Source organism: Suncus etruscus, chromosome 19 (assembly GCF_024139225.1).
Source record: "Suncus etruscus isolate mSunEtr1 chromosome 19, mSunEtr1.pri.cur, whole genome shotgun sequence".
In the NCBI taxonomy this organism is placed as follows: domain Eukaryota; kingdom Metazoa; phylum Chordata; class Mammalia; order Eulipotyphla; family Soricidae; genus Suncus; species Suncus etruscus.
This window is the reverse complement of record NC_064866.1, coordinates 30,137,374-30,209,156: the sequence shown is the minus strand read 5'-3', so window position 1 is coordinate 30,209,156 and position 71,783 is coordinate 30,137,374. Positions and strand designations below refer to the sequence as shown.

At 40.6% G+C, this 71,783-nt stretch overlaps 3 protein-coding genes across 3 annotated transcripts; 2 read left to right on the top strand and 1 right to left on the bottom strand.

The window, feature by feature from the left end:
- Positions 1-22,266: 22,266 nt before the first annotated feature.
- Positions 22,267-32,703, bottom strand: ATP5PB (ATP synthase peripheral stalk-membrane subunit b). The gene is made up of 7 exons (XM_049765794.1): positions 32,610-32,703; positions 32,304-32,343; positions 29,687-29,832; positions 27,019-27,182; positions 26,345-26,470; positions 22,913-23,092; positions 22,267-22,500 (listed from the first exon to the last, which is right to left on the bottom strand). The coding sequence occupies exons 1-7, from the start codon at positions 32,647-32,649 to the stop codon at positions 22,423-22,425; spliced, it is 774 nt and encodes a 257-aa protein (XP_049621751.1). The 5' UTR covers positions 32,650-32,703; the 3' UTR covers positions 22,267-22,422.
- A 365-nt stretch (positions 32,704-33,068) lies between these two features.
- WDR77 (WD repeat domain 77) lies at positions 33,069-42,867 on the top strand. The gene is made up of 10 exons (XM_049765769.1): positions 33,069-33,196; positions 34,153-34,338; positions 38,460-38,601; positions 39,009-39,058; positions 39,879-39,949; positions 40,082-40,136; positions 40,491-40,562; positions 41,099-41,207; positions 41,694-41,762; positions 42,526-42,867. Exons 1-10 carry the CDS (start codon positions 33,076-33,078, stop codon positions 42,683-42,685), a joined length of 1,035 nt encoding a protein of 344 aa, XP_049621726.1. The 5' UTR covers positions 33,069-33,075; the 3' UTR covers positions 42,686-42,867.
- Positions 42,868-50,605: 7,738 nt separating this feature from the next.
- OVGP1 (oviductal glycoprotein 1) lies at positions 50,606-64,528 on the top strand. The gene is made up of 11 exons (XM_049765612.1): positions 50,606-50,630; positions 51,160-51,189; positions 51,652-51,856; positions 53,237-53,293; positions 55,069-55,234; positions 55,704-55,828; positions 58,067-58,175; positions 58,269-58,454; positions 59,832-59,948; positions 62,224-62,359; positions 64,218-64,528. The coding sequence occupies exons 1-11, from the start codon at positions 50,606-50,608 to the stop codon at positions 64,526-64,528; spliced, it is 1,467 nt and encodes a 488-aa protein (XP_049621569.1).
- Positions 64,529-71,783: the final 7,255 nt, after the last annotated feature.

The window sequence follows — 71,783 nt, the reverse complement described above, 5'->3', positions numbered from 1 at the left end:
ATTTTCTCTCTTTGGCTTTTGTCATTTTGAGTACAATGTGCCTTAGAGATTTTTCTAGTTTAGTCTATTTCTTCCAAAATCCTTTGGACCTCATGGATCTAGGTGCCTGAAATATTCAATTCTTGGAAATTCTTATTAACTATCTTTAAATATTGTTTTTCCATCGACTTTGCTTTTTGTTCTTCAGGGACTCCAATAATTCTTGTATTTTTCCTCTTAATAGAAATTGTAGCTATTTCTATGGCAGGAAAACATTTAAAAATGTAAGTCGAGTCTGTATACAAGTTAAATGGTCGAGGACATAACTTAAAGGCTTCTATTACATCCAGAATTTTTGCTTGCTGAGCAGATATATTAGCAGTGATTTTAATTACAGAGGGAAGTTATCAATAAGACCTTAAGAGTCATCAGTGAAAATAAGAGCAGCAGCATCTAGTGGTGAATAAGTAATTTTAGAAGGAAAATGAAATTCTGTCAAGGAAAATAAAATAAAACATTTCCTATAAAACCTTGAAATGCAATTGCCCATTAATCCTCCATTTGCATTAATTGATTAAATTGCTGTTTGGTGTAACGTATTACAATGTCAACAGCTTCAAAGCCTGTGAAATCAATGCTTCTTAGCCTGCCTTTACCAATAATTAAGGCTACCATATATGGATAGGAACAATTAATTTTCTTAGAAGAACGTAGAAGATGTATCCATTCCACAGGTCCATTTTGCCATAAGCAACCTGTGGAAGTTTAAGCAGTTTTCAAGACCAGCAACTGCCAGAGTTTAGATCACAGTTGATCTTTGTCAACTGGCTGAGGCTGATTGCTTTGTCTACTAATTTAAAGGGCTTCAGCAGCTTCAGGAGCAGCCTCAAGAGTTAGGCTCCTACCCTATAGAATTCTCTATAGAAAACACTTGAACATTACTAATTTAAAAGCATATTAATAATAATTCAGTTTTATCATGTAGATTAAGAAATACACAACCCTTCTGCATAAACCACACAGTCACGCTTTTATTTCTAACCTGTTCTTTTTGCTCCTTTGATTGTGTGGTCCTGCCTCTCTGACTGTGACCAGCACCCACTCAGAGTGCCGAACATGCTCCATGCTCCATGCTCCGGCCTTCTTTCAATTTTGAAACAAATTGCTAGAAATGCTACATCTAAGAGAACAAATTTCCTTCATGATATTAATCATATAAAATTTATGCTATTAAATCAGCTTTATGTAATTTCCAATAAATTACAATTACAATAAAGTACCGTGACATTCAGAGAGCATTTCTAATATTATCATAACCAATTAATATTTTCATCTTCTATAAAGGTATCTTATGACCAACATTCAATTTAATACCTGGTAGCAAAACTGTTATGAAATAGTTATCTCATCAAGCACTCAAAATTTAACAATATTATTTAAAAAGGCTATCCACGGAGCACTGTGATAGAGCATTTGCCTTGCAGGTAGCTAATCCAGGATGGACCTGGTTCGATCCCTGGCATTTTATATGGTCCCCAAGCCAGGAGCGATTTCTGAGAGCATAGCCAGGAGTAATCTCTGAGCATCACCAGTGTGCCCGCGCCCCCCAGAAAAAGGTTAACCACAATAATTCACAACATTTACCACACATAATTTTTATTTTTAGATACCTCCAAGTCAGAAAAAATTTTTTCTAGTAGAAATATAAAAAGGTTCATGAGACTATTGTGTGGTGCTTCTCTTTATTGCTGTAGGGCTCATTGGATATTGAATTTGACATTTATTTTTGCATTGTTATGGTGTTTCAATTACCTTTTTCAAGTCCTCTCTCAAACTGAGGCTGATAGCCACTAGAAGGACTCCTCCTATTTTCAGCATATTTTAATATTTATTTATTTATTTATTTATTTATTTTTTGCTTAATCTTTACCCTATTCTATTGCTTTTCTTTCCCTCAAACAAAACCACATAAGTCGATTTATCTAGCTTAGCCTCTCAAATAGAGGAAGAAACAAGGGAGGGCACCAGGACCAAACAGATGTATGATCACTGATAGTAAGCTAGACAAAGAGGGGACCACCTACTTTAGCAGCCTGGGGGGTGATGGTGGGGGATATGGATTGCAGAAAGGGAACAGGGAAGGGGGGAGGACAAATTTGGTGGTGGGTATTCCCCTGATTCAAGATTAATATGTACCTAAAATACTACTGTGAAAGATATGTAAGCCACTATGATCAAAATAAAAATTAAAAAAAAATAGGAAAGAAGGTAGACTTGAATTTAAAAAAAAATATATATAAAAAGGTTCAAATTTTTCTAAACTAGTCATCAGTATACTCTTTGACATATGGACAATAAATCAATTTCCATAATCTAGTAAAAAATCATTAAAAATAAAACTGTTTTTTGTAGCCCAATTGACTTGAATTTAAAATAACCAAAGTTTTTCTTTACTAATAGTCCTTAATTTACCACCCTGAGTTCCTTTTTGCTAGTATTATTAGTAAAATTGTTCTAATCTAATCCACAGTTGGAAGGGACTAGGCTGGTACTCTTGCCCTCAGAATTTGTTTCGATCCAGTCCAGATTGCCTCATATAAACATAGAGTTACATAGACTCTCTCTCTCTCTCTCTCTCTCTCTCTCTCTCTCTCTCTCTCTCTCTCTCTCTCTCTCTCTCTCTCTCTCTCTCTCTCATTGCCTGTATTCCCCTGGAAATACAGATTTGCAGTAAACATAGAAGAGGAGAAGGAAGTAGACTAATGTTTTTTTTTTCCATGGGGAGGTGCAGAAGTGGCACCTGCTCTTCACTCGGCAATTCCTGCACTCCCCTTTCCACTCATCATATACATTACTTCATATAATCTTTATCTATTCTCCCTCTAAGACTGGCAGAAAAGCAGCTTAGATTGACTGGAAAGTCTAGAATTTCTCCAGGACAAATAAGTCCCAACAGCTGTATGGGAAATATCTGGAGTTTACCAACCCTCTCCTCTGTTCCCTGTGCTGTTTTCAGAATAAACTATAGACATAGAACACAAGCACAAACATAGCACAACATACAATTTCTGCTGAACTTAAACAAAATTCTAGAATAACACAGAACACAGACTGATAAACAGGAACAAAACTAATTACAGACAAAATAGTAGGAGAGAGATGAAAAAAAAATATGGGAAATCTGGACATCTCCAAATTCCCATCCAGTAAAATTTCTTTTGCTGGTTATATTTTAGGAGAAAAAAGAAAGGCCTTTTAACAGAACTATAGTCGACTCTAATTAATATTACCTAATAGATTTTGGAGAATAAAAAATTAGAAAAATAATTAAGAGCATTTAATTTATTTCTTTGCATTTCTAGTTGTTGAATCCCTATCTTATTCCTTGCATTAAGTGTTTTAGTGGCTGTGGTCTTCTTTAGATAAGGGCCTACTCAAAGGGCTTACAATTTTTGGCATAATTGCCATATTAGATCTTGTTAGTCCTATAAAATTTCTAATGTTTTGCATAGGAGGGGTTGTAGCCAAAGCCAGAAAATCTCTATTTTCAAAGACTTCTACTTCCAATTGTGCCTCTTCTTCATAACTCAGCCAATATTTATATCTTTCTACAAAAATTTTATCATCAGAAGGTTCATGATTTTCTAATTTGGTCTCCTGAGCGAGGCATTTTAATTCAGATCTATCACCTATAAGATTCCTAATTTGTATCTATATAAAAAATGCTGACAGATGGATTTTTAGTGTCCTTAAATTCATAAAACTCCTGAATGTCCTGGCCCCAAAGAGTATAAGGGAATATAGACAGAACATATGGCTGGATTGTGCCATGTTCTTCCCCATCACTCCAAGTTAATATCCTTTTACTTGTTCACATTATTAGCCAAACCTAAACCCATTAAAGAATATATGTTGATGACTGACCAAGAGGAGGGCCAGTCCTTTTCAGCTATACAAGTGATATCAGCTGCAGAGTCCATAGGCCTAAAATTTCCTTTCCCAGAATTCTTATTGACCTTATTTTTGAATCCAAGCTATTAAATCAGTAGAACCAAATCCTCTGTCTCCCCCTCCCTCATCAGAGTTGGATTAGATTAAAATAAGGTAATTGAGCAATCCTTTATGCTTTATAAATTTGAATTGTTTTGAAAGTTGATTATGCCATAATTTTAATTTGGCCTTGGAAGTCTGAGTCTATAACTCCTGGAATAATTTGTAGGCCTATAAAAATAGAACTGCGCTCCAGGATTAAGCCAAAAGTTCCAGGGGGTAAAGGCCCACAAATACCTGTCTCTAATAATTGTATTTAAGATTCTGCTGAAATGAGATTATTCTGGCTGACAGGCAAATATAAGCCAGCGCTGCCAGGAGACACGAGGATCAAATCAAGGATAGTTTTAGGAGGGCACACTTCTTGTTTTGCTTGTTCTGTGTTGGTTGGGAGAGGAGGCTTTATAGAGAGTAAATTAGAGCAATCTTGTAAGGAAATCCCTTTAGTTTGGTCGAGGTCAGAGGATGGCCCCAAATCTAGTTTTTTGTTTTTTGGGGTTTTTTTTTTGTCTCTTTTACTACATTTAAAGGGGTGCCATTCTTACGATACTTAGAGTGGCAGTCCCTACTCCAGTAATTGCCCTTCATGCACCAAGGACAAAGCCGCAGAAGGTCCTTGTTAGGACCGATCTTCATCTAAAATTATCTCTATCAGGACAATTTCCTTTATAGTGCACTGACCACAATTATAACAGATAATCTCATTAATTCTCCTTTTTGCCTGCTTCAGATGTTGCTCAAAAGACTGCCATATAAGAGTAGCTGCTAAGGCCATCCCCTGAATGACATCAGAAAACAATTGTGTGTACCAGGGAAATATGTTGGGTTCAAGTTCTGTTTCGTTTATTCAAGGCACAAGGTGGAATACTTATGTTCAATTTCTTGACAGATCATAAGGCTAATTTACCAAAAAAAAAAAAAAAGGCATAGGGGCAAATTGTTCAAGGCATATTTCTGACACAGGATAGTTTCACTTTTGTGGATGCTTCTTAATATCAGTAGTTTCTTAGTAGCAAGGTCAGTTGAGAATTGTTTTGGTTTTATGCATCCTGAACTGGGTCCTGAAATGTTAACTCTTACTATAGTTGCACGTAGGCTAAGAGCAAAGTTAGATTTGAAGGTGAGTAATTATTCTGTAAGACTCAATAAAAATACTTGAAACTACGCAAATGTTCCTCATGAGGTGTGTTTATATATCTGAGTAATGTTTAAAAGAGGCTCTAGGAAAAGTGAGTAATAGTTTTTAGATAAAGAATATTTGAATCCATGTAAATATTAAATCTGAGTAATCTGAGAATGTCAGCTGAAGGTATGTCTCAACTAATATTTATGTTACATCCCTTTATGTCCCAAATGCCTCATGGACAGGCAACCAAGGGCCCTAATGCCTGTGAGCACAGGTTATTTTTTTATTTATTTTTTTTTGGGGGGGGGCATACCCAGCAGTGCTCAGGGGTTCCTCCTGGCTGTCTGCTCAGAAATAGCTCCTGGCAGGCACGGGGGACCATATGGGACACCGGGATTCGAACCAACCACCTTTGGTCCTGGATCAGCTGCTTTCAAGGCAAACGCCTCTGTGCTATCTCTCCGGACCCTCAAGCATCTTTTCTTACAGGTGCTACTTTTTTCATATGTCCTCTCTGCGAGTATAGACTGCTTTGAAAAAGTTTCTGTAATAGCAGACAGCTTTTTAAAAATAAAATAAAATAAAATAAAAACCTTCCCTTTGGCAATTAGAACTTTTATAAACTTGGTGCCTTTCTAGATCTCAGGATTTGTTAACACAGGGGCTGTATCAATATACTTCAACCTTTGAGCCACCTCCAGGCCCAATATTGACAATTACAAACAGAATTACATTGCCTTCCATGTGGTGAACCCAGGTTCCACTTCTGGTAGCACATAAGATCTATCATACCCTACCAATCCCTGAGTACAGAGCCATGAGTAAGCACTGAGCACTACAGGTGTACCCTCACCCCAAAACAACAACAACTATAGGAACCACTCCAGAAATACTCTTGTTTCTGAATTGGTTTAGGATTCAGGTAGAGAATGAGAGCAGTGATTCTGGTTCCAGGAATCTCAACAAGGGAGATAAAAGTTGCTCAGCACTTGAGAGAGTTTTTAGGAGAGACATTTGCTCTCATCCCTGCTTCTCACTCTGTGGTTACCAAGCTTCCTTCTTCTTGAGCAAGTGCTAAGACTGGCAATAGTAATTCCACCCCTCCAGATAAATGAAATATTTACAAATATTCACACAAATGCACGCACGCACACAAGTGTGTGTAATGCACAAGGCTAGGGAGTCTATTCAGCAGTTTGCACTTTTTATTTAACAGCTAGAAGATTCTTTATTCGGAGAACATGAATAACGGGCTTCCTCATCTATTTCAGTGGCCACACTCCATTTGCCTTAACCTTTCCATAGACACAGGGGAGCTTCTCTCAGTCTTTCCCTGCTTTTTGAGTCGAGATCATGAATAAATGTGCAAACTCCAGAGCCAACATACCTAGTTTGAATCCCAGAATTATCGGTGTATAATTGGGAAAGTTATCTTTTGAAATCACCCCACACATGATATTGCTACCCCCTGGTGAATGGCTCTGAAACAGTAGCCTCAAAGAATTAATAAACTAAGCCAGTCAGGAGAGAATCATAGAGTCCAATTAGATACTTGCCTTGTGGTCTTTCTGCACGCCACACCAAAACTGTCCTTTCTTTATTCTTCCATGAAAAATTAAATTGCGCAGAGGAGGGTCCAGTGAGATACAGGTGGACTTTTACATATGAAGGGATAGGTGAAAAGAAGAGAAAATTGGGGAATGTCTTTGTTTTGAGTAAAGGGAGGGTGTTTTGAACTTTCTGTTCAAAAAAATAATTTTTTGGGGGGGGAACATAATGATAGACTCTATCCCATACTCCATCCTAGGAGCAACGCAAAGACCATGAGCACCAACTACAGAAGATGGATTAAAATGACACAGAAGGAACAGAGCTCCTAGAGCCACAAAGAAAGTCTTCACCATTTCTTGATCTGTGTAGCTACCAAGATCTCTAAGTACAGAGTGCCAGGACATACCTAAGCTTTTTAGGGGGGCTCAGCCCATCAGATGTATCCTCAGATTTTCATGGTGGATAGAACTAATTTAGCCCCCATGGAGTTCCTCAAAAGGCCTGCTGTGGACGCCTTTTTCCCCTGCGTGGATGGTTGAGGAATTTCCAAAGGATGCCTGACATTACATTTTCGACAGTATTTGACTACCTCTCCTTTATATATATCAGGCAAAATTATGGCCTTTATCAAATAATTTGGCTCAGAAATTCCAGCACCAAAGTTTATTTGAGAACCCCTTTTTTTGGATATAGTCAGCCCTAAAAGCAAAGACAATTTTTCTCTTTGCAACTGCAGTTTCTGGTAATCAAGGGCATATTGACCCTCCTTTAGAAATAGGGAAGCTCATTCTTGGGGATTTGTTTCCTCCCTTCACTTACCCTCTAAAACTATAGAGTCCAGCCTAGAAAGATCAAGTTTCTAGATATTTCCCACTTCCTCCTAATCCTGATTTTGCATTTAAAGTAAGCTTGCAAGGAGTTACCTTGAGTTGTGATCTTCTCTCTTGTAACTTAGAATGTTTACAGTCACACCCATAGCTTAGGTATTGTTATTGTTGTTCTAGGCTTTGTGATTATAATTATTCTTCACCTGTGGCTAATTTTACCCCTATAAATCCCCCTGCTCAAAAAATTAAACTTGTTGCACTCCTGCCAGAAACGTGTTGACCCCACATACTCTGTGTGGTTTCATTTATTTCATATTTCATATCCGGCCGCTCGTGTTACCCATTTTCCTCCCTTGAAAGGACTCCGTCTCACTAGGATTGCTGAGTCGCAAGACGCCTACACCAACAGAGGGCTGATTTTATCACCCATGACAAAGCAGAAGTCATCCATACACCACAATAGCACCGAGGGGAGAGTAAATGAACTGACAAGGAGTCTACAGACAGTCCCATGACAACATACTTCAAGGGGGGGAGGAACCTTGTATATCCTCAGCCAACGAAATTCCCTCCCTAATGCCCCCAACATTTACTATGCCTATGCTGGGGGAAAAAAATCCCCCCCATTTTTCCCCTTTTTTCTTCTTTTTTATTTTTATTATATCTTTTTTGATTTCTGTGTTTCAGTGTAGATATGGAAGTTGATGTCCCCAATTTCATCTAATGTTATTTTATCTTTCTCTTTATTTTTGTGCTCTGGTATGGTCTTATTGTGGACTGAGACTATTATGTGAAGCTTGCCTTTAGTGCTGTAGTACTCACTGGATATTTTATTTGATATTTCTTCTTGTATTGTTGTGGTACTTCAATTCCTTTTTTCCTGTCCTCTCTCAAACCGAGGTTGAGAGCCTCTAGAAGGACTACCCCCATTTTCGCTTATCTGATTTTTACCCCACTTTTTTGTTGTTCTTTTCTTTAAACAAAACCATGTAACTTGAACTATCTAGTTCCGCCTCTCAAATAGAGAGGGAAATAAAGGAGTATACCAGGACTAAACATATATATGATCAATAAGTAATAAACTGGACACAGAGGGGACCACCTGTTCAGGCGGCTCCGGGGGGTGAGGGTGGGGGATATGAGAGGCAGGAAGGGAATGGGGGAGGAGGGAGGACAAACTTGGTGATGGGAATTCCCCTGATTCAATGTTAATATGTACCTAAAACATTATTGTGAAAGTTATGTAAACCAATATGGTCAAAATAAAAATTATATATTAAAATTTTTTTGATAAGGGCTTATATAAGTTTTGTTCTGTTGCCACCAAATGTAGAATAAATCCCCAGAGTGGCTGTTAATTTGCATAAGCACAGTAATAAATAAATAAAAAGAAAATAAAAACAAATTTAAAAAAAGGTCTTTTAGCAGTAAGTAAGGTAATGAGGAAATCTTTTAACTTCTAGGAATCATCATTAAGGATAGGCTTGACTATAGAAGTGTCATACATCATTCTCAGAACAATAATCTTTTTCCATATCCTTGCCTTATACATATCACAAATTTTTTTCATAGACTTCTCTGAACATATACCTTAGAACCTTTCTGCTATATACTTAATTTGAAAGTTCTTAAAATACCCTTACATCAAGCACTGTAATACGAGTCTATGGCATCCAAATTCCTTTTCCATAAACTTCTCTAAAAAAAAATCAATAGAACATTTCTGCAGATAAATCTACAGTTTGAAAATCAATTTGCTACATTATTCTTATAATGAGCACTGTAGTAAGAGTTTACTATCCAAGTTCCTTTTCCATCAACTTCTGTGGACAAAAACATTAGAACATTTTTGCAGACATTGTTTGAGAACAAGGTGCTAAATAATATACACAATCAACCATCACATCAAATGGGGAACATTTACTAGGATAGCTGAGAACCATTAAAAATATCTAACAGCATTAAGGCATTTCCTTGGAACTGTGAGAATATTAAACCACTAAAGTTGGATACATAATTATCTATTTGCCATGGAGTATAGAACAAGAAAGTAACTATTAAGATCTATACTGGTAGAACATACTAAGTTTAACCAGCAATATAGTGACCAATACAAATAGGTCAAGGTAGTAACCTAGAAGAAAGTTATAGGAGGTTCTGAAATCAGATTCTCAGTTGAGCTTTGGCTGGGCTTGGATTCTCCATCTTTTCCTTAGTCTCTATTTTCTGTGGTAGGCTGCTGAGGTCATCTGGGATGGAAAGGCCTTCAGTTCTTAGGCTGGAACATGAGGTCGGGTGCTAACTCATCTTTCTGCTGTTGGTCCCCCTCCAATGGAACTTTCTTTTTGGCTTCTACCCTGTCAATAACCTCAATAAACTGCTGCAGGTTGGGGGGCCAAGGTCCTCACATAAAGCACCTTTGGTAGAAGAAAAGTGGTGGGCAATGGCATTTGGGAAGCTGCTCAGAGTCTTTAGCTCTCTCTCCTTCCCTGTCTGCTCTGTCCCATCTGTGGGGGTCTCTGCTATGTTCAGAACAGGGGCTGTGTGCACCAATGTTCTAGTGAAGGGCACTGCACACTCAGTCTAGCTCAAGGAGGCTACCAAGGTAATAATCCACCAAAGGGTCATCTCATTAACCATCGCTGGGATCTTCTCAGGTCCCTGGGTCGCTTGTTCAGGTGTCAGTTGTAAAATCACACCATGCAAACCATCCAACCCCAGGTTAACCAGTCTGAAGCAAGTAGTCATTAAAAATTAATAAACCAAGCCAGTCAGGAGAAAAGCATTGGGTCTGTTGGCTTCTCTAAGCATGCTATGCCAAACTGCCTTTTATTTATTCTCCCACTAAAATTCAACTAGGTGGGAGAGGACTCAGTGAGGTCCAGGTGGATTTTTACATATTAAAGGGATAGGTGAAAAGAATTGAAAATTAGGGAATGCCTTTATTACGGGTAATGGTAGGGTGTGACTTAACATTATCTAACACTCTATGCTTGCAGTTTGATATATAAAATGAGAATAACAACAGTAATCACTGTGTTTTATGAGGGTACCATGAATACATGCTAAAGTTCTAGTTATCAATGCCTCTGTGTATGTTTATCTATGTGGCATCTGAAATATATGTCCACATCAACAAGCAATTATCTAACACTCAGTAGATATTCTATAATTCAACTCAGTTCTGAAATTATCTGCCTAGAGGTAGTATTTGGTCCCACAGATAAAGGGTTCAATTCTTCAACCACCTTGCAACTTTCCCTTGTCAATCTCAAGTCTAGGTTGTGGCATGTATTAGATCAAAAGTTCCAGTAAATTCCCTACTTGAGTTCAATTAATTTGCCAGAGCAGTTCACAGAAGTCAGAGAAACATTTTACTTACTAGAATCACTGGTTTATTATAAATGGACATAATTCAGGAAGTCAGATGGGAGTGATACATGAGACAAGGTATAGGTAAAGGTCCTAGAGTTGTGAGACAATTACCATTACAACAGTCACCCCAAAACTCTTATATGTTAATCTCTGTACCATACCCTGATGGAATTTTTGTAGGCTTCATAACATTGGCATAATTGAAAAACTCTTGTCACTGGCAGTTTATTCCATTTCTTTTCTGCCTACAGACCAGTAGGACTGAACCAAAGCCCCAACCCTGTAAACAGGTGGTTGGCTTCTCTGGCAACCAGGCCCAATACTTAGGTGAGTTTCAAAACTTGCCTCATTAACACAACAAATGAAATTCAAATGACTTAGAAAAACATTAAGGGGCACTGAAACAGAAGTGAGAAAAACAAATAGCTAGTTCTTATGGAAATCAGAACAACAAATGCAAAGCAATTAGAATAGTGACTAGTATAGATCAAGCCTCAATATGTTTTAACTAATTTGATGGATGCTGTAATTAAAACTTCATAGATATCTTTACATATGTTTAAGTAGGGTAAATTAATAGAATTGAAAAAGTGGCCAATTAGAAGCTTCCATGGTAACTGCACCAACTTAATCTCTCATGAGTAGTACATCTGTGCCTTAGCCCATGAAGGGACAGACAGATGAAGGTCCCTGTAAGGAGGACCAGTAATACGTTTCATTTTGTTTTGGGGTAACACCTGGAGGTGCTCACACTCCTATCTCTCTGCTCAAATATCACTCCTGGAAGGTTAGGATACCAGGGATGAAACCCAGGTCAGCCACTTGCAAGACGAAAGTCCTACCTGCTGAGCTATCAAGACCAGTAATCTATATTATGAACCCAGAAGAAGACTGACTCTTAGTTTTCCAAACTTCTGGCTAATGTTGCCAGATTCCACACAGATAACTTTGTCTAATTTCCCCTGGGCCACACACTGTCCAAAAGTCTTTTGAAGAGGAAAAGTATGTCTTCAGAGAAAGCTAAGAGGAGAGAAACTGGGTTCTAGCCTCATTGGAAAGGCAATGATGAGTTTTACTCTTTAACTTGAGAATAGACCACAGAATCTGAATCTTCAGAAGGATTTATAGTCAAGTAAGGGCTCTTTTTTCCTGAAGATTCAAAAGTCATACTGGCATAGGTGAGTGCTTCCTCAGGGGATGAAAGCTGTAAAAAAAGAAAAAAAAAAGATGAGGAATGAATGAGTTCAAATTGAAGAAAGGCATCTCTTGGCAGGCATCTTGTAGGCTTGGACTGTAGATGACTCCAAGAGATCGGAAGATCCCCTTCATGGATTCAATTGCCTAGGGCCAAGTAAGTATCTAGCCCTATTATGCAAGCAGAGCACAAAGGACTGCTAAAGTGGACCTCAAAGGCCCCAAAACCAATCTGGTGTCTTACCTTGGCTGGAATTTCTGAGTAGGGATCTAGCTGAGATTCCTGGGCTTGGGAGTGAGAGTGACCTGCCAGGACACCAAAAATGGAGGACTCATAAGCTACTTCCTTTTCATGCTAGGTGAAAGGGTGGGATGGGTATGAGGTACTGTAGGATGGAAAAGGGGGCCAGTGAAGGTTTGGTGATAGTAGGGAATGAGATAATGGGCTTTTAGTCCGTGAGTAAACTCTAAATTTTCCACTCAAATCCTAATCATTCAAAGCTATATCTTTCCTAAACACCAGAGAAAAGCCAGCTCATTCCTCAGAAATCACTTACATTTTCTGTAGCTTTTTAAGATGAGGAAGACAAGACCCAGGAGCAGCAGCGTCAGTAGAATCCCAACACAAAATGCTAATATCAAATGTTCTGGATTGTAGCTAAAAGAGAAAGGAAAGAATTGGAAGCCCATTTCCAAAGGAAAACTGCAGTCTTTTCTCCAATGGGCCAATGCATACATTTTTCTGCTCTGATCTCATCCACTAGCTTTTGACTTTTTTCTTCTCTAGTTCCAGATACATTTTAGGCCACCAAAAATTGTTCATAAACTACTATCTTTTGGGGGGGGCGTGTCTCATCCGGCAGCTCTCAGGGGGTTACTCCTGCTCTATGCTCAGAAATCGCTCCTAGCAGGCTCGGGGGACCATGTAGGATGCCAGGATTCGAACCATAGTCCTTCTGCATGCAAGGCAAATGGCCTACCTCCATGCTATTTCTCCAGCCCCCATGACAACTCTTAACACATTTCAACTTTAAGATTAGGGAATCTGTGGCTCACGTAAGACTTGAGGGACCCCAGGATAAGAACTACATTCTTGGAAGTCAGTACAGGAGGTAAGACATTTGCCGTGTATGCAACAAACTCTGGCTTCCTCCTCAACACCCCATATTATCCTCTGAGCAATTCCTGGGATGATTTCTGATCATAGAGCCAAGAGTATACCCTGAGCATAGCCAGGTATGGCCCAAACCCACTTCCCTCTAGAAAATAACCACATTCTCAAAAATAAAAATTGCTTAACTTTTAAGGGTTGGGATAGAGAAGAACACTCGGGTGGAGTATATAGTATTGGGGCATTATATGCATAAAACCCTAATATGACCAGTATTATAAATCATCATGCCTAAAATTAAAAAAATAGAAAAAACAAGAGATTCAGTAATTTTGTTTCTAGTTCCTTTCCCCAGACCTCCCTCCTCATATCCTGAGGACAAAATCTCCGGTCTAAAATCAAACACCATGTCATGTAAGATGATGGGAGACGGGAAAGGGATAGCCACTCACATTGTGTAAGCCATGGAACACCTAGCTGTGGTCACAGAGAGATGGGATACAGAACCCACGGTGGAGGTTGTCATGAGGGGTATCCTCTGTGTTTCTAGGAGGAAACATGAAGAAGGTTAGCATATTTTCCAGTCTTCACCAACAATTCTGTTCAAGTAACTGAGATAGCCCACCTGAAATAAGCTAGCCATGGAGTTTATGGTGGGGATCAGAACTCTGTAAAGAAGAGAATTTGGCCTCTCAGAGCTTGGGTTCTATAACAGCAAAATGGGAACTATAGAACAAGAGTTGTGGCTCATGGGATAGGCACATGACCACATGTATGGTACTAGGCCATACATGAGGCCCAGCACTGTGAAAAAAAATTAGAACTGAAACTTCAGTTACACAAGAGAAACAAGAGGCTACTTCTTTCAGCTCCTCTGTACTTAAAAAAAAATAAGAGAACACACCAGTGGGACTCAGAAGTTACAAGGACCACTGGTGCTCATGGTATCTGGAGGTGCTGGGACTCATGCATGCCAGTAACATGCTCTACCACTTGAGTCACCTCCCTAATCCCATGTGTCTCATTGACAAAACTCATGGATATGAATTTGAAGAAAACTTCTAGAGAAATATGTTGCTTTTCATTAAAATAGAGTATCAAGGACTTGAAAACACAATACCCTAACTAAAAACTAATATTACCCAATGACTTTGGGGTTTGCCTGATAGCTGCTGTCGAACAGCTGTTTGCTCCTCTGTTCACAAGGCAGCTGAGCCAAGGGCAGTCACTGTCAGAAAAGAAGTTGAGGGGGCAGTAAGGGAAGTAAAATAGATATAGATTCCCATACACCACACCTCGTTCATTAATAACTGGGCACAGAGATACCCTTTGCTCAAATTTTGATGGTCAGGCTATTCTCACTGGTTCCCCTTTTCACTCTGCTCAGCACTTGATTTCCTCCTTATACTCACTCAAATTTTGATACATATCATCATGACCTACCAAACATAGTCTCCAGTGATCTCAGTTTAATTAGTGCAGCAGTGAGGCTAGCAATTGTGTCTGTTCAGGACTTACCAGGATTGGTCCTAGGTGTGGAGTTTCCTCCACCCATGTTATCTTCCCCTGAGAATAAAAATGGGAGAATGCCTTCAGAGAGGTTGGAAAGGAGAAGCAAAGATGGGGCCACCTCTATATCTTAATATATAGCAAGAATAGTAACAATCAGAGATGCAAGTGGTGCTCTTGCTAGATCAGACTTTACCTGGAGTGATCACTAGTGTCCAGCAATGTTTTCTGATCAGAAGTTCCAGAAAAAAGCTCCCATCAGAAGATTAGTTGTTGGGGCCGGAGAGATAGCACAGTAGTGGGGCCATTTGTCTTGCATGCAGCCAACCCCAGGAAGGACCCAGTTCGATCCCATATGGTCACCCATATGGGTCACCCATATGGTCACCCAGCCTGCCAGGGGTGATTTCTGAGTGCAGGAGTGAGCCCTGAATGCCACTTGGTGTGGCCCAACAACCAATCAATTAATCAATAAAGTTTAAAAAGAGATTAGTTGCACTTCCGCATATTTGAACATTTTTCAGTTTTGGTTTTCTTTCCTGTTTTATTGAGCACTAAATTGAAATATAATACTGCATTTGTTTAAGGCAGACATGATTTGGTAAATACATTGTGAGTTGATTGAGTTGAATTAATATCCATCATATTACATCACAAAGGTTTTTTTCTTTGTGTTTCCTTGTGATGAGAATTTTAAGATCTACTCTCGGAAAATTTCTAGTAAGTATATAATGTTTGATAAACACTATAAATTTCATCCCTAGAAAGTATTTCTCTTAAAACTAGAGTTATGTACCTTTGATTCCCTTCACCCACTTCTCTCACCCTTGACCCCATCCCCGAAGAATATGCCTGTTACAACACAGTATGTGACATTCTCACTCTTCCTTTCAACCCTCCAAACCCAACATTGTAGCAGCAATACAATGAATTTTTGAGTCTACTTTTGGTTTAGTTTGGTTTGATTTTGGAGCCATGCCCAGCAATATTAGGAACTTTCCTTGAGGTCTGCTCTATTGTAATTTGAAGATAACTTGTCTAGACAACACATACCATCAAATACTATTTGTTCGGCTCTAAGAACTGAATCAATTACCAAGTCCTTGGGCCTAGTAAAGGAATATGAGGACACCTTATTGCCCTGTACCAGTTACACCAGCCATGGCAGCATTATTAAGGATCTTGCAATTGACCGCACTTAAGATCAGGCAAATGCAGGATGCAGATAGCACAGTGGTAGGGCATTTGCCTTGCACACAGCTGATCCAGGGCAGACGGTGGTTCGAATCTCGGCATCCCATATCCCATATGGTCCCACGTGCCTGCCCGGAGCGATTTTTGGGCGCAGTGCCAGGAGTTACCCTGAGCGCTGCCAGGTATAAACTCCCCAAAACAAAACAAAACCAAAAAACAAACAAACAAAAAGAAAGGTCCTAGGAGAGAAATTTTGTGAAAATCTTAGCCATGAAAGAAGGAAGCACTCCCATCACAGTGGATTCTGCACTTTTGCTTCTTCTGCTCTTTCATTAGTCAGCAGTCCTTTTAGAGGACACCCACCATGAGATATTTATAAATAGTGTTTTCTATCCAAGTAAGTTTTTGTACTATCCTATGAGCTTTTACTGGGAACAGGTAGAAAAGGGAATTACAGCTTTTTTTTAGATCAATTCTTTTTTTTTTTTTTTTTGGTTTTTGGGCCACACCCATTTGACGCTCAGGGGTTACTCCTGGCTATGCGCTCAGAAGTCGCTCCTGGCTTGGGGGACCATATGGGACGCCGGGGGATCGAACCGCGGTCCGTCCTAGGCTAGCGCAGGCAAGGCAGGCACCTTACCTCTAGCGCCACCGCCCAGCCCCATCAATTCTTAACCTTTATATTTCACCAAAGAAATGTTCCCAAAGTCACCTTTCAAAAAGTTAGGCCATATTATAGTATCTAATACTACGTATTTGAAAATTGTCAGGAGAGTAGGTCATAAAAGTTCTTGAGAAAAAAGTTTTAATCTTTTATATCAGACACATTATACTTAGTGTGATGAACATTTCATTATATATAGAAAATCAAATCATTGTTGTATCTCTGAAACAAATGTCCTATATCAATTATACTTCAATAGACAAAAAAATATCATGTTACCAAAACCTGAAAGATAAAATTATCACAGCCTGCCACAGACTAACAGTCATTTAGAGATCCAAGCCAAGAAAAGCAAGAGAAAGTTACCTGTGAAAATAGCAACCCAACATTTGACTGAAGCATAAATTAAAATAGAAAGTCCTACACATACTTCTCCATTCCCGACACCTTCCTTCTACTCCCCACACTGAACCTGGAGAATTCTACTCATTACTATAAAATCTATCAACAAATACAGAATTTAAACATGGCCCTCCCCCCCGCCCCAAAATGTTGATTTAAAAACAAAAAAAACAAAAAACAAAACAAAAAAACAGCAACTAGGCAATATTCTCTTTCGGTGAAACAATTGTTTCACCTAAATTTCTTTACCTTTTAAAAAAAGACTCCAGTCATCAGATACAACTGTTCACAAATGAATTTTTCATCTGCTTCCGCTAACTACACTTATGGTTGGAAATGACGAAATTATTACAGCAATGTGTCACAAAGATATGTGTCCAAATGGAGAGCGGGCTTCCTCTTTGAGGTCAACACTGCATGTGTATTCCCACAATCAGAGCTCATGTGTATCCTTTGGTTTATGAATGGCGGAACATAGGTAGATACGGGAAATTTATTTCTAATTATATATTCCTCTTTTTTGGGGGGGATGGAGGTGATGCAAAGGACAATGTGATACTGAAGAACAAACCTGGTGCTTTTATGGGAGAGCGGGTTAAGTCTTACATCCTACTATGCTCCGGGGTTATTCTTGGCTGAGCTCAAATGACTTCTGGTCATCAGCAGTCATTATCAAGACTGAACCAGAGCAGGCTGAAGTGGCCATAAGCAAGGCACTTTTTTTTCTTTGGTGTTATCATTCTGTCCTTAACCTCACCTGGGTCTTCTTTAGGAAAACCTCCCCAACTGAATTTGGAATTCAAGAGGTCACTCCCAGAAATCTAACCAACTTTTTTTGTCAGTTCCTGTGCCTTCCTGGTGATAATCCTTAGTGCTCAAGATCACCAGGGTCACCAGGGCCACACTCAGCAGCGGAGAGGGTGCATATGTCTTGTAGGGTGGGGTGGAGATCTCATATAGTACCAGGATGAAACTTGAGGCTTTGAGCATACCAGGCATATAGTTTAGCCCTTGATCCTTTTCCTACTTAAGAGATGGCTGTGGGATTGCTTTTTTAGTTTGCCTTTAATGCAGTGCTTCTCAATTATTTTCTGTCATAGCCCCCTAGGAAGAAGAAAACATTCTTCGCCGCCCCCGCATGACTGTAAATAGTATCTTTTTATAAATTATCTTTTTTAGTATCTTATTAAAAAAAACTTTAACCTGCAAAACAAAAATATATAAAATAATTTGGGCTGATTTTTAATCAGAGGTGATGTCTGGATTAATGGCTTTTGCAATGCATAGCTTTCGAAGCGGAGTTTGAAGCAGGACACAGCAACTCTCAGCACCAGAGACATATAGACATAAACACGGGGCTTAGCTTGTTATGACAATGTTTGCCTCGCGCCCTCCCTGCAGCGTGCCCCACGATTTGAGAACCACAGCTTTAATGTGATGTGATGCTACTTGGTAGAGAGCTTGCCTAGGACACTACTGACCTGCGTTCCATCCCCAGCTTTCTATAGGGTCCCCAAGCACTGCCAGGAATAATTCCTGAGTATAGAGCCAGGAATATTACCAGAAGTGCAGAAACCCCCACCCCCAAATAAATGAAACTGTTTCTCAAGCATTCCTAACCACATCACATGGTCTTTAGGCTTTACAGTTTGAGGGCCTTTTCAGTTCCTTTATTTACAATAAGTTTATGATCCTCCTCTTCCATCTAGTTTTTGCCTTTAGTTTTACTTAGTTTTTATTTGTTGTATTTAGTTTTATTTTATCTGATAATTACCTGATAATCTTTCACTAAATTGTGTAATTAATTGGGTTACAAAAATCATTTTTACAACAAACATGAGATTAGGAATCATCCTTCTCTAAACAAATTTTCTTCCACAAGGAGCACCAGCAACCTAATATTTATCTTAATTCCAAACTTTTTTTTGTTGCTTTTATTTTTTATTTATTTTTTTTGCGGGGGAAGATTTGGGTCAGAGTACCCAATTCTTGGGGCTACTCCCAATACTGTAGTATGGGATTGCTTGCAGCAGTGCTTGAGAGACTATATGGTCCCAAAAGTGGAACCAAGGTCAGTTGCATGCAGGAAAATTCCTTAACCCTTCTAACTATATATCTGGCCCTATGAACTTCAGTTTGTTTGTTTGTTTTTTAATTGGTGTAAGGGGTGTGTAATTGGGCTTTGTTCCCAGAGTACCATTAACTGTGTGTGGTGGAGATATTACGTTTCTTCCTTGATGAGTCCTGGACTTGCATCTTTAATTCCTTTTTTTTGAACACACCAAGTGGTACTCAGGGCTATTCCTGACCAAACTTTGGGGATCACTCCCCAGTGGTACTTGAGGGACCATGCAGTGGTGGGGATCAATTTGGAACTTGTATATGCCAGATACATGCTCTAGTTTTTTAAATTCTTTTGACATGTGAAGCCCTATTAGAGAAGGCATGACTTGGACTCTTAGCCAACTCTTTCAGACTGAAATGAGCCCAGGACTGAAGTGTTTTGACTCACCTGGATTTCCATGTCTCTAACTTCTTGATCTAATAGTTCTTCATTATCTCGTGATGCGTTATCATTGATTTCTTTATTTTTGTTAGTGTGGGAGAAGGTGGGGGAGGCAGCTCCACTCCTAAGCAGTGTTCGGGGGACTTGTGGGCCAATCCCAGTATTTTATTGTTTTTCCACACCAAGCTATGTTTATTCTTGGCTCTGCACCAAAAATCACTGCTGCTAAGCTCAGGGGTGCCAGGGATCAAACCCGGATTCACTGTAAACAAGAAAAATGTCCTGCCTGCTATACTATATTTCACTATAACCCCAATGATGTAACAGTTGGCAGTGGAGGCCACAGGGTTTTATGCTTGAGCTTGCCGATGAGACACTACTCAGGTCAGTTGGTACTAGAGTCCGCTAGAGCGAAACTTAGCTGTGCTTGGGGAACTGTGGAGTTGGAAATGAAACCTGGTGCCTCATGTATGCCCTCCTTTAAGCCATTTCCCTGACCCTCTTTCACATTTCTTAGAGACTCCCAAGCAGTGTTCAGAGGGTGTATTAGCCATTTTTGGAGAAACTTGGCAATCTTCAGGTCTTGATAGATTGGTTCATGCCCAGGATTCAGTGCAACTAGGGCCAATCCATATTGGGGCTACCAGCCTATACGGTGGTGCTCAGGTCATGCTATGCTTGGGATCAAACTTAGAATCTCCATTTTCCAGCCTTCCAGCCATTTGAGCTATCTCCCTGAGCCCTAAGACTAATAAATACTAAAGTTTTGTTTTGTTTTTGGGGGGGTCACACCCGGCAGTGCTGAGGTTACTCCTGCTCTACACTCAGAAATTGCTCCTGGCAGGCTCCAGGGACCATAAGGGATGCAGGGATTCGAACCACCGTCCTTCTGCATGCAAGGCAAACGCCCTACCCCCCGTGCTATCTCTCCGGCCACTGAATACTAAGGTTTTTAGAATAAATCTAACAAACGAGATACTAAATTAACAATACAAAACATTTAATTAAAAAAAATGCTCTTTTAAAGACCTAATAAGCGGAAAGCATACTTCTCAGCTTAATAAATTCTGGTGTCATTAATTTTGCCTTATTTCCTGCAGTTCCTGGACACTGGACAGTTTAAATCTTGATAGATGCAAACCAAAAATTTTGGGCTAGAATGTCTACTGCATTGTTAGTCTTATCTGAAAATACATCTTGTTATCTTACCATAATAGGATGACTGACCACTTGATTGGTATGGTCTTCAGATTTTTGTCAGTTTTTTATCATAAATTATTTTTATAGTCAATATAAATTTTAACAAGAATCTGACATTTCCTATTTTCCTTGACAAATGTAATCCATTTCTTCTGCTAATACCAAGATATTTAAACAATTCAAATAGTCCTGGGGCCGACTGATAGAACAGTGGGAAGGACATTCGCCTTGCATGCTGCTGACCTGGGAGGGAACCAGGCTTGATCCCCAGCATCCCATATGATTCCCCGAACCTGCCAAGAAAGATTTCTGAGCCAAGAATAATCCTTAAATGCTGCTGGGTGTGGCCCCAAAACAAAAAAATAAAAAAAATTCAATTAGTCCTATGAGTAAGCCCTAAGCACTGATGGGTATGACTTGAAAGCCAAACTTACATATAACCAAGAACAGTTACTCTCCAATACTGGCTTCTTTATAATCACAAATGCTTATCCATATACCTAGCTTCTAAGTACCTAAGGATTTTTCTGAGGGAAGTTCCACTCCAAGATGCTAGCAGTATCTAGCATCTACCAGGGGCAGATCTGGCAGATCTGGCAGTGTGCTGGAGGGGAAAGATCGGTATTATGGTAGAACTCGGTCTCACATGTGCAAGGCATGTGCTCTATCACTTGAATTACATTTATATCAGGGAAATAATGAAGTGAAGTCTGTTTCATTTTGATAATGTATCATAAAATAGAAACGTAAAAGTTTTTCTGAATTAAGAGATTTTTAGGGGCCGGAGAGATAGCACAGCGGCGTTTGCCTTGCAAGCAGCCGATGCAGGACCTAAGGTGGTTGTTTCAAATCCCAGCATTCCATATAGTCCCCGGTGCCTGTCAGGCGCTATTTCTGAGCACTGCCGGGTGTGGCCCAAAACAAAACAAAACAAAACAAACAAAAAAAAAAAAACAAGAGATTTTTAAATCTGTATGACCGTGCACAAACTGGATGCTAACTCTTGTTAAGATGAAAAATAATATGAATACTTCTGGTGACCTAATCAAGTCTGGTAACAATAAAGATAAAAAAATCTGATCCTTATATTAGATGAATATATTGACTATCAATAAATATGACCCAATGATTATTACAAGTTAAAAAATTAGGAATTCATTGAAAACAGCATTAACCATGTGATCAGTTCGATAAAAAGGCAGAATTTTCTGATTTATCATAGTATTTTATGGCCAAGGAGTCTGTAATATTTTCTATAGGCATATATTATTACACGACAAAGCCAAAAACATGACTTCAGAACATTTACCAAGGAAGTCTTATAAATATCAATTCAATGACATCTTTAATTTTTATTCATATAGAATGTTGAAAATAGTATTTAAAAAATTATGCAACTTGGTAACCTTGTTTCAATTATTATTTTATTCCAAGATGGTAGGATTAATTACAAGCTTAAAGTATAATTTGGCCATTATAAATTAGGCACCAAATTTTACTAAAGCAAATACATATTTAAAAGAGATCATGGAACAGTTCAACATACAGAGAATGTAGGATGAAAAACAACTATCACTGGCCAATAGATTGCTCTGATTCATTCTTTCACTAAAACTGAACTTAAACTTTATTTCAGGAAAAGTAAAAAGGACAACGAAACAGAAAGTTTCTGTCACACAGAATAATTTCTGTTTACTGTCAACTGTCTCTAAGTTGTCTCAGTGGGTAGACATCTTACATGACTGGCTGTGCTTGAGCCTTCTTCGCCAACAGTTTTAGATCAGAAATGCACTTGGCAATTGTCTCCTTTTCCTGTGATAAAGAAAGAGAAAGTTGGTTAAATCTTTCCAAATTATGCAGTATAAATGATGCCTTGCTAAAGAATACACTGACTGAATTAGGACTCCAGAATTACTGACTTAAAATGAACTTTTAACTTTAAATATATTCAATGTTAAGAAAGCCCAATGGAATAAGTAAAATCCTCTGAATCATAGTAAATGTGAGCAAAACATACTGCGATTTTTCTTATAGTTAACAGCTAGATAAAAAAAACCCATCCCATTATAGTATAATAGAGAAATGTTCACAAAATCCTTGTAAGTCCATTAAAAATTTTTGCTACCAATTTAAATAAAATTACTTTTGCATAAAGATAGTGGAGATAATCAGCAGACGCTTGTTGGGGATGTCAATACAATTCTAGAAGATGCCAATCACACACCTGTTGTGCAGAAATGCTCTGCACCACGTGCTTCTCAACCCAGTTTATCATGTGCTCTTGCTCTTTGCGACGCATCATATTCTGAACAGAGATATGGTAGTCCAGGCGATTCTTGACCTCCTTGTGTACTCTATGCAGCCGTTCCCGGTAAGTAACTTCCAAGGCCATAGCAATGTTATTCTGAAGCAAAATCATAAAATTATGACACTTTTAATCTTAAGAATTCTGCCAGTTTAGAATTTGTATTTTATGCAAAATTCTTTTATGTACACTACATAAAACTACAGGCAGAACCACCTCAATTTTAAAGTTACATTAGTTTTAAGTTACATTTTATTATATTAGTGTACCAAATTCCTTAATTTACTTAACTAAGCTCTGTTAATAGATTAGGTTGTTTAGAATTTTTCACTACAAATAATGCTACACATATATATATATGTGTATATATACATATATATTGTTGCTTTTGTACTTATGTGTAAGTAACTGCAGGGTCAAAGATTGCTAACCAGTTGAGCACTAAGTGATGCTCTAAACACGTGTCAATTCTATTTTATAACTGACTATGTCACATCACTAAATGTACTTATATCCATTTTATAGTGAGGACACTTGAGGCAGAAGCAAATATACTTGTCAAGATTATAGGTCTAGTAAACTGTTAAATCTTATTATAATGAATGTCAGATGACAATGCCTCTTAAAGATTATCTTAAGTTATGATTTACATCATCTAATTCCAAAGAAAATTGTGCTCATTCTCCTATCAGCAATACAAATGCCTAGGCTCAAATCCTGGACAACAACAATTACAAAACTTTTAATGCTATTATTTTGATTATTAAATGGGGGAGACAATTAAAAACAAAATTCAAATGTTATGATCTAAGGAAATTTAGAAAAATTAATGATTTCTTTATAAACTGTCCCTGTATTATGCTTAGTTTTCTACCATGATACTGTTTTCTCCTAAGGTGACCCTTTTTATTTAATATGGAATGCAAGTATCCTAGTTACTTATTTAGCTTTGTTTCTAGTCATTTTTACATGTGAACTTAAAAAAAAATTTTATGGAATCTAAGTAGAATCTCTGGCCAACTGTATATGTAATTCCCTGGTACCCCTGTTCTCTCTCAGATCCCTTTTCTCACTTTGATGACTTAAGTCTACCCATCCCCACCTATTTTTTTTTTTTTTTTTTGGAGGTGGCACACTTGTCAATGCTCAGGGGTTACTCCTGGCTCTGCACTCAGGAATTACTCCGGTCAGTGCTTGAGGACCATATGGGATGACTGGGGCAAGTAATCTACCTGCCATACTATCTCTCCAACCCTAAAACAGGGTTTAATGAGAGCTTCAAGAATCCTCTTTATGCAAAGCCTTAGGAAAATTCCTAGGCACTGATATAGGCAGGGAAACTACAAATTAAAACAATTCTTTGTGTTTCTGTTTTATGAATTTGGGTGCCACCTAAGCTAATAACTACAAATATCTAATCTCAAATCTTCCCTATCAATTCCATTTTCCTTAAAGTCCAAGGATCCAATTAATATCTTGGCTAAATGAAAGGCATCTCAAATCAATGAATGTAAGATTAAGAACTATTTGTAATAAGGTAGACAGAGTGGCCTTCAAACACATTTGTTGAATGACTACTGTGCTAAGAAATATCAATGACTTTTCCTCATCTAAGTACTTAACAGAGCCTTGAGATTTTACATATTTGAGTGAGTATAGGGCCACCTTGGATTTGCTTCCTTTTATTCTCCCTCTCACTCATGTCACTTCCATACACTGGCTACCTCACTTTTCCTGGGTCTACCAAGCAAGCCTCCAGGCTTAAGGCCCTTGCAGTCATTGGATCCTTTGCTTAAATTGTTTCCTTCAGAAATGTAGTTTTCACCATTACTTTTCAGGAATGTTCAGATATATCAGCAGAGTCCTTTCCAAACTACACAAGACAATAAAAACAGTATTCTTCACATATTATCAGTTTTAAAAAAATCATATTTCAATTATTTGTCTTATTTCCAATCTCTTGTTGGAAAGTAGATTTAATGAAGACAGCAACTGTTTTTTTGTTGTTTTTTTTTTTTGCCGCAGGACAAGAATCTATACATAGAAAGAACTTTTCATTTATTTGGTACCTACAGACAAATAATGCTAACAAATAAATGTGACTACCACCTATTATGAAAAAAAATACACCTTCAAAGATCAGAGCATGTTGATATTATTTATAAGTTTGAAACATTCTTTAGTTGTAATCTGAACATGGATGGCAAGAGGTTTGAAGATTTTCTGAAGTCTTTAAATATGCATCACCTAAAAACCTATAGGGGTTTAATTTTAAAATGCAGGTTCTTTTTTGCTTGTTTTGGGGCAACATAGGTAGTTCTATGGGGTTACTTTTGGCTCTGTTCTAAGCGATAACATCAGGTAGTACTCAGGAAACAATACAGGGTGCCAGAGATCAAACCCAGCTTGGCTGCATGCAAGGCAAATGCCTTGCTCATCATACTATCTCTCTGGCCCCTAAAAAAACAGATTGTTACACAGCTCTTACTGGAGGTTCTTATTCCAAAGGTCTTGGGATGGGTCCAAAAAACCTGTGCCAAGGGCTGGTAAAATAGTACAGCAGAAAAAGCACTTGTCTAGCACGTAGCCAGCCCAAATTCAACCCTCAATATGCCATACAGTCCCCTGAGCACTGTGGGATTTGGCCCCCAAACCAAAACCAAAACTACTCCAAACACCTGCACCTTAGGACCAGTGAAATTTTACAATGCGCTTAGCACCGCTGGGTGTGGCCCTCAAAAACAAAAAGCTTGCACCAAAGAGGATTCTGACATATACTTTACTAAGACAACGTGAAAAAAAACTAGCCCAGATACTTAATAAGTCAGATACTACCTTACGTTAGCATCTCAGTTTTCTTTTCATTGATACTTCTAGCACATACTTTTAGCAAGGCCATTACACTTCAAACACCAAGCATAAAGTACAGAGTTCCAAGTGAATAAAAAGCACTTCAACTGCTATCTGAATTTACTTTGTGAACCTAGAATGCAAGGTATCAGATTTGTTTCTATCAGATATGGGTAACATTTTCTTACAAGCATGCCTGAAACACAAAGCACATATCTCACCTATTGGCTTAGACAGTGAATAACATTGCTAATTGAATATAACTTAACGACTTTTCCTTTTGTGTGGAATAAAAAAATGTGTCACTTAATAACATACTGATAATTTTAGAGCAATACACCTATTTATTCAATTTATAGGTCTAAATGTTTAAATAGCCAGTTGCCAATCTTTCCAAATCTTTTCGACACTATGCTTCATCTATCCAACCATTCCTCTTAAGAGATACTAAATTTAAACACATAACAACTTTCCATCTCCTTAGGAAGTTCTGAAACCTACCCTCTGGACATCGAAAAGGTAATGTCGCTTTTGAACCAGTGCCTGCTGTGCCTTCTCCATTTCAATCGCATCATTGATTTGCTTGATGGAAGCCTGTTTCACTTCTTCCAGCTGGGCAATTTTTTGCTGAAATCACGATATTTACAACATTCATCAATGAAAGTACCATGGGCAATAAAACTATATTCAGCGTTTCCTCAAATTATACACTTGATTTATACTATTTGCTTAATAAAAGACACACACACACACACACACAGAGCGAAGGAGAGGAAGAGAAGAAACATGTATGCGAGAGAGAGAGAGAGAGAGAGAGAGAGAGAGAGAGAGAGAGAGAGAGAGAAGAGAGAGAGAGAGAAGAAATATGTATGACCCAGAGATAGGAAGGGGAGAGAGTGTGTTGAGGAGGGTGAAGGTAACTGGGGACACTGGAGGCAGGCAATGTACACTGGTGAAGATTGTTGTACTAACTCAACCATGAACAACTTTATTAAAAAAAAAAACACCTTGTATCCACAATATTTAAGATTTTTTAATTATAAAAACCTATCTAAAAATATTAACATTAACACTAATTCATTTTGATATGTTCTTAATACCAACACTTACTTAAAAACACCATTTGATAGCCCTTGTGCCTCAATTATAATTGTAAATTGAAAAGGAAAGCTTACCTCATTGAGTTTATCAGCAAATTCTCCAACAGAAGCTCCATATTTTTTAACCAGATAGACAAGTAACCCTATTGTTGATATGGCAGAGAAAGTGTCTGGAGTAATCACATATATTTCTTTGGATAGGAAATACAAGATAAGCCCAGTTCCAAGCACGTAGGGTCCTGAAAGAAAAAATAAAATTTTTTTTTGGTTTTTGGGTCACACTCGGCATTGCTCAGGGGTTACTCCTGGCTGTCTGCTCAGACATAGCTCCTGGCAGGCACGGGGGACCATATGGGACACCGGGATTCGAACCAACCTCCTTTGGTCCTGGATCAGCCGTTTGCAAGGCAAACGCCGCTGTGCTATCTCTCCGGGCCCAAAATAAAATTTTTTATGATAGCTAAGCTATACCTACAAAATGGCAACAGATAGATATTCCTGCATCTGATTAGTTGAAAGCAAGTAGTGATTAGATTTGATTCAAGACAACACACTATATTGAGTAATATGTTAGAAATGAATGAACAAGGTTCTGGGATCAGAGATGACTAAAATTTGTAAGACTAAAATATATAAACTTCTAAGTCCGTCTCTGTGCCTATTTCTTAATTTCTACGTGTTTGAAGCTCTCTCCTCACTTATGCTTGTGATCAAATTTCATTTCTAAGCATAAGCCTGAGAGGAGAGTTGATATAATTACCATCTTAATTTTACAAAAACCCAACACACTATCTTGTAGAATGCCCAATGCAGTGAAGAATGTGCACCCAATGTTTTTGGGAATGAAGGGCCCCTATGTGTCTGTTATTGGCCTAGTTTCTAATCTGTGAAATGGGAATAAAACTAGGCCGTGATTTCTAAAAGGATACAAACCATGATTTATATTTGTGTGTCTCAAGATGTTACACAGGATTAAAATTTTGAAGCAGCATTTACTATAATTTCTGAGTAACATTAATGCCAAAGGATATAAGGCCATATTTTAAGAATAAAACATTAGTCTTAATTTTTACCCAATTTCCCAGAGTTTCAATTGGTTGCTTACAATAAATTTTAAAAGTAGATTTGCAAGAAAGGTTCATTGTATGTAATGCTTTTATCACAAATGGGAGATCTGAGAATATTGATGTTGCTCATAACATCCCTGAGAAAAGTGTTACTTGATTTCCAACATTACAATAGCAAAAAAGACAATTATGTATAATAAAGGGAATACTAACCAATCAAAAGACCAGATCAACCCAGTCACTCAAGAATAAGTGCCAACAATTCCTTTTGTTTTCTGATTCTTCTGGGTAATATAAAATGTCTTCACAGGACTATTTTAAGGATTAAATTATGTGTGTGAAAACATACTGTTCATAAATGTGTAAGTTCTTAGAACAGTTTAATCCTTTTTTAAAGGGAGGAGAAAATGGGCAAATTTGATCCAATTTCTGTTTTCATACTTACATATAAAATGCAAAAAATTGTTTACCTGGCTTTGAGTTTATAGATCTCATCATTGGAGAGCATACTATAAGTTGACTCATTTATTACCTATCGTAAGTTGAAATATATGTTCCGGGCCCGGAGAGATAGCATGGAGGTAAGGTGTTTGCCTTTCATGCAGGAGGTCATCAGTTCAAATCCCGGTGTCCCATATGGTCCCCCGTGCCTGCCAGGAGCAATTTCTGAGCATGGAGCCAGGAATAACCCCTGAGCGCTGCCGGGTGTGACCCAAAAAAAAACCACAAAAAAAAAAAAAAAAAATTGGGGCCGGGCGGTGGCGCTGGAGGTAAGGTGCCTGCCTTGCCTGCGCTAGCCTAGGACGGACCACGGTTCGATCCCCCGGCATCCCATATGGTCCCCCAAGAAGCCAGGAGCAACTTCTGAGCGCATAGCCAGAAGTAACCCCTGAGCGTCACAGGGTGTGGCCAAAAAAAAAAAAAAAAAAAAAAGAAATATATGTTCCAAGATAGAAGGTATTTTAGTTTACCATTAGAACCAAACCTGGCTAGAGAAGGTATTTATCAATAATGGAGACACAGTGCTCTAAAGCTGTTTAAAATCTCGGGGCCAGAGTGATAGCACAGTGGGTATGACATTTGCCTCATATACAGCCGACCTTGGTTCGATCCTTTGCATCCCCTCTATGCCTGCCAGGAGTGATTTCTGAGCAGAGTCAGGAGTAACCTCTGAATACCACCAGGCATGGACCAATCTCCCAAAATAAAACAAAAAGTTTAAAAATTTTAAACAAATTTATCCCAAAAATATATCAGAGGAACAAATCATTTATAGAGCGAAAGATGGGGGAGTATCATGAGGAGACAGGGCTAGGGATCAAGACCATGGCTTTATCCATACAAGGAAAATGCTTTACCACTTGAGACACACTTCAGTCCCCATATCAACTGTTAAAGGGCCAGAATTACATCACAGCGGGTAGGGTATTTGCCTTGCACAGGGCTGACCCAGGTTCGATCCCCGGCATCCCATATGGTCCCTAGCCTGTCAGGAGCAATTCCTAAGCGCTGCTGGGTGCACCCTCCCCCAAAGCAAGTTTTATTTTCAATTACTTCGTTTCCTCTTCAAAGCAACTGACTTGGTATTTGTGTTATGTATGAAATAGATGATACTAAAATCCTCAAATAACAAAAACCACGCCATCTAAATGTATTATCAAACACAAAATGCTCACCTGTTATACCAGTTTTTGGATAAAGGAACTGGAAAAATTCCTCAGGGATCAGTCCCATTCGTACTTTCCCTCCATGTTCAGGAAGTGGTGGTAGAGGAGCAAGGCTTGGCTGCCCAGTGTGAAAGATCCTTGTTGCCTGCAATACCCTGCAATTACACAAATTTAAAGCATATTCTTTAGAGAAAGTTATAATAGTTGTGTGAGATGGACTTAAAACCACATATAGCTTTCTACCCAATAGCAGAAATTCTTCTATATCCCAATGGTTATTAAGCATTATGTCTATTATTAGCACTAAAGTATTTAAGAGACTATCAGGATTTAAACCCTAGATCTTCTGATTACAGAAACAGTACAAAGGTTAAAGTATTTGTCTTGCATGCAGTTAAGCCAGTTTGATCCATGACACACTTCACAGCCCATTCCTACTCAGCCCCCTAAAACAAATCCTTGACATCCAGTTGACTTTTGAGCAAGTAATTAAAGTCTCCATAATCAAAATTTTCTGAAAAAGATGAAAGGCTATAACATTTTAAGGTAGTTGTAAAGATTATCTGAGTGCTTAGAAAGGTAACTGGTATAGCCAACTTCTTTTTTGTTTTTGTTGGGCCACACTGCTGATGTTCAGGGCTTACTCCTGGGTATGCACTCAGAAATCGCTCCTGGCTTGGGGGACCATATGGGACACTTGGGATTGGGGATCAAACAAAGGTCCATCCTGGATTGGCTACTTGCAAGGCAAATGCCCTACAGCTATGCTATTGCTCCGGCCCCTATAGCCAACTTCTATGTAAAAAGGTGGTTATATCTGTGTTGTGAAATCCATAATGGAAAAGAACTTTGATCTTTTCTTTTTTCTTTCTTTTGTTTTTTTTGGGCCACACCCATTTGATGCTCAGGGGTTACTCCTGGTTAAACGCTCAGAAATCACCCCTGGCTTGGGGGACCATATGGGATGCCGGGGGATCAAACACGGTCCTTCCTTGGCTAGCGCTTGCAAGGCAGATACCTTACCTCTAGCACCACCTCTCCGGCCCCCCATTTTTTTGGGGGGAGCCCACACCCATTTGATGCTCAGGGGTTACTCCTGGCTAAGTGCTCAGAAAGTGCCCCTGGCTTGGGGGAAACATATGGGACGCCGGGGGATTGAACCGCGGTCCCTCCTTGGCTAGCCACCTCACCGGCCCTGAACTTTGATCTTTTCAAATATTCTGATGGGGCTTTCACTAAACATTATGTAAGTATTTTTTCAGTATCAGATAGCTCTAATACGTTTATTTCTGGATAAACTGCTACATAGATCCTTAGCTAATTTTATTTTTCTACATGATAAAGCTTATGTATCTGGATTGAACATTCCCATTCCCTCAATCTTTACTGCTCATAAGAAACTGAAGAGATTTATTTTTAAAAGGTATATAGGAGACCAGAGTAAAGCAAAGTGGGTCATCCCAGGGGACGCTTGGGAAAGCAAGCGTTGTTGGAGATTGAACCTGGCTATGCGTGAACTTCTGTACTACATTCTGGTGTCTGTAATTTGCTAAGTCAAATTACTTTATAAAAAAAATTAACTACAGACAGAAAAGAGCCACTTTTTCTAGTCACAGGTGTTGTCAATAATATTTGGATGGTTTAGAATAACATTTGAAATCGAAGATGTCACACGGTATAAATACTGACAAGAGAGCTACTATTTTTAGTTTTAGTCTTTTATGGCCAGGGTACTTGATGCTCAGGGGACCCTAAGAGGTACTGAGGATTGAACTTGGGTTAGCCAGGTACAAGGCAAGCATCCCTATCTCTGGTACTAATTCCCTGGCACAGCACACACTAATTTTAGGGCAGTTTTTTGAGTTTCAAAGGAATCTCAAGTCTCATAACTCAAGTAATAGGGCCTGTAAGCCCAGAATCAAGTACACCTTCACTGTAGGCCAAATCATGCTACCACCTCTAGCCAACTGTGTATAAGACTCCAGATGTTTTGGGGCTTAGCCTTAGATTTATCAAAATCTGGGAGCCAAGATTAATGCCTATTCAATTAGTGAATGATTTCTCTTACTTTTGATATGGTAGTGAAAGTAGAAACTACGTCCTTTAATACACCATGTCATGTACTTGGGTCGGGGTCAAGAAACGAGTGCTGGTGGAAGAACAGCCTAGAGCTGAAGGTCACCAGTGAGGGGCGAGGTTTAGAGGACAGGACAGAACCCAACTTCCGGTTGCATTAACACCATCACTAGTTTCTTTAAACTACCACTACCCAGGGCCCAGAGAGATAGCATGAAGGTAGGGCATTTGCCTTGCATGCAGAAGGACAGTGGTTCGAATTCCAGGATCCCATAGGGTCCCCCGAACGATTTCTGAATGTAGAACCAGGAGTAAATACCCTGAGCAATGGTGGGTGTGACCCCAAAACTAAAATAAAACAAAAATATCAGTACCCAATGGGTGCCATAACAAAGATCCCCTCAGTGTTTTGATGTATGAATGCTTCTCAAAAAAAAAAAAAATCACCCTGAGAATAATTTTTTTCTGGCCTCAAGCCAAGTGGAAGGACACTGTAAAATAGTGAAATAACCGTAAGAGCACTGCGCACTGGAGTCCATCTCGCACTTACCCGGGTCCGAGCAGGCCTGCATTCTTCTTCAGAGCAGGGGCTGCAAACACACACAAATCCCAGGTCAAGGAAGGTCAAAGGGCACCACCAGTCTTGTCCTTTCTTGTCTCGTCATGGCAGGGACAGAGAACGTGAAGGCCACAGGCAGGAGTTAACTCCTGTGAGATTTCTCCCCTTGAGACTCACCTTAGAGACGATGCCAATCCCCTCCCCCGACCAAGCCCCCCCAAATTTTGCTCCCCTTTTTCTTCTCCCCCTGGGATGAAAATGGTTCTCAACCTTGGTCAACATCCTAACACGTCTTACCAGCGGCGGCTGCTGCAGAAACTACGACACGGGACAGCATGGTGAAGGAGGATGGAGGCAGCTCCTGCCGCCTCAGTGTCCCGGTGACCCGGTCAGTCAGAATCAAGTCAGGGATAAGGGCAAGATGGCCGCTCGGAAATCTCGCGAGATGGTTGCCTCCAAACCTCGCGAGATGAGACTTACCCGTGAGGCGTAGGGGCAAGCTAGCCGCTCGCAAATCTCGCGAGAAAAACTTCTGTTTTGTGTATCTGATGAAAGCGAGTCTCGCGAGAACTCGTGGCCCGGCACCGGAAGCCGGAAGCAGCAAGCAGTTCTCGCGAGAAGTGAGCTGAGCAGAAAGGGGCGGAGACTCAGTGGACAACCACGTGGGCTATTTTTTAATTTTTTTATTTTTTGGCTGCGGATCCTGATTTGAGGCGTGGTTTCCTTTCGGGTCCGCGGTGCAATTTTTTTGGGAAGCGTGGAGATGCGGAAAGAAAAGGAAACCCCGCAGCCCTTAGTGCTCCCGACGGCCCGGGAATGGAATCTGCCCCCCAATGCGCCTGCTTGCATGGAGAGGCAGCTGGAGGTGGCTCGGTACCGCTTCGGTAGGCTGGACCACGGTTTCCTTTGCTTCTTCATCAGGCCCGGCCATTTTGCACAGGATTCGATCTTGCATCCCTTGCCTCATCCCTAAATCCAGCCCTGCTTTGCCTGCTGGAGTCTCCGATCTTCTCAGGCCCAGTTGCATCTTCTCCCTGGGGTCACCATGGAGACGAGCCCTGGCCTCCCCTCATCCCTAAATTCATCCCTGCCCTCCCCTCATCCTTAAATTCATCCCTACCCTACCCTCATCCCTAAATTCATCCCTGCCCTCCCTCCCCTCATCCCTAAATTCATCCCTGCCCTCCCTAAATCTATCCCTGGCCTCTCCTCATCCCTAAATACATCCCTGCCCTCCCTCCCCTCATCCCTAAATCCATCCCTGGCCTCCTCTCATCCCTAAATGAATCCCTGCCCTCCATCCCCTCATCTCTAAATTCATCCCTGGCCTTCTTTCATCCCTAAATTCATCCCTGCCCTCCCTCCCCTCATCCCTAAGTCCATCCTGCCCTCCCTAAATCCATCCCTGGCCTCCCCTCATCCCTAAATGTATCCCTGCCCTCCCTCCCCTCATCTCTCAATTCATCCCTGGCCTCCCCTCATCCCTAAGTCCATCCCTGGCCTCCCCACATCCCCTAAATTCATCCCTGCCCTCCCTCTCCTCATCCCTAGATTCATCCCTGCTCTCCCCTCATCCCTAAATCCATTCCTGGCCTTCCCTCATTTCTAAATTCATCCCTGGCTTCCCCTCATCCCTAAATTCATCCCTGGCCTTCCCTCATCCCTAAATTCATCCCTGCCCTCCCCTCATTCCTAAATCCATCCCTGCTTTGCTCGCTGAAGTCTCCAACCCTCTCAGGCCCAGCATTCCAGGTCTGCCAGCTTGCATCTTCTTGCAGTCTCCATGGAGATGAGCCCTGGCTCTGACAGCTTGCTTGTGTGTGTCTCCTTCCTCCCTTAGACGGAGCTCTTCTGCTAGGGGCCTCCAGCCTGAGTGGTCGCTGCTGGGCCGGCTCCCTATGGCTTTTCAAAGACCCATCTGCGGCTCCCAACGAAGGCTTTTGCTCCGCTGGCGTCCAGACTGAGGCCGGGGTGGCAGATCTCACGTGGGTAGGAGACAGGAGCATCCTAGTGGCTTCCGATTCAGGTGAGTTATTGGCTCAGTGTCACACAGATGAGTTAGAGGTCAGGGATGCATGCATTCATTTCAGGTCAGGTTGGGCTCAGTCTGGACCGAGTGGGGAGGCCCAACTCCCCAGTACTCTACTCTTAGGGAGAGCTCAAGACTTAAATAGGAACTCCTGGACAGGCATTCCTGTTTTAGTGTTCTTTTTTTTTGCGATGTTCTGAATAAATTTGTGGGAACTTGTCACAGAATTGACAGAATTAAGAAATAAAGTGTAGGGCCCGGAGAGGTAGCACAGCGGTGTTTGCCTTGCAAGCAGTCGATCCAGAACCTAAGGTGGTTGGTTCGAATCCCGGTGTCCCATATGGTCCCCCATGCCTGCCAGGAGCTATTTCTGAGCAGACAGCCAGGAGTAACCCCTGAGCAAGAAAGTATAATAGTGACTGGAATGATAGTACAGCAGCTAGGGGGTTTGCCTTGCAAGGGGTTCCATCTCAGGCATCCCTGGCATCCTATATTATATTATTCCCCCCCATATGATCCCCTGAGTCCTCCAGGGTGATTCCTCAGCTCAGAGCCAGGAGTAGCACACACACACACACACACACACACACACACACACACACCAGCACCCCAAAATAAAAGAAATAGCTTACCCAGGAGTAGCACACACACATACACACACACACACACACACACACATCAGCACCCCAAAATAAAATAAATAGCTTAACCAGTTTTCCTCCTTGAAGAATCTGATTCTGAAGCCAATCTGTGCTATTTGTCTTTTCTTGCTTCTCACCTTATTAACTCTTTTTTGTTTGTTTGTTTTGCATGTTAGGCTCAGCTATAGAGATATTGCTTTTTCTTAAATTCAAATTAGAATTTGAGTGTTAACAGGCATTTTGTGAAAAGATTGAAAGTGGGGCATTAGGGGCCGGGAAGGTGGCGCTAGAGGTAAGGTGTCTGCCTTGCAAACGCTAGCATAGGACGGACCATGGTTTGATCTCCCAGGGTCCAATATGGTTCCTCCAAGCTAGGAGTGATTTCTGAGCGCATAGCCAGGAGTAACCCCTGAGTGTCAAAGGTGTGCCCCCCCCCCCCAAAAAAAAGAAAGTGGGACATTAAAGATAGCCTCTCTGACCTTGAGTTTAAAAAATATATATTCAAGAAATGTTTTGTGTTTTTTTGTACTTGGGCATTACAGTGAAAGTCATTTAATCATTCAGTGTGTTTTTGTAAGACTTTGTAAGTCACTTGTTAAACTCTCTAAAATAATTGGAATGGTTTAACCATACTAGACCATCCTTTTCTCCTATCAACTTAATTTCCAGTATTATCACACTGAAAGTGGGATAATGGTTTTACAAGCTTTTTCATTAATTCTCTTTTATTTATGTTATGTGCCCCCCCCAAAAAAAGAAAGTGGGACATTAAAGATAGCCTCTCTGACCTTGAGTTTAAAAAATATATATTCAAGAAATGTTTTGTGTTTTTTTGTACTTGGGCATTACAGTGAAAGTCATTTAATCATTCAGTGTGTTTTTGTAAGACTTTGTAAGTCACTTGTTAAACTCTCTAAAATAATTGGAATGGTTTAACCATACTAGACCATCCTTTTCTCCTATCAACTTAATTTCCAGTATTATCACACTGAAAGTGGGATAATGGTTTTACAAGCTTTTTCATTAATTCTCTTTTATTTATGTTATTTGGATTGGGGGACCATACCTAGCATTGCTCTGGACTTATTCCTTGCTCTGTGTTCTGGGATCATTACTCTTGGTGGGACACAGAACCACATAGGGTGCCAGGGGTTGATCCAGGTAGGCTGCATGCAAGGCAAGTGCCTTACTTGCTGTACTATTTCTCAGACCCAGATTTCTGTCCTTTTTTTTATAATAATTTTTTTTTCTTGGTTTTTTGGGTCACACTCGGGTGTGCTCAGGGTTTACTCCTGGCTCTATGCTCAGAAATCGCTCCTGGTAGGCTTGGGCGACCATATGGCATGCCGGGATTCAAACCACTGCCGTTCTGCATGCAAGACAAACGCCCTACCTCCACGCTATCTTTCCGACCCCTAATAATGATAATTTTTATTGTTACCAAAAAGTGAATAAAAAAATCTTTCACAGCAATATTTAAGGTACATAGTGACAATGAATCTGGGCCATTCCCACCACCAGGGTTTGCCTTCCCTCCACTTCTTTTCCCAGCATGTGTCCCATATCTCCCTCCTTTGCCCCCCAGAGTGCTAGTGTAACTGTTCCCCTCTGTGTATAGCTTGTTGTAGATAGGGTATTGATTCTGTTGTTGACTTTAGGTTTGGTATTTAAGTTTGATCTTTTTTCTTTTATTTTTTTATCTTTATTTAGACACCGTGATTATAAACATGACTGTAGTTGGGTTTTAGTCAGAAAGAGACCACCACCCCCTTCACCAGTGCAACATTTCCACCACCAATGCTCCCCATACCTCTCCACCCAAAACCCCTGCCTGTATTCAAGACAGGCATTCTACTTCTCTCACTCATTAACATTGTCATGGTAGTTGTTAGTGTTCTAACTGCACTCTCTCTTCCTTAAGGTGAGCTTCATATCGTGAGCTGGTCCTTCCGGCCCTCATCTTTGGGCATTATTACAATAATGTCTTTCATTTTTCTTAAAACCCATAGATAAGTGAGACTATTCTGTGTCTCTCTCTCCCTCTGACTTATTTCACTCAGCATAATAGTTTCCATGTCCATCCATGTATAGGAAAATTTCATGACTTCATCTCTCCCGATGGTTGGATAATATTTCATTGTATATATGTACCACAGTTTATTTCTTTTTTTAATTCTTTGTTTAAACACCATGATGACAAACATGATTGTAATTGGATTTCAGTTATAAACAGAACACCCCCCTTCACCAGTGCAACATTACCCACTCCCAAAGTACAACATTCGCCCCCCCCCCCACCATTCCTTCCCATTCCTTGCCTGTATTCGAGACAGGCATTCTACTAGTTGTTTTTTTGTTTTTTTTTTTTTTAATTCAGTAAGCTTTTTTTTTTCTTTCTTAAAGGATTAAAGAAAAATACAGTAGTAAAGATGTGAAAGTGGCAATGGCTGTCGTTTGCATAGGCCCAGCAAAATGTGGGGAAAACGGGGAAAAAAAAATCCTTGGCCTGATTACAAGAAGGCTTTACCCCTGAAGTTTATTGGCATAAGACTCCCAGCTTCTTTAGTCATTCATCTGTTGAAGGGCATCTTGGTTGTTTCCAGAGTCTGACTATTGTAAATAAGTGCTGTGATGAATATAGGAGTAAAGAAGGGATTTTTGTATTGCATCTTTGTGTTCCTAGGGTATCCCTAAGAGTGGTACAGCTAGATCATAAGGGAGCTCCATTGCCAGTTTTTGTGGAATTTCCATATTGTTTTTCCATACGGGCTGGACTAGATAGCATTCCCACCAGCAGTGAATGAGTGTTCTTTTCTTCCCATATCCCCGCCAGCACTTACTGTTCTCATTCTTTGTGATGTGCGCAAATCTCTGTGGTGTGAGATGGTACCTCGTTGTTTTGATTTGCATCTCCTTAATAATTATTGATGTGGAGCATTTTTTATGTGCCTTTGACCATTTGTATTTCTTTGAGAAATTATTCATTTCTTCTCCCCATTTTTTGATGGAGTTAGATGTTTTTTTCTTAAGTTCAGTCAGGAACTTGTGTATCTTAGATATTAGCCCCTTGTCTTATAAGTATTGGGTGAATAGTTTCTCCCAACGCTCAGGGGTTACTCCTGGCTCTGAGCTCAGAAATTGCTCCTGGCAGGCTTGGGGGACCATATGGGATGCCGGGATTCTAACCATTGTCCTTCTGCAAGGCAAATGCCCTACCTTCATGCTATCTCCGGTGGTTTTTTTTGTTGTTTTTATTTTTTCTGTCCTTGTCTAAGAGAGACTCACCCGACCTAATTGTTTACTAGGAAAATGGTGATGATGGCTTGGAAGTTAGCAACATGGTTTAAGGATATGTACTTTCCTTTTGTGGAAATAACATTGTTGGTTTGAGTAACAGCAGTCTACTTGAAAACGCAACATAGATTGCATCCTAACATATTCCAAGCTGATTTCTTTTACCTTTTCTTCTCCCCACAGGTGCTGTGGAGTTGTGGGAGCTAGATGAGAATGAGTCTCTCATTGTCAGCAAGTTCTGCAAGTATGAGCATGATGACATTGTGTCCTCAGTCAGTGCCTTGAGCTCTGGAACTCGGGCTGTCAGTGGTAGCAAAGACTTCTGGTGGGTCCCCGTTTTTCTTTTTCTTGGGGGCGTCATACCTGGCAATGCTTAGGGAATCACTATTGGCTCGGGGGACCATATTTGAGACTGAGAATTAAATCAAAATTGGCCATATGCAAGACAAACACTATACCCCCTATGCTACCTCTTTGTTCTCAGTCCCTGTTCTTATCACCCGTATTGTGAAGCCTCCTTATTCATGTTGTTTAGTATCTCATTAAGTAAAGTTTGGGCTCAGTATTAACAATGTACTGGCTTAGAGATTTTGCAGTAGACTGTGACAAATGAATAGTAACAGCAGAAGCCTCATAGGTAGAGACATAGAACAAAAGGAAGCTCTTGTTTGAACATTTATGTAGTAGACAGTATAGGTCAAAATCAAACTTCTGTGACCTTTTGTTTTTTAGTATCAAGGTTTGGGACCTTACCCAGCAGACAGTACAGAATTCATACCGGGGTGAGTATTTGCTTTTTTTTTTTCAGTCCTGATCTTTTTGTGTTTGTTCTTTTCTTCAGGCTCTTGAGTGTTAATAAAATGTTTGGGACAACATTTGCTTTCCTAATGCTTTTATCCCAAATCTGTAGGCATGCCTTTGGTCTTATAATGGACAGCCAAAGTCTTGGGAAATATATGTTTAGAACAAATGAGTAATTACCTTCTTTGCAATTATTTAAGTTTAAATTAGCTTAGTTTAAAGTTGTGAGAGAGAAAACTGTTTTCAAGATATTTCAGATTTTATGCTAAATTTTTTGTATGATCTTATACATTCTACAATTAAAAGTAATGGAAATCACCTTCTCTTAAGTACTGTAATCCAACTTTTCCGGACAGAAGATTGGCTTAGACCACCGTCCATAGTTTTTTTCTGTGTCTTAGAATTCATAGAAAACCAACGTGAAGAAAAGAAGTGTACTGCTTCTTACATAAGACAAACCACCAAGACAAGACTTGAAAGGTTTTGGTGTTTTGCTGTTTGTGGGCCATACTTGGTTGTGCTGGGGGTCATCCCTTGTGCTTGGTACCAGGTACTAGGTAATAGGATAGAGTCTGTGCCCCATGCACACAAAGCCCTCTTCAGCTCATTAAACTATCTCCCTGACTCCCCTTAAGGGGGTTGTAATGAGCAGTAGAGGGGAAGGAAATGGAACTTAAGCACAGAGAAGTTAGTACTGACCACAGAAGCATCATTTGTCTAACAAAACAAAAGGCAAGATGGAATCTGGGCTTCTGGGTCAAGCTGCCTCCAGCTTCTTTTGTTTCTTTTTTTCCTTTCCAGCTCACTCTGGGGAGGTGACCTGTGTGGCTGCCTCTCCCCATGAAGACTCTGTGTTTCTCTCATGCAGTGAGGTGAGCTGTAGCTACTCCTTCCTCCTCTCCACCCCCCACTAATTCAAATCACCTCGTCTAGAAACTAGCCTGGAAACCTGGCAAGTGCGGCTACTTTAGATTTTAAAGTCCTTTTTCTGTTCTTGCTTCTAGGACAACAGAGTTTTACTCTGGGATACCCGCTGTCCCAAGCCAGCATCACAAATGGGTGAGTCAGAGACTTGGTGATGGAAAGGTGATACTTGGAACTCACTTGGAAGAGCTTTTGTTGGCAAGCGACTAAGGCAGATTGCTAGATCCTCAATGTCTATGGCATGTGGAATAGGCTTTTTGTTTTCTGTTCCTACTTAGGTACTTATTTATCTTTCTGATAGGAGGAGATGGACTAAAGTAGTTTTCTATAGATTTTAAGTTTAATACTCACCTATAACTTGTGTCCTGAAAGGGATAAATACAGGCTGTGGGCATACCTGTTTGGGAAGACTAATAAAAATGCTTCCAGAATTCAGAGTGCTTACATTGGAAAGTTTCTAGGTTGTGAGTTTTGTTCTCTCTCTTGCAGATTGCAACACCTCTGGCTTCCTTCCTACCTCGCTGGCTTGGCATCCTCAGCAGAGTGAAATCTTTGTTTTGGGTGAGGCAGCATGACACCCTACATTCAGGGAAGGGTACATTGAGAGAGCATGAACAAGCATCTGATCATCTGCTAACCACGGCCATGCACAAGTTTCTAGCTGCTCAGTCTTATCAGTACGTTTTGGTGCTAGAAAAATTATTTTTATGGAGAGATAGGCAAAATGAACCAGAGTGGTCTTCGTTTAGCATTGGAGAACATGGTGCTTTGGCCCCAGTTGGTTTCATTCCTCGGAATTTGCGCATGGCAGAGTCAAGCATTGGGCTGTGTATTGTGGAGAATAGGGTTCTTCCATGGCTAGTCACCATGCTGCAGTGTGGATGCTGCACAGTAGTGGGCTTGTTTGTGATCCCAATAATTAAGCTCTGTTAATTTTCACATCCACTCAGTGGTTAGATATGTCTTTCTTTGTCCAGAAAATGTGGTTACCTTACAGTGGTTACCTGATCCAAAATTGGAAATTACCACTTGAGTTCCATTCTGGCTTGCTCTTAACCGTTGCCCTTAACCCTCTGGTCTTGCTTCCTTTTCTGCAGGCGATGAGAGTGGGACAATCTCCTTTGTGAGTACCAAGAGTACAAGCTCTACCCTCAGCAAACCAGTGCACTCCCAGTGTATTACTGGGCTAGTCTTCTCCCCACACAGGTACTGCCCCTGCTATCAAGATCCTGCTATGAGTCTGCTGGCAGATTCTCACTGAAGCTTGTGTTGAAAAGCATAAGGCAGCTACTTCACACATACTTGCCTTTTGCTGGGGTCTCAAAGTGAAAGGCCGTGTGACTGTAGCCCCTTTTGGTTACGTGGGCTCTGCAAATGGTGAAAAAGACCAGTCTCATTCCTGCTTAGCCCTCAAAGTGATGGATAGTTGAGCTTTTCAAAGTGTTTGGTGAAAAGTCTGTATTTCTGGGTTATTGTGAAAGTGGCACCAGGAGACCAACTGGGTCATTGAGTTGCCAGGATGATTGTTAAACAGGGTGTTAACTTATTTTCCCGTAGATTTATAAGATGAAGAGTTAGCCACCAGGTGGAGCAGGACTCTTTCCAGTGGGGTTGGTGGTGGCAACAGCGGTGAGGAATTTTTCTTGGGACCCAGGGTATTACCTTTCACAGACCTCTCTCTTTCCCTCCTAGTGCTCCATTCTTGGCTTCTGTCAGTGAAGACTGTTCACTTGCTGTGCTGGACTCAGGCCTTGATGAGGTGTAAGTGTGTCTTGCGGTCAGTCTGGGAGGATTGCAGTAGGTTGTACGCTTTCTTTTCTCTATAGAAAAGTATATTGTTGTGACTGGAGCAGTAGTACAGCAGGTTGGGTACTTGCCTTGCAATGTAGCCAATCCAGGTTCAATCCCTAACATCCCATATAGTCCTCAGCACACCACCTGGAGTAATTACTGAATGCAGAGCCAGGAGTGACTCCTGAGTATCTTCAGGAATGACCCAAAATACACCAAAAACAACCCATTTATCTTTTCTTTTTAAAGTTCATTGTCTCTTTGAAGAGAACCTGTGCTGGACACAAGCAAGCACCTGTGTGCCTTTGATTCCTCAGGCTCATTCAAGCCAGGTGTTTCCTTAGTGGAAGTATGGTTCAGAGTAAAATCTGCCTTTTCAGCTGTCTCCTGAAAAAGAGGCCTAACCTTTACATGGAAAGACCCATATACATGACATACAACCTGGTGGAAGGCAGGAGGCCGAATTGTATTTCCTACTTGGCCAGGATGTTCTATTTTATTCTCGTCCATTAGACTTCCCTTCGAGTCTGTTTCTTCATTAGTGAAAAAGGGTACTGCATTGGTAATGGATGAAGGCCCCTTTTCTAGCTACACCACTGTTGGTGACAAGGCTGTCAAAAAATCTTAGTGTATGTGCTGCATCTAAGAATATGCCCCAGGTGTACTGGCTTCTCTTCCATTTGCTGCCCATTTCCTCTGGTCTTATGTCCCCATTTGTATCTGTCTTTTCTAGGTTTAGAAGCCAAGCCCATAGAGATTTTGTGCGAGATGCTACTTGGTCTCCACTCAATCACTCCCTCGTGACCACTGTTGGCTGGGATCATCAGGTCGTCCACCATGTTGTGCCCATAGAACCCCATCTAGCTGCTCGACCTGAGAGTGTTGCGGAGTAGAATGGTTTCAAGACAAAAGACATATGTCCTGTCCCCGTTGCCCCTGTCCTCTCCTCTCCATTGTGGGACAGTACAGGAGCCTTGAACACACTGTGGATATACCAAATGTGTGCAGTGACCTAGCGGAGACTGAATTCTGTGATTCTGTAGTCCTACAGAAGGAAATCTTTCTTGAAACTGAATATGTATGCTTTTGAGTGTGCATACAAACACTTAGGTTTTGGTAGTGATGAGAAATAAAAATCCTATGCTAGGGATAGAGTGATAGTACTATGGGTAGGGTATTGGTCTTGGACATATCCAACCTAGAAAAAACCCTGGTATCCCATATATACTAGGAATAACCTCTGAGCACTACCAGTTATGGCTTAAAAACCTTTTTAAAAAAAAAAAAAACAACCAACCCCTCCTCAAGCTTCCTCAAGGCCTTTTCCCCATTTTCCAACTCTAAGAAGTTCATAAAAGGGACTAAGCTTTCCATGTAGCTCTGCATGAGAAATCAATCATATCTGGATGAGGTTGGGATGTGGGTATCCCTGGTTTCTTCAAAGCAATTTGTGTTTTCCTGGAGCTTGGGAACCACTTGTTCTGTTTAAGTCATGCTCGGCTCATTTATCGGGCAGTGCTTCTTTCACAGAATCCCATCCCACCTCACTGGGGAAGAGTTGGGGCACATCACATCATAGTTCTGCATATGTCAGAAATATATTTTCACACTGAATCAAAAGTTTGATGCTGTGTGGGACTCACACTCCTGCCCCCCAAACCTGCCTATATTGGTTGTAAATAACAAGTGTTTTTGTTATTGACACCATAGACAAAAAGCTGTGGTTGATAGAGAGCTTGAAGGCATTTCTGACACGCATGTAGAGAAATGCCTGCCACTTGGTTTTCCTACAAACAACCTGAGCCCTCACCCTGTGTTTGGCCCCCCGTTCCAGAGACTGGAAGTTGTGGACTCTGAAGATTGTAAACTGCAACATCAGAGAAGCAAATACTAGTTGGTGAAATTAAAACATTCAAATTTTGTTGGCCTCTCTTTAAGTGTATTGCATGTGTTTGGACATGTATAAGTCATCGGGGTAGCAATCTTATAGCAGTCCCTCATTTCTTTGGTGGACTGGCTACTGCCATTTAGAAATCGTGAGTCAGTTGCTATGGACTTTTTGAACTAAATATAATGTACTCTAGAGCTTTGCAAGGATTTGTTAGCTAAAATCACTAGGAGGGGACAGTAAAGGAATTGGCTAAAATAAAGCTTTCGTGCTTCCCTCTTGCCAATTAGGAGCTCTTTTCTCACATGGGCTTTTATAATTATAGGAACTATAGTTTAAGTAAGGTGGGAATAAAGCCTTCTTTGTGTTACTGTTTGACATTTTCCCTACAGGTTCCTGGGGGTTGTTGGTTCTAATATTTCTCCTGAGTGTCAAGTCTAAGGAAGCAATCTTCAAGGAAAAGGGAGGAGAGAGCACATGTCAGAGATCAAATTTGAGCTTCAGGCATGGAAAGCATATGTAACCTGAGCCATTTAAGCTATCTCCCCAGCACTAGCCTTCACTGTTTTTAGCAGTTCATAGGTAATAGGGTAGGTGGATGGGTTCCTGCTGGGCCTGAGCAGTCCTTCACTTCTCAGGCCTAGCATTCTACGGTGGCTGTGGTTGGGAATGCACTTCTACCTGCACAGTCCATCCTCAAAAGCTTAAAAACTTAAAACTTAAAAAATTGGGATCACTAAAAATGTTAAAGTGGGTAAGTATTAAAGTTTTCTCATGGACTAAATAGTGGAGAAAACAACTGAAAGTTCTATTATTTCATAGCATCCCAGTGGTCAGTCTCCATAGCATTAGATTTGAAGTAGACTGGATTTACAGCAATTCTTCCACGAAGATGGGCTTTAAAAATTTTATTTTCCCAAAGATTTAACTATATGTAGTACATAAAAGTAACTTGAGTACCCAATAATAGTTGAGTGGGTAAAGGGAAGTCAATGGCCAGTGACTTCTCTGAGAATACCAGCAATATTGAGTCTCTCAGGGAAGGGCAGGTGAGTTAGGGTGAGGAAAGGATGGAAAGATTTTATTGACATTTTGTTGGTGGTTGTGGTTTGGTATCACTTCATAAATTGTATAAGTATGATATACCTCAGATTAATCATGGAACAGGTTATCAAGAGAGGGTTGAATGAGTGTCCAACAGACTGGTGGGAGGATAGTGAAGCTTTGGTGGTGGATATGCTGTGATCACACTATACCTTTAGCATTTGCAGTTTTGTAAGCCAATATTACATACTGTAAAGACACTGGGGAGCAGAGTAATAGTATATATAAATGATAGGTCATTTGTCTTGCATTTAGCTCACTTAGGTTTGACTTTCAGGATTCCATGTGGTTCCTAAGCTCTGCCAGGTGTGATTCATTAAGACAGAGCCAGGACTAAGATATGAGCATCCACCCTCCATCCCCCACAACAAAGACATTAAAAAAAACAAGCATGTTTGTGTGTCCAGGTGGTTGAAATGTGCTCAAAGAAGGCAAACTTTGAAGAATGTTATTGTAAAGAATGTTAGGTTGGGATGGACCTGTGTTGATAGTAATTTCTATTGCAAGCCTAACCAAAGGTCCAGTAGGAGCAGGTGTTGCAATTTCGTTTGAATTGTACATTACAGTGAGCAAAGAAGGTTCAAAATAGATGACCTCACAGCAACCAGAAATGTATCATATGTAGGATTGTTCCCTAGGTCCTTTAAGAATTGTTTAGTAGATTGTGTATGGACTTGCTCACAACAGCTGGAAATGTCATTATTTCTTTTTTGGGGGGTGGGGGTTTTGGGCCACAATCAGTGACACTAAGGTTACTCCTGGTTATGTGCTCAAAAATTGCTCCTGGTTTGGGGGACCATATGGGACCCCGGGGATCGAACCCAGGTCTGTCGTGGGTCAGCCACGTGCAAGGCAAATACCCTACCGCTGTGCTATCACTCTGGCCCCCATTTGTGTGTGTGTGTGTGTGTGTTTTGGGTCACACCCGGCAGTGCTCAGGGGTTACTCCTGGCTTCATGCTCAGAAATTGCTCCTGGCAGGCACGGGGAACCATATGGGATGCCGGGATTCGAACCGATGACCTTCTGCATGAAAGGCAAATGCCTTACCTCCTTGCTATCTCTCCGGCCCCATTGTTTTATTTTCTTAAAACCATACAGATGTTTTGCATTTAGATTCACTGGTTCAAGTGCTGGAGCAAGTTCATTTCCCTCTTATTCCTTATCATTTTGAAATTCATTGATTAGACTCCCTCTAATCTACTGCTGATCTCTTGTGCACCCAGCTAGAGTGGGTTACTCCTTGGTGATATGCTCAGGATCACTGTCAGACATAAGAAGGCTGAGGTACAGTTTCGGGTGCCCCTTGTCAATGGCTGATTCTTGAGTTCTTTCCTGTCCCTTGGGACTGTAGGCGGCAAGTTCTGTATTCTTCAGCTACACAGACTTTACCTCTTGGTTCTGTTTGGCTTTGGATTTGGTTTTTGAGGCGATATCCAGTGGTGCTTATTATGCTCAGGGATCACTCTTGGCATTGCTCAGACCTTTTGTCAAGCTGGGATCTAACTCAGGTCAGCCACATATATGGATCACACGTAGGATTGAATTCAGGTCAGCAAGCTTTCTACCTCCTGGTTCTAACTACATTATTGCAACAAAAACAGTCAAACATTCACTCTTGTAGACTTCTGACCATATTTTATGGGCTGTGGCATATTATAAAGGGCAGGAAATTGGGGCATTGGGGTGGGAAGGTAGATTTATTGTGTAATCATGTTCTTTCTGATGACTTTAAAACTTGTCATATCTAGACCTAAAAGTAACAAGGAACTAAATAAACTTCACCACAGAAAACATAATGCAGTTAATCTCATCACAACCAATATATTTATCAATATATTTCACAATCTAGTTGTGAAATGAATGTGTGTTTCAAACATGTTTTATAACACAACTTCATACTTTACAGTCCTCAATATAATTATCTACAATCTTAGCAAACATTCAAAGATCAAATTGATTAAAAATCACATTGACTTAAGGCTAAATAAAGTAACATAGAATCACAAAGTAAATGACTAAACAATCTGTACTGATATCTAATATTTGATTTCCTCATGACTATTAAATTAGTTCTTAACAAATAAATCTTTAGAGACAAAAATTGACCTTGGGGCTAGAGAGATAGCAGGGAGGTAAGGCATTTGCCTTGCATGCAGAAGGATGGTGGTTCGAATTCTGGCATCCCATATGGTCCCCCAAGCCTACCAGGAGCGATTTCTGAGATTATAACCAGGAGAAAACCCTGAACGCTGCAGGGTGTGACCTCCCCCCCCCCAAGATAAATTGATCTTCGAGTTTTGATCCAGAAGTTAACAATCATGAAATTCACAGTTTGTTAAGCAGTGTATCTAAGTCACTGTGCTCAATATTAAGAGCAGTGCATATTATATTTTATACATTTTACTGGAATTTTACATATTTAATTCAGAATTTTAAGTCTAGCCTTTCCTCCTTGACAGTGTGCCACAGACATAGATTTCTTTTTTTTAATATAAAATACTTAAGCACCATAATTACAAGCATGATTGTACTTGGGTTTCAGTCATAAACAGAACACGCCCCTTCACCAGTGCAACATTCCCACCATCAATGCCCCCCCCCACTCCTGCCTGTATTCAGGACAGGCATACTACTCTCACTCATAAACGTTGTCATGCTAGTTGTTAGTGTAGTTATTTCCCTAACAGCACTCACCAGTCTTTGTGGTGAGCTTCATATTGTGAGCCAGCCACAATATGAACCTCTGGCCCTCATTTCTATTGTCTCTGGACATTATTACCATAATGACAGACAAGGATCTCTCTCCCTCTATCCTCTTCAACAGTAACATTTCTCAAGTTTCCACAGGTTTTTGAGGAGTCATTCTCAAAAAACTGGCCACTTCTTCAGAATACTCTTATGCCATCAGGACTGTGAGACAAGGGGAGGAGCAAGAGAAAAGAGTTGAAACACATTTGGTAAGCTTGACATGTACTTCATATCTACAGTCTTGCCTTCATCTAATTGGATGTAGTAAAACATGGTAGGGGTTAAGTAGAATGGTTGGTTTCTTCAGCCATTTAATGGAAAAACATTTGTATATGTCTCATCTTCATGAGACCCAGGTAGGCAGTAGGAAGGAGATTCTTTAAGGATCCAGGGGGCATGTAGAAATAAAAAGCAATGTCTGTAAGTTTTGATAGCAAGAACTCAAAGAATAGGTTTGACAGTAAGTGGAACAATGTGGCACACTGATTTTCAACAGAAGCTTCATTTAGCATTTTGCTCTTCATTGTCTGCCTACTGAGAAAGTCATGGTTCCCAACCCTTTGACATGTTTATCCCTGAAGGAAGTAGAAGCCATTCCTGGGCATTTATTGTTCTCTCTTGGCACTATTTTTTACCATCATCAGTCACTTTTGGAGGTGTGGGATAGTTAGTTCTGAAGTCTAGCCATGCCCACTGGAGAGCAAATACTGCTCAGAGGACTGGCAAGTGCAGATGAATTAAGTTCATATAGGAGGTCAAATTTGTTTCTGAGACATTATGCAGCATTAACAGCTAGTGCTCCTGGAAGGAATCACTAGAAAAGGACAAATATTGTGGGAAATAGCAAAAATATAGAATTGGGGGAGTGGAGATAAGTCAGTGTGATAAGAGGAATCTCAGAAGTATAGACTAAAGAGGTGTATTTCACACCAAGGTCTTGGAAGACAGTAAGTGAAGGTCAGAGAGATAGTATAGTTGGTAGGGCACTTACCTTATATCAGGCAAATATGGGTTTGAACCCTGGGACCCCAATTGGCCCCTCAAGCCTTCTAGGAGTGATTTCTGAACACAGAGCCCAGAGTCAACCTCAAGCAATACTGAGTATGGCCCAAAACAAATAAATATCTGCCCCCCAATAAACAAAATGTGACAGAAAATAAGACCTCACAAACATAATAACTTTGAACAGGGACTCAGGTGTTAGGAGTCAGTTATGGTGCCTATAGTTTAGAGAACAGGAAGGGAAATCAAAGCAGATATCTAGTACCAAAAATTCAGACACACGGGCTGGAGTGATGGCACAAGCCATAAGGCGTCTGCCTTGCGAGCACTAGCCTAGGATGGACTGTGGTTCTATCCCACGACATCCCACCTGGTCCCCCAAGCCAGGAGCGATTTCTGAGCACATAGTCAGGAGTAACCCCTGAGTGTCAGGGTGTGGCCAAAAAAAAAAAAAACAGAAAAAAAAATTGTTTTGACACACCAGCAAGGAATTGTCAGCCAAGTAAAAAGATTTCTAGAGGACCGGAGTGATAGCACAGCAGTAGGGTGTTTGCCTTCAAGCGGCCTACCCGGGACAGATGCAAGCTTGATCCCGAGCGTTCCACATGGTCCCCCCCTATCCCCGAGGCTGCCAGGAGCAATTTCTGAATGCAGATCCAGGAGTAACCCCTGAGCACCTTTGGGTGTGACCCAAAAAATCTAAATAAATAAATAAATATAAGTAAAAGATCTCTAGAATAAGAAAGCACCCCAGGGGGAATCTAAGTATGTTTTTGTCAAGCCTGATCCAATGTCATTTTCATGTAATATAGTACTTTCCTATTCATCTCTCTGTTAGTCCTTGAAATGGAGTGGCATTCACATTGACCCTGATCATGGTGAAGAGCTCAATTTGACATGGCAACAAAACTCATGCTTCTTAGAACAGTAGCTACTGATGATTCATCTGTTCATTTAACTATCAGCTTCTTTTAGTTGTGGGGGTCATATTCAGTGGTGCTCAGGGTGTTCTGGCTCTGAATCACAGGATGTCTCCTGATAAGGCTCAGGCATTATATAGCGTACAGGTCATTGAACCTGGATTGGTTGCCTAAAAGCCAAATGCCTTACCTTTGTACTACTACCCCTTTGTCCCATAGAATAGAATCTTCTTGAAAACAGAAATTGTGTCTTAATAACCAATGTATTAAAAAAGTCAAGAAGAAATTGGTGCACTCAAAGGATATTTGTTGAGTACATAAAAGAAGACAACGATGAACGAACAATTGTAGATAAAATCTCCATTGGATGGGAGTATTTTCTAAGGCTTTTATAGACTTTCAGTGAAATAGTTTTGGCATGCATTTTATGTACATTTTATTGTGTTGTTTTTTTTAATTTCAAGATGTTCCTGCCCCACAAACTTCATATGAGACCATATGTATTACTGCTCTGAAAGTGTTCATCTTCTACTGGAATGGAATAGGCTTTATTATGTCTACTCCATCTCTTACTTTATCTGCCTGTGAGTTCTCAGTATTTGGATAACCTTGCTCTGCTGAGCAATTCTACGCATTTTCAGTAACAGTTTTCATTGAGCCTGTACTTATATCTATCTATATATCTATATATATAACATATAATTGTATAAGCCATTTTTATGTACTGTCTCTTTTATTCCTATAAAATTCAGCAAGATTAGGCCAAGCAGCCATCTGCATTTTAGGTGCAATTGGGAGTTTTACACTTTGGATGATTAACACTTTCTTCACTCATCATAAAGGATCCTGCAGGGTTGGAAAGCAGGAAGAAGGGCTGACACTGCCTGGCATGGCCTTGGTCATGATCTATGTCATCAGCTGCCTATCAGTTCCAGTAGAGCTCTTGCTTAGTTGGCAACACTGAGAGAACTAAACTGAAGAGGGAGAACAGGAAGTACTGGGGTCACAGTGACTTGGAAGCTTTTTATTCATAATTCCTGGGGGTTGTGTGGGTGTAGTGGAACTATACCAGTGTTGTTTCAGGGCCCTGTCTAGAAAGTGAATATAAATAGGCTCAAGCTTTAGCCTGGCAACTCTAGGACCATGGAGATGGAGAAGCTGTGCCTGTGGGTTGGTGAGTGTGATTGTCACAATTTTATTCTAACCAGGAGTTTCCAGGCTTCCTTAGTTATTTCTCCAGTGCTGGGAAGCAATCTGGGACTCAGAGGCCCATATTACGGGAGAGACTAGAAGGGGCCTAGAGAAGATTGAGAAGATTGAGAAGGGGTGGGGAGAGGAAATTAGAGGAGTTGATCTCATGAAACATTTTTAGGCAACTTAAATTCTACTTCAGGCTACTGAAATCTGTCTTTGCTACAGGTGCAGAATATCAGTATTTTTTCATGTGCTGCTGAGTTTGAGAGCAAGTAGACTTGGTTACTTGTGACCACTCTAAAAATTACTCTTGTGCAAGGCATGTCTTTATATGTTTTCCATATGGAATAATTATGAGAGATGTTTGGAAGGCTTTGGGTTCAATTGAGAAAAAGAGGAAAGGGATGAAGTGTGTTTGTAGAGTTGTTTATGACGTGTGCATGAGCTGAATGCAGCTGTTTGCTCCTCAGCGTGGATTACAAATATGTATCTCCTCTTGTTTACAGTAGGGTTGCTACTTGTGCTGAAACACCACAATGGTAAGGACTATGCTCCTGCTCTCCACAGCTGGAGTTTATCTCGACTGAAAAATGCTTCTCCTGGATCTGCCCCAAGGAATTCCAGCTTCCTGCCTGCTATTTATGGCACATAGTGTGCCAGGGTCTATCCTAACAAGGAAATCAAAATGCATCCCTTCCAACTGCCCTAAATCTCAGCAGTGAGGAAAGACAAGTCCTCAGAGTATATGTGGTCTGAATATGTATATGCTGTGTGATTACATATATCTTGTATGTTTCTGTGTGGATGTATACATATTGTTTACACATATGTTGTGTGTATCTGTATATCATTCCACATATGGTGTGTGGTGTGTATATATGTATCTTGTATGTACATATGTTGTGTGTGTCTGTTATGGAGATCTAATTAGAGTGCTTTGTGGAAGCGAAGCTTCCTTCTCTCCCTTGTCTTTGTCCACTAACATGAACTGTTTCTGTCAGGTGAAGCCCAAAAGCTGGTGTGTTATTTCACCAACTGGGCCCAGAGTCGACCTGGTCCAGCCTCAGTTTCACCCAAAGACCTGGATCCTTTTCTTTGCACTCATCTGATATTAGCCTTTGCCTCCATGAACCACAGTCAAATTGTTGCTAAGAATCCCCAGGATGAGAAGATTCTCTACCCAGAGTTCAATGCACTCAAGCAGAGGTATGTTTATATTGAATCTGGGTGTGAACTGATGTGGGAATTAAGCATGCCCCACCCACACACTTACCTCTCAACTTTCCTTGCGTCCTCCTGGTCCCTGTTCCTCACATGGGACCCTGAGCATCCCTGACAAGATGGCATCTGTGATGCCATCCTCCTGAATTCTTTCTTCTTCCTTGCCTTATCTTGCTGTAACCTCTATATGCAGTATCCTCTTGACTGTCTGTCCCCTGACTCACCCTTTCAGGCTGGTAGTGAGAATTTTATGGATTTATGCTGCTGGTGTGCTTGAAAGTTGTATTTCACACAATCCTGACTAAAATCAATGTTTCCTCAACCCGTATCATTTGCAAACCCTGAAGGGGAGAGGCTGTGTCTCCATTTTTTTGTGTAACCAGAGGCCAGACCAGTGGCTGGCACTGAGTAGGTGCTTGCTGAGGGATTTCTATCCTCACCCAAAATCTGATTTTTCTCTATTCCAGGGAGGTTTGTCCCTGTGGTGATGGTTGTAGAGCAGATAAAAAAAAATACAGTCAAAGGGGCTGGAGGGACAGTACAACAAGAAGGGCATTTGTCTTGCATGTGGCTAACCTGGGTTTGATTGCCAGCACTACATATGGGCCTTACCAGGAGTGATCCCTGAACACAAAGGCAGGCATAAGCCCTGAGCATGGCCGGGTATGTCCTCCCTCAAAAAAATTCCCAGCATCTGCATTATATGTTCCCAGTAATAACAAATAATAAAATAAATAATAACAAAACTAAAATCTTGTCTCTTCTATTCACTCTTCTGTCACATGCATCAAAAGCTGATAGTAGTAATTGCTTAACTAACATGCTGACTAAGAAAATGAGTAAAAGATAAACTTTTTTTTCGGGGGGTGGGTTTCGGGCCACACCCATTTGATGCTCAAGGGTTACTCCTGGCTAAGCACTCAGAAATTGCCCCTGGCTTGGGGGGACCATATGGGACGCAGAGGGATCAAACCGCGGTCACGATCTTTCCTTGGCTAGTGCTTTCCTTACCTCTAGCACCACCTCGCCGGCCCCAAGATAAACATTTATATATATATATATTTTATTCTGTGGGAACACTGAGGATATGGGGTAATTGGATGGACTTTGGATATTCTGGGGGTTCTGAAGTGATGATTATCATGGATGATAGTTTCCCCGTTCCTTTCTTTCCTCCTTTCCCTTTCCTTAATCTCGTCTCCCTTCTCCCTTCCTTTTCAACTTCACTCCTTTTCGCTACCCCATTGCCTCCCCTGCCTCATTCCTCTACCTCCCTCTAGTGCCCCAAATGAAGCGAAAGGGAGGTGATCATGATGTCCACTGGAGCAAGGATCTCAATTTCTGATCTTTTCTCCCTCCTTGTAGGAACAGAAGGCTGAAAACTCTTCTGTCCATTGGGGGCTGGGACTTCGGCACATCAAGGTGAGACTTCACAATCATCATCTAGTCTTTGGACGGGGGTTAGGGTGGGGAGGGTAGCAGAGAAGCCTGCATGACCACAAAGGCAGCAGAACTCTCACAGAAAGGTCCCTGGGCTCTGGTTCCTTATCCTTGCCCCCATCCACAAAGTGAGTGAGAAGAGGGAAGATACAGCATGCAGAGAGGAAAGGGGGTTATTTTTCAGAGAGTAGAGGGGATTTGCTTGGGGCAGGATGTCTGAACATGAACTCACAGGGCATGGGGTTACTCACTTTATAAATGCAGGCAAAGGCAGTGGAGGTGTGAACATGAACCTGAGGTTAAGCTTTGTGCCTTGGTCTATGTTACAGGCCACACAGAATGTACAGAGAGGGATTCTGATGGGCAGGAGATTCTGCGCAGGGCAATGTGGGGGGACAAATTGCCTTTATATTTTCTCAGAAACATCTTGCCTGGAGCCTAGGCTGCACCTGCCTTCTTGTCTTAGAGCAGAGAGCTGTTAGGGAGGAAGATCTAGTGGCCTGGGCCCAGGCTCATGTACAATGGAAGGATAATTTGGGGATGTTAAATTAGAAGCAGCTGAGCCCAGCCCAGGATCTAACGCTCTCTCTGTGACTTTTGAACATTCACTAAGTGCCAGATGCCGGGTAAAGGCACCACACATATTCCTCTTAAATAAGTATTTGGAAGAAGCTGGCAGAGTGAATGTTTGGATTCCAGACTTGTTAAAAAAAAAGAGAGCGATCAAGAGGGAGAGGTATTTGGGGGAGTGCTGGTGGTGTTTTGATCACACCCAGCAGTGTTCAGTGGCTAGTCTTTCTTCAATGATTCCTGCCAGTGCTTAGGGGACCATAGGTAGTGCAGGGATTGAATAGAACTGAACCTGGCTCTGTGGAATGCAAGGGAAGTATCCCTTTGCAAGGATCTCTTTGGCCCCAAGAGTGAGAGATATTAAGAAGCATGCCTTCCTTCACTCAGGTGTCCCTCAAATAGTAACACTAGGAGGTGATAAACATCACTGAAGCCAGACCTCCTAATTCTGAATCTGGTCAGTTTTTAACAGTGACGCATAGACCAGCATAGAATTCTTTACAGTTCAATCACAGTAAGTTAGAATATTTCCAGTAGTGACTTCTTTATGGAAGAAAAAGTCAATTAAAACAAACACAAAAACAAAAACCCACCCTACCAAAGTACCAAGGCATGAAAAGGTGCGGGTGCTAGCACCCCTTCTTAGAGCTCAGGTTTTCTTGGGCCGCTTGAAGCACTTTAAGCACCCAAAGCCCTTATTAGCTTAGAGATCTTCCTGGAAAAGTAGATTCTTGGTCTCACATTCACCTCCACATGAATTCTGTGGAGAAAAACTCAATATTAAGGTGAATTATCATAACTGGATAGCAAAGAAGATCTGGGGATGTGGGTCACTGGTTAGTATTCAAGATTTGCACGGATGAGATTCTCAATTGGTAAATACTCCTGACAACACCTCTTCATATAAACCAAGAAAATAAAAGGAAGAGACTAGCAGATTGAGGCAGAGAGGTCAGCCAGTGGGCACCCATGTTGGAGAGCAGAACTGTACTGATCCCAGACTTGTATGTTGCATGTGCTTGCAGCTCCCTGCTCAGTGTGACCAGTGAAGGACTTTGTTCTTAGCTCCTACTTGCAACCAAATGTTCTTTCTTGGGCGTGGAAGGACGTTTTTGAGTTTTGGAGTCTTGCCTGGCTTCCCTCGGTGTGTCTGTAGGCAGCTCTACTATATCATGCTCTCCTTGCAGGTTCACCACCATGTTGTCCACAGTAGCCAACCGGAAAGCATTTGTTGACTCAGCAATCTCTTTCCTGAGGACACATGGCTTCGATGGTCTGGACCTCTTCTTCCTGTACCCTGGGTTCAGAGGCAGCCCAGAGAAAGACCGTTGGACATTCACTCTCTTAACTGAAGTAAGGGCAAGTGGGAAGCTCTGGAATCCAAGCAAGGATCTTGTGGAGCCAATATGGGCATGAGAAACAGAAGAGACAGGGGCAGAGGCAGAGGCAGGGCAGGGATAGAACTGCAGAGATCTTTTTAGTGAAGTCACCTCTGAGGTCATCAAAAGCAAAAGAGATTTAAAGAAGCTGAGGATCAGATGTCAAGTCTGACATATCCTCTTTTTGCTGTTGCCCAGAGATTCTGTGGTCATTCCCTGTTAGCATCTAGCATTTCAGTCTATGCCTTCACCAAATGCACAGCAGCTCCAGGGCTATCCCAGCAAAGCAAGCAGTCTACATGTCCTGAGTTGTAAATTCACTGACCACAGGACCTCCTGTCTCTGCCTCTGGTCAAAACCTGACTGGCTCATAGGGATATCCTCGGAGCTGGCAGATAGGTCCCTGAGCCACATCTGGTTCTCCTGTCTGTTTTCCCTCCCAGGAGCTGCTTATCGCCTTCCAGAAGGAGGCACAGTCTACTGCCCAACCAAGGCTACTGCTCTCTGCAGCTGTGTCTGGGAACCCACGCATCATCCAGAAGGCTTATAACGTGCCTGAACTTGGAGGGTGAGTAAGTGCATTTTAAGTTCCCCAGGAGTTCAGATCTTGGGTGCTAGTACTGAATGCTCCATGGACCTGTCAGTCCTGTGCATCCGCACTTTAAGGATAGGGTCGAGAAGTAGTGCAAGAGCTTGTTAATGGACTAGAACACAATTTGATGGCAGGAGGCCCAGGTTCCATCAAACTCAGGTAGGAATGACCCCTGAGCACTGACTTGGGACTATTGTTAGATATGGCTTCAAATATTACAAAGCTGGAGTGATAGTACAGTGGATAGAGCATTTGCCTTGTATGCAGATGAACCAATTCAATCCCCAGTATCTCACATTGTCCCCCAAGCATGGCTGAAGTGAAAGTATAGTGGACATACTGTTTGCCTTGCGTGCAATCAACCCAATTCAATCCCCAATATCTCAATTGGTCCTCTAAGTATGCCAGGAGTGAGTCCTGAGCCAAAACTAAGGCACTGAGCCTGGGCACTACCGAGTGTGGTCCAAAAGACAAAACAAAACAAAAACTCAAACACAAAAGAATTAGTCCTATTATTCCAGGGTAGTTTGTTTGTTTGCCTTAAAAATCAGGGAAGGTGTGTCATATCCCAAGATACTGTCCTCTTGGTATTACTCTGGTCCTTGCGACCACCAGCAGCAAACATGTTCTGTAGGGCACCAGCCAGCTTCAGAGAGGAAATGGGTCACCAACAATAGCCACAGAAGTAAAGAACTGGTACAGGGGATAAGGCGCTTTCACAAGGCAGAACTCACCTTAGTTTGGGACAATTCATGTGATCCCTTTGGCATCACCAATGGTCTTGATCCTTGAGTCAAGATTAAGCCTAAAGCCTAAAGTACTCCCAATGTGACCCTCCTACCAAAAATTTCAAAAATAAAGAATTACATTGCTCAACCAAGCTAGATTTCAGAACATAGCACAGGTTTCTACCCAAAATTCAAAAAAACCACTTGGAACTGAGTTCATTTTGTCACACCTCAAGAATTAAATAACTCTGGAAGAGAAAATAAAAACAACTGCAGGACAGAATGGAAGATGGGGTCTGTGACTTACTAAATCTGACAGAAATTTTCATTTGGGAGGAAGAGCAGAAACTCTGTGCAGCCAAGTTATCCGACACTGGGTTTACTGTCTGGCTGCAAGAACAGAGCACTCTTGTATTAGATGACCTGTCTGAATCTTAGTTCTTAGAAAACTGACCATCTTAACATTAAATTAGGCATCCCCTGTAGAAAACTCATCATTCTGACACCCGATAAAGTACTCTGTACTCTTCCTTACCAGAGAAACTTTTTGGAAGAGATGAGGATCACTGGTTCCTTGAAGGAAAAATGTATATCAATTTTATTTTTTTGCTTTTTGGGCCACACCCGGTGATGCTCAGGGGTTATTCGTGACTATGCAATCAGAAATCGCTCCTGGCTTGGGGGACCATAGGGAACCCGGGGGATCAAACCACGGTCTGTCCTAGGTTAGTGCGTGCAAGGCAAATACCCTATCGCTCAAGCCCCTTTGCTATAATTTATTAAAACAAAATTTTTATATGAAATCACCATGAATTACAAAGTTATTCATATTTTAGTTTCAGGTATACCATGTTCCAATACCAATCCCTTCACTTTTCTCCACCAATATCCCCAGTTCTCTATCGCCAAGCCTGCCTGTTTGGCAGACACTTTTTCTTTTATTTTTTTTTTCTTTAGGCACTGTGGTTTACAAAACTGTTACTAGTAGGATATCATACATATTCCTTTACCTCCTTTCAAAAACCAGTCCTTATATGTTGGGGGGGGGGCAGTAAAGACTGGCAGGTCAGTGTCTTGCTTTTAGGCCTAGCAATGCTTAGGAATAGTAATTATTCCTGGTGGGCTCAGAGGACCATAGATGGTAAAGGGGATTAAACCTGAGTAGGCCGCATGCAAGGCAAGTAAAGTACCTTACCCATTCAGGCCCCAAACTGTTTAATTCTTGACTGATTTTTGCAGACCTCTGCTAGCTCAGTGGCCAGGCCAGGCTGTCATGGCTCCCATCTGCCACCTAGTGGTTTTCTAGAGCAAGCGATAATTCCTTGGCTTCAGGAAGATCTCAGGACTCAGCTGTCCCTAACCAGCAGTTTGTTCCGGGGTGTGGTGCAGCCTAGGCGGCCCCTCAAGCAAAAAAAAGACAGGGAAGCCTGTGGGAGTCGGTAGTCCATGGTGCATCAGTTTTATTCCTCTGTTTTTTCCCTGACAGATTCCTGGATTTCATCAACATCTTGTCTTACGACTTACATGGAAGCTGGGAAAAGTTCACAGGACACAATAGCCCCTTGTTTTCTCTGCCTGGAGACTTCAAATCTTCGGTAAGGAAAGGGAAGCACTCAGGAGATTAAGACACTGGCAGCCAGGGATGAGCATGGACTGTGCTAACGAGAGTTTGTGTTTCCTACCTGTAGGCATATGCCATGAATTACTGGCAAAAGCTTGGGGTATCCCCAGAGAAACTCATCATGGGGGTCCCCACCTACGGACGAACCTTTCAGCTCCTCAGAGCCTCTAATAATGGGTTGCAGGCTGAAAGCGTGGGACCGGGATCTGCAGGGAAGTACACCAAGCAGGCTGGTTTCTTGGCTTATTACGAGGTGATGGTTGAAAGGGCCCCTGTCTCTCAGTTAGGACTCTCCCCCCACCCCGACCCAAGTAATTATACAGGACAAAAGCAAGAGTGGGAACTGAAAATGAGGACGGAGAGTTTATTGGGACAGATGAAAGCCTTTGTCTTTTCTTCAGGGAGAGTTGTCCAGGTTCCTTGTAAAGGACCTGCATTGGGTAGAGTTGGATGTATGGAGACTCATCCCAAGCAGGTGGCATTTGGTACAAAGACATGAGTTGTATGTGGAGATTGTGTCCTCTAACTGGCATATCTTCAATGGCTTCTCTGAGCTGCATGACTCCAGATGTGTTTCCACTAACCCAATGAAGCATGACTATGAATGACAGCACCGTTAAATAATGTTCTTTAGGGCGCGGAGAGATAGCACAGCGGCGTTTGCCTTGCAAGCAGCCGATCCAGGACCAAAGGTGGTTGGTTCGAATCCTGGTGTCCCATATGGTCCCCCGTGCCTGCCAAGAGCTATTTCTGAGCAGTCAGCCAGGAGTGACCCCTGAGCACTGCCGGGTGTGGCCCGAAAACCAAAATAATAATAATAATAATAATAATAATAATATTCTTTAAAACTTGTTTAAAATTAATTTTGCTACTGGGGATACAATCTAGGAATTTCTACATACAAAACATATGGTTCCACCGCCCAGCTAGTTCCTTGTCAAAACAAAACAAAACAAAACAAAAAACAGTTTACATGACAGCTATTCTGAGTCAAAGAGTTTTTGATAGAAACCTTCCAAGAATAACAACTATTAACCTGTGCATCCCATATTGAAGGTTTCTACTTCTTAGCAGGTGACTTTCTTACCTAAAGCTGGGCACTAAGTGACTTTTATATGCTTGGGTGATTCTGACAGCCTAGGTATCCCTGACTTGGAGATCTTAACATTTATGAAAAGTTCAAAGCGTCTTTGTCTGGGCTTGATTCTTGGCATCACTCAAATAAATAAGCAATGACAACCACAAAAAGTTTATTTGATCACTAATTAAATTGGATAATTGGATTTGATTTATAGTGAACAGATAGTTATTGTGAAGCATAAAAGAAAACAAAATAAAACGTGTCTGTCAAGTGTTAGGTATGTTACTTTGAGCAGTAGATAATGTAGTTATCTACCAGATCCTGGTTTGCTCTTTAAGGATGTCATTAACCTCTTCCTATACAGTAAAGGGATGTGTGATAGGAGCGATTCAGAGGGAAGAGGAGGTCTTATGTAAGTGGTCTTTTCCACTCCCTCAAGACTCTTCCTTTTTCCCCCATTATCTGGCAAGTGACACGTTATTCCCAGGCAAGGAGTTGGGTGTTACTCCTAACCCCAGCATTTCACTAACCTGCTTGCCTTTCTGGCAGATTTGTTCCTTTGTTCAGAAAGCAGAGAAGCGCTGGATCCATGATCAGTATGTGCCATATGCCTACAAGGGAAGGAAATGGGTCGGCTATGACGATGCCATCAGCTTTAGTTACAAGGTCAGTCCTTGGCCCTTTCAGTGGTCCTCAAACTTTTTAAACAGGGGGCCAGTTCACTGTCCCTCAGACCGTTGAAGGACCGGACTATAATGGAAATAAAAACTATGAACAAATTCCTATGCACACTGCATATATCTTATTTTGAAGTGAAGAAACAAAACAGGAACAAATACAATATGTGGCCCGCGGGCCGTAATTTGCAGACCCCTGTTACATCATAGTTTCACTCTGTCCTCAACCTGAACTTCAGACTATGGTGACTATTGCTTCAATTCTTTTCCCAACTGCTAGACCTTCCCATTAAACCTTCACCTCAATGAAGTGAACTGCTGATACCTTACTCTTTTAGAGAATTAACACTTCTTTTATTTTAAAATTTTGTCATTGTTTTGTGCCTGTTAGTGCAAGAAGAGTGATTTAGTTAATAATAATTTAATTGACACATAATAAGATATTACATATAGAGCAATTTATATGGGAAATGATATAAAATGTATAATGTAGTGTTATATATATATACTTTTATGCTTATACCATGAAGTTTATATATTGCAAAATGATCATCACAATTAGTAAATAACATAAATAACTATAGATTTTGCTTTTCCATCATTCTTGATAGAGAGAACTGATAGGTAATAGGATCAGGGGCCAGGGAGATAATAGAGCAGGGAAGATGCTTGTCTTGTACCTGCCTGCCTCTCAAAAATAAAACAAAGTGACACTATAAAGAAGATATAGAATTTATATATACTTTGCCTGTGATTTTTTTTAAGCCTCAGATACTACAAATTGTCTGTTCAGCTCAACTCCAGGTACTGTTTTGTTTTGGGGAGCATAGAGTTTATCCATACTCAGCTGTGCTCAGGACTTACTCCTGGATTTCTCTGTCCAGGGATCAATTCTGGTGGTGCACTTTGTTTTATTTTTGAGAGGTATTTTTGGATCATACCTTGCTGTGTTCAGGACTTACTCTTGTACCTTTCTCAGGGGTCACTATTGGAAGACTCAGAGGTTGGGGATCAAACTTTGGTTGGCTGTCTACAAGACAAGCACCAACCCATTGCACTATCTCTCTGACCTCTATAGTGTCACTTTGAGATGAGGTATGTGGAAGTGATTTTTATTATTGTTTGGAAGTGATTTTTAAAATAAAAATAAGGGCTGGAGTGATAGTACAGTGAGGAAAGCATGTGTATTGCACACGGCTGACTCAGGTTTGATCCCCACCATCCCATAGGTCACCAAGCCTGCTAGGAGTGATTTCCAAGTGCAAAGCCAGGAGTAATCCCTGAGCACCACCAAGTGTGGCCCCAAAACCAAAAAAAAAATATGTATAGTTTATTCATTATGATATGAATGGTGATTAGCAGAAAGGGGAACCTAGAGAAATAACACTTAACATTTCTGAACATTCCTGATGCCAGTTATTGAACCAAGTAGGAAATTTATAACTTCATAATTTATTTTCAAATTGTGGTAAGATATATATCACAAAGCAATGAGTTTTAACCTTTTTTCTTCTGTGGATTGGTGAAAATCAAATAAATATTTTTTTCATACCACAAGGTACATATTGACATGTCTACTAATACTTCCACATGACTCAAGCATTCCATGTGTAAAGCAGCAATAACATTTTCACAGGCCAGCAGGAAATTAATGTGGATTTACATTGATCCATGGAAATTGGCAGGTGCTAAATTTAGTTGGTAAAAGTCACTATTATAATGTTGACTATTAAAAAAAAAGAAAAAAAAATAATGTTGACTATTTAACCCATTTTGAAGTTGCAATTAGTGGCATTAAGTACATTAAGTACTTAAGTAGTTAAGTACGCTGTTGTATTACTACCATTTCTTCCTAAACAGAAATTGCATGACCATTTAACAGTGCCCCTTAACAATTCTTTCCTTGCCTATCCTTTGCTGATCACCATCTATCCTTCATTACTATGAATTTGAAGATTCCAAGTAACTCATGTGAGTGAAATCTAACAGAATTTATCCACATCATAGCAAGTACTTGTGGGAGAATTCTTTTGACTCTTAAAGTGTTGGAAATGTTTATTATTAACTTTTTCCCAGATGAAGCAATGAAGACACACAACGTTTATATAGTTTTTGAGGGATCCCATGACTCCTAAAGTATTCAGAGGGCAGCCTCAGATGCAGCCAGTATTCCTAACCTTTAGGTTCTTCGATTGTTTTCACTTGTCTTTCGTGCTTACACTGGTAGGTGCTAAGCATGTTAAGTTGATGGGTTGCATTTACAGGCATCATTCATAAAGAAGCAGCATTTTGGAGGTGCCATGGTGTGGACCTTGGACTTGGATGATGTCAGGGGCACTTTCTGTGGCACTGGCCCTTTCCCACTTGTGTACACCTTGCATACTCAGCTGATACAGGCTGGTAAGTAGTTGTTTATTACTTGGAATCTGGAGTGGGGAGTTACAAGGCACCCCCTTTTGTTAGGCCTAAAGGCTTTGGTGAGGTCACATGACATTGAGGACAGAGAATGAGCTTTGCTATCACTCCACTGTGCTTGACTCATGGTTTGGATGTGCACTCAATCAATTTCACCTTCCTGAGCTCTATTTTTTCTGGGTGTAAAGTGAGAGTTTTCAATGTATTTGCAGGGTACGAGATACAAAGTAAAAACTGTGCTACTTTATAGTTGTCACTCAATATATGAGAGCTTTCAATTATTTTCTAGTTTTCTATACTATATTAATTATATATAATTATATATAAAATATATACATTAATTATATATATATATAGTAATAAGTACTAGGAAAGCAATTTTGTTCATTTTTGGACTATATCTGGTGGTGATCAGGGTTTGCTCTTGGCTCTATATTCAGGAATTACTCCTGGTAGGCTTTGGAGACCATATGGGATGCTGAGGAGTGAATCTGTATTCATTTATTGATATATTTAAAGCCCTAAACACTATCCCATTTTTCTGACCCTTGGAAAAGGAAAAAAAAAAAACCTTTATAGGTAAAGACTATCCTGGCAATTAGGGGCTGGAACTTGATATATTAGAACAGGAATATCTTTAGGGATAGTTTAGAGTCATTATATAAAAAATATTTCTTTTATGGGGCCGGAGCAATAGTGCAGTGATAGGGCATTTGTCTTGCATGTGGTTGACCCAGGACACACCTCGGTTCGATCCCCAGCATCTCATATGGTTCCCCGAGCTAGGAGCAATTTCTGAGCGCATAGCCAGGAGTAACCTCTAAGCATCACTGCCCAAAAACCAAAAAAAAAAAATTTTTTTATTAAAGCACTGTGATTTACAGTTATTCATTGTTGAGTTTTACACATATAGTGTTCCAGCACCAATCCCACCAGCAGTTCCAGCTTCCCTCACTGGTGTATCCACTTCCTTGTCAAGTTCCTTTGGTTGTTAATATTTGGATTTCCTGCTTTCAGTGTTGTTATTTCTGTGGTTTGGTGTATACACACACACACACACACACACACACACACACACACACATATTCTGTCTGCCTCTTCTTAATTACATCTTCAATTTCATTCCTTTTCTCTTTCTTCCTATACACTGGTGTCAAAGTAATTTAGGCATCACCCTTTACTTCATTTCATTCTTTTGTCCAATTATTCTACATATTACGGATGAGTAAGATCATCCTGTGTTTGTTCTTCTTCTGGCTTATGCTTTTAACACATTATCTTCCAATTCTATCCAAGTTCATCATTCCTTACAGCTGCATAATTAAAAATCCTCATTTTAAGATTTAACAGAGCAAGGAGGTTAGAAAGATAACAGCTCATCAGGGTATAGATGAAACTCCATTCACTGCTTTCTAACGAACTGTCCCAGGCTTCCCTTCTGCCTTGGGCTTTGCTCCTTACGTTTCTACAATGGGGACCTTGGAAGGATTCGTTTTGAGGATTTAACAATTAAGGACTGAGGTCATGGGATCTTGTTGCAAGTGCACAGCCAGATGTCAAAGTGAGTTTCAGGGCAGTGATCAGGTGCCTCTTTGCAGCTTTCCTCTAGAAAAGGAGCAAATGCAAACATGACCTGGCCTTATACTAACACAGTGAAATGGGAGATCAGGGATTCTGGGTGTGTGTGCAATCTACATCTTTAGGTAAGGACATTAGAAAAGGCTTGGTCTTGAATTTGGGATGCAGGCAGTTCTTCATCCCAAGAGTGACTGTAGTATTATCAGGATTTAAGAGGTTAGAAGGAAAGATGAGAGATTCACTTCTTTCTGATGATTTGCTTTAGATATAAATTCAACTCCTTCACCTACATTTTGGCTGCCATCTTCCACGTATCCTTCAGAAACTTTCCCTGCAAGTGCCTCTGCCTCGACTGCTTTGGGGATCTTACTCTCGGGAAAAACAGTTACTGCCACTGTGCCCTACACGGAGTCTGAACATATGACAACAACCGCCAGAAGTGGGGCTGTGACCCCTATGATGGAAAATTACACTGAAACTCTAGAAGGAGAGACTGAGATCCCTGGGGAGAACCTGACTTTACAGGACACCCTGTATTCGTCTTATGAAGAAATGACTATGCCCTTAGATTATTGAGGCAACTTGAGAGAAAGACAGTGTGGACAGTGACTCTGCTGATTTCCTTTTATCTTCAGATGGAAGCCCAAAACAGGTTTCTGTTCTTGGCCTTGACCTCTCACTCTAAGGACACACTTCCTCAGGCTTTTGACTACCCTTCTGTTCCCATTCCATAGTCAATGGAAAGACCCTTCCAACAAGTCCTTGTTCATTTTACAGATAGAGAACCCAGGAGACTGTTGTGGTTCTAAATAAGGAGTTCATTTCCTTTCTGTTGAATTAAATGGGAAATGCAATCATCCATATGAGTTTTCTGAAGTTCTTTAACTGGTATAAACTCTGCTACCCCATTTTCAGTCTCTCCACTTCAAAGTCTTTTTTTCTGATGGTTGTTTTTGGAAAGAGGGACTTTGTTTCTCACCCAGGCTGTTGTCTTCTGTTATAAATTTTATGCTTCCCTTCTTCCACAAACCATTGCTTTACTTCTCTATGAGTCAAAACCAGATCTCCTTTCTAGATACTTTCCACATTCCTCTCAGGGAGCTGATGAAAATAAGTGTGAGGTGCCAACAGTGAATCTTTGGTTATAGTCTCTATAATATACCCCCAATATACCCCCAACTATTTTTTCTCCATAGGAAATGATAGATGGGAAGCAAATGCACAGTATTCTTTTGTGTCATATCTGCATTTTTTATAAGTCTACTCCAGAAACACCAATTCTCACATTCTGCTGCATTCAACATACAAAATGTTTTCCTGCCCACAGCCTCTTATGCTAGTATAGACACAGGACCCATTCCTAGCTCGTTCCCCTCATAGGAGAAAACAACACTCAGAGCCTTATGTGCCTTTTGGCCACATCTGGCAATGCTCAGGGTTTACTCTTAGCTTTTCACTCAGGAATCACACTTTAGGAAACCATCTGGGATGTTGGCTTGCTTTCCTGTTCCTAATGACAACTTTTCTTCAGCAAATACAGCATCCAATTTTGTAATTTCAAGTTAAAATGCCTATAGGAACAATATCTATCACATATGATAGAAACAGGTGAAGGGTATGTCAACAAAAGCATGGCTACAGAGTCATAGGCTGTTGCCACAGCACTAATTAAAACAATACAAACAACTCATTTCAGTTGCACCAAGATTTCCTGGACTACAAATCAGTGCCTATAAAATTATTTATTTTGTTCATACTCTTTAAAGATTGACCATTTGTATTGGGCTCTTCTGGTCTTAACTGGTCTTGGCTGGGATAACCCAGGTATTGATAGTTAGCAAGTAGATTGGATTAGTGCAGATGAACTTGGGTGAATAATCTACTCAAGATAATTTGATATATTTGGATATTAACATAACAGAATAATACTATATTATGCATAATATTATATGTAATGTTTATTATATAATCATAAATAATGTTATATCTAATATTTATATACCATCAATATGTTAAACACATTTTTTAAATTCTGAAAGAGAACCAATAGAATAACTAATAATAAGATTATCAAACTTGGGGGGCCGGGCGGTGGCGCTAAAGGTAAGGTGCCTGCCTTGCCTGTGCTAGCCTTGGACGGACCGTGGTTCGATCCCCCGGTGTCCCATATGGTCCCCCAAGCCAGGAGCAACTTCTGAGCACATAGCCAGGAGTAACCCCTGAGCGTTACCAGGTGTGGCCCAAAATCCAAAAAAAAAAAAAAAAGATTATCAAACTTGTGGCCAGAGCATAGTACAGTGAGTAAGCCTTTTGCCTTGCATGCAGCCAACCCCCATTGAATCACTGGCATCCCATATGGTCCCTGGAGCACTGCCAAGAGTAATTCATGACTGCAGAGACATAACTAACCACTGAGCATTGCTGGATAAGATCTCCCCAAAAAGATGATTAAGTTTTCAATGAAGAATAAAAGGACATGAAGATATGGATCAAAATCCTTATGGCTTTATTTAAATTCTAGGGAAATATATTTACCAAGCTAATAGAAGCAGAAGTTTAAAATGGTCATTAAAATAATTAAATAAAGAAGAGTAAATAAAACCCAGAACAGGAGACAATTGGAAAGTCTCAGCTAAACAGTGATTAACTGAAACACAAATGTATCAGTAATTACAACCACTTCTGGCTATGTCCCAGAAACCAACCAACCAACCAAATCATATATGTAGATAGAAAGTTAGCTATCAGAACTCTGCTGGAAGGTGAACCTTCCTGAAGTGGGGTGAAATCAGCCCTTATTATTCACACATTTGCCAATTCTGCATTTCAGAATTACACAACAGCAGACAACATTGTGCCATCAAAAAAGGCAAAGAGATCAGCAAAAAGTAGAAAGGTCACTAGAGATGAAATGCCTATGGGAAATTCCAGTTATTGCAGTTGCAAGACCAGTATTCTAAAAGGGCATTTTTTTTTTTTTTTTTTTTTTTGGTTTTTGGGTCACACCCGGCAGTGCTCAGGGGTTACTCCTGGCTGTCTGCTCAGAAATAGCTCCTGGCAGGCACGGAGAACCATATGGGACACCGGGATTCGAACCAACCACCTTTGGTCCTGGATCGGCTGCTTGCAAGGCAAACGCCACTGTGCTATCTCTCCAGGCCATAACAGGGCATTTTCTAAACTCAGAGTTGTTCAAGGAGATTGAGAATCCTGATGCAAATCTTGTCAAAATCAGAACCAATTCTCCTGTAGACTCATGATGCTAGGGAACAGTCTTATCATGGGCTTTCCCCAGCCAGTTTTCCCTTCAGATCATTGCCAGAACTAAGTATCCCAGTGGGTAAGAGGCTGTAGATTTGGACTGAAAACTTCTGAGAGTGAAAGTTCCCACTTTCTCAGACTTACAGTCCTTCTCAGAGGGCCGTACAGTAGTACTCAAGACAAAGCCCAAAGTGGATTAGACTTTAAGAAAAAGCCACATTAGTACTAGATAAGCATTTCAGAAGCCACAACCCACTGTTACCAGCTCAATCCTTCATTGACTGCAGAAGAGTGAGAAAGGGGAAAAGGTCGAAAGGAGAATGTGTTTCTCATCAACAAAAAAGAAACAATGAGTTTGCTCTGAAGATAGAGAGCTGAAGAGAATGTGTAATATGCTTTGGTTCATTTTTTTGGGGGGGGGGAATTTGAACCAATCACCTTTGGTCCTGGGACAGCTACTTGCAAGGCAAACACCACTGTGCTATCTCTCCAGCCCCGCTTTGTTTCATTTTCTAACTGAAAATTATTTTTGCTTTTGGTTCACAATCAGAGGTGCTTAGAGCTTACTCTTGACTCTGTGCTCAAGGCTTATTCCGGGAATGACATGAGGTGCTGGGGATCAAACCCAGCAAGGCAAGCTTTCTGCTCCCTGTATTATCTGGTCTCCAAATTTGAAAAATTTTGAAATATTTTTAAAATTTAAACCCATAGTTTACAAATGTGCTCATAATAGAGTTTCAGGCATGCAATATTACAACACCAGTTCCACCACCAGTGTCAACATCTTTGTACCAATGTCCTCGGCTTCCCTTCTACATCCCAGCCTGCCTCCTCAACAGGCACATTTTTTATTACGCTGAGAAGCTTCTGCACCTCAAAGGAAACAGTGCTCAGGATACAAGAGCCACCCACTGAGTGGGAGAAACTATTCACCCAATCAGATAAGGGCTAATATCCAAAATATACAAGGCACTGACAGAACTTTACAAGAAAAAAACATCTAATCCCATCAAAAATGGGGATAAGAAATGAACAGACACTTTGATAAAGAAGAAATACAAATGGCCAAAGGCACATAAAAAATGCTCCACATCACTAGACATCAGGGAGATGCAAATCAAAACAACTATGAGGTACTATCTCACACCACAGAGATTGGCGCACATCACAAAGAATGAGAACAAGCATTGTTGGTGGGAATGTGGAGAGAAAGGAACTCTTATTCACTGCTGGTGGGAATGCTGTCTAGTCCAACCTTTCTGAAAAGCAATATGGAGATTCCTCCAAAAACTGGAAATTGAGCTGCCATATGATCCAGCTATACCACTCCTAGGGATATACCCTTGGAACACAAAAATACAATACAAAAATTTCTTCCTCACACTTAAATTCATTGCCGCACTATTTACAATAGCCTGACTCTGGAAACAACCAAGATGCCCTTCAACAGATGAATGGCTAAAGAAACTGGTACATATACACAATGGAATATTATGCAGTCGTCAAGAGTGATGAAGTCATGAAATTTTCCTATACATGGATGTACATGGAATCTACTATGCTGAGTGAAATAAGTCAGAGGGAGAGAGATAGACATAGAATAGACTCACTCATCTATGGGTTTTAAGACAAATAAAAGACATTTTTTACGATAATCCTCAGAGACAAAGAGAAGAGGGCTGGAAGGTGGAGCTCACGACATGAAGCTCACCACAAAGAGTGGTGAGTGTAGTTAGAGAAATAACTACACTGAGAACTATACCAACAATGTGAATGAATGAAGGAAGTGGAAAGCCTGTCTAGAGTATAGGTGGGGGTGGGTTGGAGAGGAGGGAGATTTGGGACATTGGTGGTGGGAATGTTGCATTGATGAAGGGGGGTGTTCTTTACATGACTGAATCCCAACTACAATCATATTTGTAATTAAGGTATTTAAATAAAGATATTAATAAAAAAGAGTAAAGGACGGTATATATAAGACCCAGAAAAATGTGCTTATTCTTATACGGAGTTTTTTGGGGGGAGGTAGAAGCTGGGAATATTGATGTTACACTCTGTGGTACTCGAGGTTTCCTTTTGCCTCTGCACTCAGGGATCACTTTTGGCAGTGCTTGAGGCACCATTTGGGGTGCTGAGAATAGATCCTGGGTCATGCAGTACTAGGGCCCTACCTACTGCGATATCTCTCCTGACTCCCAGGTACAATCTGCTCCATAATGGAAAGGCCTTGTCAACTGGGACTTTGTAAGACGAAATAGTGCTATAATGATTTTATATAACCAAAAATGATGCACAAGGGTTGGAACAATAGTACAGCAAAAAAGATGCTTGCCTTACATGCAGCCAACCTATATGATCCCCCTTAATAAAAAAGCCAGGAAGAACCCCTGAACACCCACATACTAAAACTAAGGAAGAAAGAGTTAAAAGATCCTTTGTTCCAGTGGATGCTTCCAACAGGATGTGTGTTGAGATTGTCATACTGTCCCAAGTATCTGCAGCCATTAGTGAGATCAGAAGTGAAAGTGCAAGAGGTTGTGCCAGAGGATGTTGAACTTGATGCCAAACAATAAAATTCTTATTAGGAAGTGTGCCTGAATTTAGCTAATCAGAAAGGCAAAATACCACAGTCTTTGTAGCCAATGATGGTTGCTTGAATTTTATTGAGGAAAAAGTATGAAGTTCTGGTTGCTGGTTCTGGTCACAAAGGGCATGCTGTTGATGATGTTTCTGGAGTCAGTTTAAGGTTGTCAAAGTAGGCAATGTCTCTCTTTTGGCTTTATACAAAGGCAGAAAGGAAAGACCAATATCAAAAGTTTTGGTGATAAGAGTACAGTAGTAAGAAACTTTCACATACCCAGGAAAAAAAGATTGCTTTAAGGAGTATCTCTCTTTGGTTCTTGCCATTTTGATTATAATATGTCTTGATATTCTGTTTGAGCTTGCTTTGTTTTGTATATTTTGGGCCTCCTGATCAGTAAATCTTCACATTATTAACATAAAATGTGTAAATGTAAATGTCCCTCTTTACACATTAGGGAAAATTAATTTATTCTCTCTAAGGGTTAGAGCAATAGTACAATGTCTTCCACATAACCAACCTGGGTTTGATCCCCAGCATCCCAGCATCCCATATGTTCCCCAGAGCAATACCAGGAATAATTCCTGAATGCAGAGCCAGAAGTAACCTTTGAATACTGCCAGGTGTGGTTCAAAAAGCAATGAATAAATTCTTATTTCTCACATTTTCTTCTAGTAAAAAAAAAAAAAACAAAAAACAGAAAACAAGAACAAAAAGTTGTGCTTCTTCTTCTTCTTCTTCTTCTTCTTCTTCTTCTTCTTCTTCTTCTTCTTCTTCTTCTTCTTCTTTCTTTCTTTCTTTCTTTTTTGCATAGGCACAGTAAATATTGGGGAGATTACAAAGGGAATTCCCTTGGCCTAAGAGATACAGGGTTTCTCCACCCTTGAAGCATACTGTCATGGGAATAACTACAGGCTCTCTACATGCTCTTTTACTCTCCCTAGGTCCTTTTGTGGTGTCTGGAAACTTTTTGCTCAGTCGTTGGTGATAAAATCAGGTTTCTGTGACTAGAGATCTTGGTATTTGCACAAGTCACAGGATGGAGCCTAGGATGAAGTTTCTTTCTTTACAGTTCTAGGACTTCTATTCCAACACTGTTGTTCCTCTAAAATCTTGTACAAGACAAGGTTGCCCCCTCTTACCCCTCCTATTTAACATAGTACTGGAAGTACTTACCATAATTATTAGACAAGAAAAAGATGTCAAAGGCATACAGATAGGTAAGGAAGAAGTCAAACTCTCACTGTTTGCAGATGATGTGCTACTATATTTAGAAAATCCTAAAGACTCTACCAAGAAGCTTTTAGAAGCAATAGATTTATATAGCAAAGTGGCAGGCTACAAAATTAGCATGCAACAGTTAATGGCCTTCTTATACACAAATAATGATACAGAAGAAATCAATATTAAAAATCCCATTCAAAAAATAAAAAAAATAAATTTAAAAAAATCCCAGAAATAATTTTCAAGCTTATTATGATTCCTTAAGCTCTCTTTTAAATAAACAAATCTTTTGTTCATTGGGAAAAAATTTATTGGTTCTTCTCCTTTATTACTTGGGGCCTATATCTCTATTTTGTTATTGGAAAAAATAAAAAGTAGTCACATATTACTTGTCTTTTTTAGATATAAAACTCTTTTTATATTTGACTTTTCATTGTACTTAAACTTTTCTATGTTGACTAGATTTCCAAAATCTCTAGAAAAAGTTGAGCACATTGTATAAACTCACAGTTGTTCATGTGAAGTCTATGTGATTTTTGCAATAATTCTTAAAAACAAAATGAGGAGAGCTGGAAGGTCCAGCTCACGACATGAAACTCACCACAAAGAGTGATAAGTGAAGTAAGAGAAATAACTACATTGAAAACTATCATAACAAAGTGAATGAATGAGGAAAGTAGAAAGCCTGTCTAGAGTACAGGTGAGGGTGGGGTGGGAAGGAGGGAAATTTGGGACATTGTGATGGGAATGTTGCACTGGTGAAGG

Excerpts from the sequence above, each read along its gene's own strand:
- ATP5PB (XM_049765794.1), bottom strand. The coding sequence starts at position 32,649 with ATGCTGTCCCGTGTCGTAGTTTCTGCAGCAGCCGCCGCTG. Across the intron at positions 23,093-26,344 it reads ACCTTTTCGATGTCCAGAGG|AATAACATTGCTATGGCCTT; the intron begins GTAGGTTTCAGA and ends ATTTTGCTTCAG. Across the intron at positions 22,501-22,912 it reads AGAGCATTTCTGCACAACAG|GAAAAGGAGACAATTGCCAA; the intron begins GTGTGTGATTGG and ends TCTTTATCACAG.
- WDR77 (XM_049765769.1), top strand. The coding sequence starts at position 33,076 with ATGCGGAAAGAAAAGGAAACCCCGCAGCCCTTAGTGCTCCCGACGGCC. Across the intron at positions 39,059-39,878 it reads AGTACAGAATTCATACCGGG|CTCACTCTGGGGAGGTGACC; the intron begins GTGAGTATTTGC and ends TTTCCTTTCCAG. Across the intron at positions 39,950-40,081 it reads TGTTTCTCTCATGCAGTGAG|GACAACAGAGTTTTACTCTG; the intron begins GTGAGCTGTAGC and ends TCTTGCTTCTAG.
- OVGP1 (XM_049765612.1), top strand. The coding sequence starts at position 50,606 with ATGGAGAAGCTGTGCCTGTGGGTTG. Across the intron at positions 53,294-55,068 it reads TGGGACTTCGGCACATCAAG|GTTCACCACCATGTTGTCCA; the intron begins GTGAGACTTCAC and ends CTCTCCTTGCAG. Across the intron at positions 59,949-62,223 it reads CCATCAGCTTTAGTTACAAG|GCATCATTCATAAAGAAGCA; the intron begins GTCAGTCCTTGG and ends TTGCATTTACAG.